General features: G+C 49.4%; 1 protein-coding gene across 2 annotated transcripts; it reads left to right on the forward strand.

Annotated features, from left to right (window-relative positions):
* Positions 1-10,226: 10,226 nt before the first annotated feature.
* Positions 10,227-42,368, forward strand: ANKRD10 (ankyrin repeat domain 10). 2 transcript variants are annotated; one of them, XM_035003044.1, is made up of 6 exons: positions 10,227-10,576; positions 13,774-13,926; positions 18,218-18,309; positions 29,505-29,740; positions 37,414-37,509; positions 40,761-42,368. In XM_035003044.1, the coding sequence occupies exons 1-6, from the start codon at positions 10,367-10,369 to the stop codon at positions 41,234-41,236; spliced, it is 1,263 nt and encodes a 420-aa protein (XP_034858935.1). In that variant the 5' UTR covers positions 10,227-10,366; the 3' UTR covers positions 41,237-42,368. The 2 variants fall into 2 exon arrangements, with proteins under 2 accessions (XP_034858935.1, XP_034858936.1); XM_035003045.1 differs by lacking the exon at positions 10,227-10,576 and adding an exon at positions 10,988-11,863.
* The last annotated feature ends 28,431 nt before the right edge of the window (positions 42,369-70,799 follow it).

The following is a 70,799-nucleotide window of genomic DNA, read 5'->3' on the forward strand; positions in this document are numbered from 1 at the left end:
CTAATTACGAAAAAAAGACTCAATCGTCTATAAAGGATGGGAGGATCAGTCATGCCTCAGGGGCACACTGGCAAACCACACAGCTGTTAGAAAGGATAGTGGAGATGCCCACAACCAGCTGGAAGCTGCCTAAAAGTTTCGAGGGCTCCGGAGTATCCAGCGTCTCTGTGGGTAGTATGTTTCCACTTGACCTCAAAATTGTGGGGAGATAATGTGTAACAATACTTAGATCTCTCTGTGTGTATAAACATACAACTCATGGGACCATCCCCGGGGCTTTCATCTCGCTTTCTACATTATGGATTTCTGTAAGGTCTGGACTTTGTCATAAGAACCATTACTTTTATCCCCCACCCCTGCAAAAAAAATGCTCATTTAAAAAGTCAAGTACTGGGATAACCGGGTGATGCGCATTAAGGAGGGCACATGATGTGATGGGCACTGAGTGTTAATATGCAACTAATGAATTGTTGAACACGACATCAAAAACTAATGATGTACTCTATGTTGGCCAACTGAACATAATTAAAAATAAATAAAAAATAAAAAGCGTATCAGAAAAAAAGTCAAGTACTATAGAAATATTAAAAAAAAAAATACATGTCCACAACATCTCACCCCCCAGAAACTCACAGGGGAAAAACCATTCCCCACATCTATTTACAGGGAGATAGAAGCATAAACAGATATAAGACTACATGATAGTCACGTTAAACTGACAGGTGTACTCCTGGAGTCATATCCTATGCAAATTTAACTTACTTGCATTTAGTTCTTATCATTTCAACCGCGCCTACTTAGCCAAGAGGGAGGGAGGAAGACAGAAAGAAAACCAGAGTGAGCAGCCCGGGACGCTGCCCTCACTGCCCAGGGGATGGAGCGAGGGCCCGCACTGGGACAGAACTCCCCACTCGCCCGTTTGCTCAGATGCTCTCATTCTCCTGAGGCTCGCAGAGCATTTTATTACCTGCCAGTGGAGACACTCTTCAAAGATACTCATTCCTTTCTTCAAAATGGGCCTTGGGTCAAGCCCAGCACTCAACCAAAGAAATTGCTGACATTTCCCCAGAAGGAAAAAAAAAAAAAAAAACTAGTTATGTTGATGTATGGACAGATAATACATCAGCTTCCAACATGCCAAGCTGACCAAGAGAAATAAAATGCAAGAATTACATATATAATAAGAGTTTTCCACTAGCCACACTAAAAACAGGTGAAATTAATTTGAATAATATATTTTATTTAACCTAACGTATCCAAAATATTACAAATCAAATATGCACTCCATATTAAAAATCATTCGTGAGATATTTTATATTCTTTTATTCTTACTAAGGCTTGGCAATCCGGGTACGGCCAATCTTGATCTGAGCACTAAATTTTCCCTGGGAATATTTGATCGGCATTTACATTTCACAGCAGTTACAGCTGAAAGAGCAGCTACCCATACCCATGTTGGTTTTAAGTTGTTTAGACACACTTAAAATTTTGCCAATAATTGAGTCAGTAGAAGTTTTTAAATCCAAATATAAATAAGTTAAAATTAAATAAAGTGTAAAATTCAGTTCCGCAGTCTCACCAACCACATTCACATCCGTGCCATTTGGATTTTCTTTAACCGTCAGTGAAAAGGTATTGGCAGGTTCTAAGTCAGTGCTATTGTTGGATTTACATCTGAGGAGGATCCTCTGGTGGCTGGACAGGAAAAGCTGAGAAGAAGGCACAGGGGTTTAGGCAGGAGAGCGTGGCTGGGGTGGCAGGGTGGAAAGGTGTGCGTGCACAGGAGAGCCACTGGGATCTGCCTGTGGGAGCGAGCACAGTGTTGGCCCCTGGGTGCTGGACTTGAGCCCCTGGGTCAAGATATTTCTGAGTCCTTTGCAGCGACAGAGAGCAGGCGGGGGTGGTAAGTGGGAGTAACAGGTGTGGGGGTGACTCGGTAATTTTATTTGGGGTAAATGGAGATGCCTAGTAGAGATCCTAATGGAGATGAGAACTAAGCCTCTGGGTTTACGAGTCTGGGCTGTGGGAGAAGAGGTCAGGGCCAGAGACATGAATTTAGGAGTCTTCAGCACATAAACGGTATTCGACAGCATGGGATTTGCTGTGATTGCCTAGGAAGAAAGTACAGAGAGCCGAGGGTCTAAGACCCAGGCTGGGGCCCTCGAGGATCCGGAGGTCTCACGGGACAGCTGCAGAGCCACAGAACAATGTGTCCCCAGGAGGAGCCAGCAGCCTAGCTGCTGCACACCCCCAAACACAAGACTAGCAGAGACTGTGGGCTGGCAAACATGGAGGCTGCGATGAGCTTGCCAGGAGCTATTCGGAGGGAGTGCTGGGGACTCAAGCGTCAGCCCAGCAGAATGCCAGGCAACAACCACAGCTGACGCTTGAACCTGGAACTGCAACCGTGCCGGACACGTGGGGCCTTTTACAGCTCACACTGTACATGTATTTCCTCTTCCTTAGGATCGTCTTAGGTCACATTTTCTTTTCTCTGGCTTACTTTATTGTAAGAATAAAGTATATAATACATAGGACATACAAAATCCCTGGTAATTGACTGTTCACGTTCCGATCATCAGTAGGTTGTTAGGAGTTAACTTCTGGGGGGAGTCAATGTTATATGTGAATTTTTGACTGTGGCGGCCAGCGTCCAGACCCCAGCATTGTTCAAGGGTCAACCATATATAACTTCTTTGATGTTAGGCCAATGAAGGAAACAGAGAGATGCGCAGTAGCTGGAAAGATATGTAAAGGAAAGAGAGCTGTTGTCCTAAGGTAGAGCATCCCTGCAAATTTTTGCCCGATGACAGGATTAATCCATCCAGTAAGACAGGAGAAATCACTGGCTACTGAGTGTCCTGCTTATTGGATATTTATATTTCCTTCCAGTGAATTGCCTGTTCATATCTTTGCCCATTTTTCATTATCTTTCATCTCTCTCTTGTTGATTTGGAGAAGTTCTTTGTATATGCTGAATATGAATCTTTTCTTTGTTAAATGACTTGCAGACTATTTCCTTTGGTCTGTAGCTTATCTTTCACTTTGTTACTTTTTGTCCAAATGAAGTTACTAATTGTAATATGAAATCTGTCCATTTTTTCTTTTATAGTTGGGTTTCATGTGTCTTGTTCAGAAATCCTTCACTGCTCTAAGGTCATAAAGATGGCCCACGTTTTGGCCCACATTTCCTTCTAAATCTTTTTCACTCTTGTTTTCATATGTATGTCGAATCCACACAGAACAGATTTGTGAGTATGGTATGAGCTAGAGCACTGATTTACACTCTTTTCTTACCCCCGCTCCAGGGAGGCAGGCAGGGAGTGGAGTGAGGCCAATCAGGTGAATGACGAGAACAGCCCTTGGTCTCTGCTCCCTGGGCTGGTTCCCCATTATTCTCTGTAGGGTGGCAAGTCCTTGCCAGTCTACCCAAACCTTTGGTAAGGTGACAGCCGACTCTCTGCTGTGCTCTGAGGAATTAACAGGAAGGGGCCACCCTACATTTGGGATGAAGAGGCCAAGGGAGGGCAGTGTGTCCCGGCCACAGGTCAGCATTCCATTATACCAGCTGCCGTGTGGCCTGCAGCGCCTGGGAGAGGTGACCTCCTGAGGGGCCATGGGCCCCAGCAGAAAGGCCAGTTCCTGGGGACACTCAGCAGCTGGTGTGCACTCTGAGTGGCCAGTTTCTGACCACGCCCCTGGAGGCTTTAATGGTAATTTAGCCTTCAAGAGAATTAAAACATCTAACAGCAATACCTCATCCCCGGAAGAACTGGTAACTAAAATTTTTACAAATTGCTGATGGGGTTGGGGGCAGGTTGCGGGAAATAATAAAGGTACTTTGGAGAACAATTAGTAACCTATATCTTCAAAATCTGCATCCGCAATCTCCTCTGACCCTGACAACAACCCTTTTGCCGAGCCCGGGGAACATCGTCTTCCTTTAATGAATGACGAGCTGAAGCCTGAGATGGAGAAATGGTCCCTCCAGCAAGGGAGACCCTAATGCTTCGTCCAGTCCCCAGAGATGGAGCAAGGGAGAAAGGGGGCATGACGCAGCAGTGCCTGGGCCTCCAATGCAGGAACTGCCTCTCCCTGAATGCCCCACGGCCACCGGAGACATTGTTCCCACGTTACAAAGGCTGGGATCAGGGTGCAGGGTTCCAGCAAGAGCAATCAGAGAAGGCACTCACACATCTATCTTCCAGGCAGAGACCATATTGGGACCCAGCTGATGGGATCTTTTTGCTCCCAGCTCACCTCCTGGTAGGCCTGTGCGTTCCTTGCCCCCAACCTGGTCTTTCCAGAAGGCTCAGCACTCTGGGATTCCCTCACTTAAGGGTCTTGTCTGTTAGAAAATGATGGGCGACAGTAGTTTAATTTTTTTTAAGATTTTATTTATTTGAGAGAGAGAGCACAGAGGAGAGTGAGAGGAAGAAGCAGGCTCCCCATGGAGCAAGGAGCCCAATGTGGGGCACAATCCCAGGACCCTGAGATCATGACCTGAGCTGAAGGCAGACGCTTCACCGACTGCATCACCCAGGAGCCCCTTGGCAACAGTAGTTTTAATTTGACAACCTATTCCTGTTACCTCATCAGATGGTTAGGATTATGTTACTCTGTCAGAATTTCAGATCAGACAGAGGCCACCTCTGAAGGCAAAGGTCCTTTAATAAACTGGGAAGTGTTCCCTTGAGTTCTGTGAGCTGCTCTAGCAAATTAACCCAAGGAGGGGCTCGTGGGAGCCTCCAATCTAGCGGGTCAGTCAGAAGCACAGGAGACAACAGGGCTGGTGCCTGGTGTCTGAAGGGGCCGTGGGGGCAGGCTTGTGGGACTGAGCCCCTAACCTGTGGGGTCTGGTCCCATCTGTGGGTAGACAGTTATCAGACTTGGGTTGATTTCTAGGACCCCAGCTGGTGTCGCAGAGAATTGCAGGGGAAACACCTCCACACATCTGGTGACCACAAGTGTCAGAAGTAAAAGTGTTCGCTGGAGGCAAAGGAGATATACAGGGAAGAAACATAGTGGGGAAGAACTGGGGTTTTTTCTATGAAAAATCTGACTTTTTCACTTTTTTCACAAGACACAAGTAAGATACAGGGCAACCGGTAAGATTCCAGAATCTTGATGCTCTTTATTTTTTTTAAAGATTTTATTTATTTGAGAGAGAGAATGAGCTAGAGAGAGAGCACGAGCAGGGGGACGGGCAGAGGGAGAAGCAGACTCCCCGCTGAGAAGGGAGCCCCACACGGGGCTCGGTCCCAGGACCCCAAGATCATGATCTGAGCCAAAGGCAGACAGTTAACTGACTGAGCCACCCAGGTGCCCCTTAATGCTCTTTATAACTGAGATCCTTGGTCCATAGCAGGTCTCCCCTTTCTGAAGAGGGGCTACCAACTGATCTGTTTCAGCCTCCAGTCTGGTGTGGCTCAACAAATTTGTATCGTAGGCTCAGTATGGGTGGGGCTCTGTCCTCCTGCGAGAGATACGGTGACAATGGAGAGTGAGAGACAAGGACAGAGATGGGGATATGGAGAGACAGACAGACAGAGAGAGACAGAGACAGAAGTAGAGGGAGGGAGAGAGAAAGGCACCGTCTAGTGCTTTATTCAAGAGAGCACCTGTTTGCAGAGCAAGCTCTTGGCCCTGCCTGGGGGCTCCCTTTCAGATCAGAGAGAGGCCACCTCTGAAGACAAAGGCCCACCTCCCCACCCGGAGCCACCAGAAGCATGTTTGGGGCACGTTTCTACTTGTCAAGAGGCCACATCAAGAGGATATGAAGAGGCCACCTCAGGGCACACCTGTTCACAATCAAGGTTTTATGATTAAAAATGAGCAACATTTACGTGCCCGGCTTTTTGTTTCATTTAAGGGTGAGAGGAAATGAAAATGCTAGAAACCTGGGAACTCCTGGAGTGGAGGGGAAGCTTTGGCTGTCATCGGGCGGAGGCTTTGGGAAGGAGAAGCACGTGGAGTAGAGCACATTCCTGGCAGTGCGGGCTGGGGGCCATGGGGGAGCCTCCACAGCGCAGCCGGGCCAGTGTCCTGGGGATGCCATAACCAAGCCCAGCAATTTCTGGGGAGCAATTTCCAAGGCACAGTGAAGCACCACCAACCATCCCAAGCGATTTGGGAAGCACATGAACACATGCTATTTTGTTGTGGATTTGTTTCAATGAGTAGTGAGAAAATGTAACTGGTACGATAAACTCATTGATGTTTTCTTCATCAAGAGAACATAAATAAAGTTGGTAATTTTAAAAAGTGAACTTATTTTAAGAAAATTGTTAATAGCACAGATCCTACGTGGATACAAAAATCCACATAGATGTGGTGAAAATCCACGTGGGGGTGGTATCTGAATGCCGTTAGTCTGGGAAGTTGTTTGCTATGGACTGAATGTCCGGGTCTCCCCAAAATTCATACCGATGTGATGCTCTCTGGAGGTGAGGCCTTTGGGAGGTGATCAGGGTTGGATGAGGTCATGGGGGTGGAGCCCCCATGATGTGATTAGTGACCCCAGGAGAAGAAACACCAGAGACGTGGCTCCCTCCGCACCAAGTGAGGACGTAGCAAGAAGATGCCACCTGTGAGCCAGGAAGAGCCCCCCCCACACACACACCCCCTGGAACCAACCTTGCTGGCTCCCTGATCTCAGACTTCCAGTCTCCAGAACTGCAAAAAATTCGTTTTTGTTGTTTAAAGCCGCCAGTCTGTGGCACTGTGTTTCGGAGGCCAGGACAGACCAAGACACTGCTCTCGTGTCCAATTTTAAGTTGACTTGCCTTCTTAAAAGGTGGATCTGGCCACGTGGAGGAAGGGGGATGGTGGGGAGGGCACAGGCGAGAGAACAGTCAGGCTACTGTCCCACGTGTCTTCCAGGCTACGGGCCCTGTCGGAGTGGGCTGCCCACGCAGAGCCAGCTGCACATGGGACGTGGCCTTCCTCAGAGCCCTCACCCCTCAGCTGGCACCACAGCAAAGCCCCTCACCAGTCCCACGCGGTTCCTCAGCATGGCGCATAGCCCGAGTCCTACCTTCTCCACAACGCCGAGGACTAACCACTACGATCACGGCCAAGGGTCCTACCTTCTCCAATCTCATCTCCTGTGGCACAGCCTTGACGTGTCCTGTTCCAAGTGTGAAAACAGCCCTACTGATGTCTACGCAACGTGTGGGCACCTCTGTGCGTCTCTGACTGGGACGTGCCTGCACCTGAGCCCTGCCCCATTTGGGCAATTCCTCGCACAATGCAATCCTCAACGCAGAGGGGTTTTGTTGTATTTCGTTTTGCTACATTGAGTTTTGAGTCTTCCTGCTTCCATGTATCTGAATCATATCTTCAAATACCAAAGTTTGCTTATGTTAAAGAAGAAGATTATTATTCAAAAACATTGTTCAGGGATGCCTGGGTGGCTCAGTAGGTTAAGTGTCTGCCTTTGGCTCAGGTCATGATCCCAGGGTTCTGGGATTGAGTCCCGGTATCAGGCTCCCTGCTCAGCGGGGAGCCTGCCTCTCCTTCTGCCTGCCACTCCCCCTGCTTGTGCACTCTCTCTCTCTCTCCCTCTCTCTCTCTGTCAAATGAATACTTTTTTTTTTTAAGATTTTATTTATTTATTTGAGAGAGAGAGACAATGAGAGACAGAGAGCATGAGAGGGAGGAGGGTCAGAGGGAGAAGCAGACTCCCTGCCAAGCAGGGAGCCCGATGCGGGACTCAATCCCAGGACTCCAGGATCATGACCTGAGCCGAAGGCAGTTGCTTAACCAACTGAGCCACCCAGGCGCCCAAATAAATAAAATCTTTAAAAACAAGCAAACTGTTCAGTGAGACTTGTTAAAGCATAGTAAAGTGGACTATACTCAGGGACTGCGGCAGTGGGAGCAGGAACCCCAATTTTCCTTGTAGTAGGGAGAAAGATCGGACTCAGCTCTGAGTACAGCAGGGGCAACTTCTTTACCCTGGGTGGGCGACTGAGGGTGAAATGCTACCAGGACAAAACACCAGGGCCAGTGAACCAGCTAGTTCTGGCTAAACTGACCCAGCAGGATTCTTGCTGAAGGCAGGCAGGGGTGAGCTGACATCACCCAGGGAGCCTGGGGGGTGAGGAACTTGATCAGATATCAAAGACGATCAGGTATGGGGGATGGGAATTGTAGCTAAGCCGAGTTACCAGGAGTCTTGCTAAAATTGGACAATGCAGAGACAAACACCCAAGTCCAAAAGTCTAAGACTGGCTGGAATTCGGAGGAGAGTTCAGTCAAGGAGAGAATGTTTTGTCACATATTTATGGTTGTTTTGTCAAATAAATTGAAGCACTTGAGTGATGAATCTAGTCCCCCCACCTTTTCCCCCAGAGCTTTTTAGAAATAAGAATCCCAAAGAAAATATATAACTGGTAATAATGATGAGTTGGGTAGAACTTGGGACCAACCAACTAGAACACTGGCATTTGGAAGCCCTTATAATTCTCATATCCACAATTATCATGCAGGGACCCATCATCATATCTGTGTTGATCTATTTCAGCTACTTAAATATATACACAGTCCTAGTAACTCTGAAAACCAGGAAGTCTATGACATCTGTGTATGGTGCCACTCTAACCTACTTTATTTTCCTAGGCCTTAAGGCTCTTAACGCAAAATAAATTCCAAGGGTAAAAAAATCTAACTGGTTTGGAAACTAGGTCTGGCTATTATTCTCAGCTCTGCCCCAGGCACCCGGTTTGTCCTTGTGCAAGTGCTCAGCTTCTCTGTGTCTCGGTTTTGTCAACCGCAGCGGGCACAGTGGAGTAGTCCCTCCCCCTCGATATTACAGATGACAAGGCATGTTCACGTCCTTTGCAAAATGGGAAAGGGTATTCCTCTTTCCTAGGAAGGATGGAAGTCATTACCAGGGTATACACCTTACAGAGATAATTAGATTAAAATCTGCATGGTCTATGCAAAGAAAAATGGTTGACTTCTGGAGTGGACCAAGCTTGCCATGAGTTGACAGCATAGTTCCACCTTTCTGGTCCAAACAAAAAAGGTATTGCTTCAACTATTGAAATAGTCTTTCTTGCCTCATCTAATAGACTAGAAACCCCTTGAGGGAAGACTGAGTCTGTCTCGTTCACATTTCCCATGCATTAGTAATTGCTCCCTGAACCGAACTTGCTGCTTTTCCTCACTTCCTGTATCTGGAGCACCTCCCCAAGTGCAGCATTCACATGTCATCAACACGCTTGCTGTATGAATAGAGGACTGTGTTGTACATTTACACCATAAATTAATTCCCCTTCGTTAGGCATTAGGGGCTCAACTTCTTGTTTTATTGGCTAATGCTGCCAGCTGATATCTAATGCACCATTATTTTCCCAGACATCCGGTTCCCTACTTAAAGTTGAATTACTGGGATTCCGAATTCTGTGAAAGAAACAAGGAAAGCAATATATATATGGAAAAAGAATACATACAAATGAAACTACATGGTAAGAAAAGTACTGTAAGGAAATAACCCATAAACGTTGATAGTGGTTATTCCTCGATAGTAAATTATTGATTTTCACGTATTAGTCTTATCATTAGAAAATCTGTTAAGAAAACTATGATTCTCGGTCACTGACCGAGGATTTTCCAGTGTTTTGCTGGCTGCTCCTGCAGCCTGCCCGACAGGCGGGCGCCTCGTGAGGACGGAGCCCGGCGGGGACTCGGGCCTCGCCGGCAGTGTCCCCGCGGGCCGGTCGGGACACTGCGCGGCAGGGGTCTGGACGGGGCACGCGGCCGAGAGCTGGCCCGAGCCCCGCCTCTGCCGCTCCCGGCTCCCGGAATTCCCCGGGCTCCGGCCCGCCTCCTGCCCCGGGCCCCGCCTCCTGCCCGGGCCCCGCCTCCTGCCCCGGGCCCCGCCTCCTGCCCCAGGCGCTCGTCGCATCCCCGCCCCGCTAGGCCCCGTTCCTGGCCCAGGCCCCGCCTCCTGCTCCAGGCGCCGGCCCCCAAGCCCCACCCAGCTAGGCCCCGCCTCTGGCGCAAGCCCCGCCCCCTGCTCCCCGCCTCAGCGCCGGCTCCCCCCGGCCCAGACCCCGCCCCCCGCTCCCTGCCGGCCTGCTGCTCCAAGCGCCGGCCCCAACCAGGGCCCCGCCAGGCCCCGCCCCCCGGCGCTCCAGGCCCCGCCTCCAACCTCCGGCGTCCGCGGGCGCCGGCCTCAGACCGGCCCGCGGCAGGCCCCGCCCCCGCCCCGCCCCCCGTGCGCGCTCTGCTGCGCTCCGCTCCGCAGCCGGCGGGACGAGGCGGCCACACTCGCGCTCCTTTGTGCTCCGGCGGCGGCCTCTCGGTCCTCACCGCGCGTCCTCTCGGTCGGCTAGCCCGAGCTCTCCGGCGACGGACCATGTCGACGGCAGGAGCGGGCGCAGGCGTGGAGGCGGGCTTCTCCAGCGAGGAGCTGCTGTCGCTCCGCTTCCCGCTGCACCGCGCCTGCCGCGACGGGGACCTGGCCGCGCTCTGCTCGCTGCTGCAGCAGACGCCGCGCGCCCACCTGGCCGCCGAGGACTCCTTCTACGGCTGGACGCCCGTGCACTGGGCCGCGCACTTCGGCAAGGTGGGCGCGGGCGCTTTAAGGCGCCATTTTCCGCGGCTCTCCGCGGTGGGCCGGGGAGGGTGGGGGCTGAGGCGCGGGGGCGCGGGGGGTGCCGGGAGCGCGGGGCGGAAGCGGGGCCGACGGCGCTGGCGCCCCGAGCGAGCGGTCCGGCGCGCATGTGCGGCGGCGCGGGCGGTGCGGGCGGAAGCGGGCCCCGCGGCGACGGCGCCGCGAGGGGCCGCGGGGCGCATGTGCGGCGGCGCGTTTCAAACGGCGGCGGCTTCGCGGGCGCGCCGCCCCCAGCGGAGGCAGTTGGCGCCTGCGGCGGGCTGGGCTCGCGGGGCGCAGGCGCTGCCGCTTGGGCGGCCGCGCGCGGGAGAGTGGCCTGGGCTCGCGGCGCGGTGACTTGCCCGCGGCCGGAGCCGCGCTCGCCCTCCTGCGCAGGCCGCGCCCCTTGTCCACCGCGTCCTAGGGGCGCTGGACATCCGGGAAGGACGGGACGCCGCCGTCCGTTTCCCAGGGATTCGGGAACGCGCTCCTCGTCCGTCTTAGAACGCGGTCCCCGCCGCATTTCACAGCTGACTCTGGGGCTCCCATTTGTGGACGTGGAACAGTGCTCTCCCTGGGAGACCGTGCGGCCGCGGCCTCGCAGAGCCGGGTGCCGTGTCTTTCCAGGCACAGGTTGCTCTCCTGCTGCCGCTGCGTCCGGCAGTCGGTGCTCGTGTGTGTCTCGGGCAGCGTGCACGCTCCGAACGGCCGGAGAGCCCCGTTGGTGCCGGTGGAGCCCGTGGGAGGGCGCTGGGACCGCGGCGCGGGGCCGAGAGACCCCAGCCACTGGAACGCGCGCTCCCGCCTCCGCTGGACCTCGCCCGAGGCGGTCGTGCCCTGAAGCTCTGCGTCCCTGCCCAGTGCGCCCGGCTCCGGGGTTTTTGCCCCTTACATCGTGGGTAACTCAGGGCGCGGGTCCTCAGCATCCTCGGTCCCCGCGTGCTTTGGGGACAGACAGCCTCCCGCCAGGCAAGGACGGCTGTTTTTGAAAAGGCTTCCCTGTTGATCGATCCTCCAGTTGAGCATGGCACAGTATCGTAGGACAGCCTGGCACGTTCTGCCCGGCGCTTAGAACCTCGTTACAGTGTTGATTCAGGGTATTTACCAACCCAGGGGTGCCTCCAGCCACCTCTCGCGATTAGGAGGAGCTGGGACAGGCTTTAACACGCTTACCACGGTACCTCTCAGGTTATGTATGTTCTACAAACAGTAAGAAGCAGAACCCCCGAGTTCACTTTTTGGAAGTCTCTGCTGTGGAACGTAAGTAGTAGGTCAACCCTGGGCACCAGATGTAACCAGAGGCTGTTCGTTCCTTCAGTGTTGGGGCGGAAATTAGGCCGGGAGTGGGGCTGCAAGATCTCCGTGCAACCCCTCCCTGCCGCTCCCCCCCCTCCCCCCCGCCCCGGGCCAGCAGCTCCCCTGTTTTTATCCGCATCTGAGCCTGCCCTGTGCTGGGGCCTGGGCAAGAGCCAAGTTGGCACTTAACACATAACGAACTATTCCCATCTTTCAGGCTGGCGTTCCGAGAAATGTGCCAACTCTGCACGTTACCTGACCTTTCATGAGGCTTATTTTTCCTTGAGAACTAAACATTATTTAAAATCTCTAGTTACACTTGGCTTTTGCAAGCTGTCCTATGGAACAGTATCTCTCCCAGTTTCCTAAAGCGAACCCACAGGTAACAGATTTAAGTCCAGGGAGCTCTGGCTTGATCTTAATAAGTAACAGCTTTTGGCATACCCGCTGATTTTGATCCTTGTTTCTTTTGGACTTGAAACCTGTTGGCCTTATCACTACCATTGGCACTTTCATTTTCTCCTAGTACGTTAATAACGGCGTTATGCAAAATTGCACCAAAGGTGTGTCTCTTTATCAGCTGTCACTCCCAGATTCTAGTTCCTGGAAGCCCGAGATCGTGTTAAATCTGTGTGCTCCCAGCGTGAGAGTCCATCTCCCACAAATGTGGGTCACAGTGACCTGTCTTTAGCAAGGAAAGGCTTAAATTGCTGACAGAGAGTAAGAGATGCGGGGTCACATCGGGGTGTGGCCGCCTGTTCTTCCTCCGAGCTCTGTCTTGTGGAAGAGGATCATTGGCACTTGGAGCTTCTCCACTAACTCTGCGCTGTGCCTCTATAGGGGAAATGGGCCGAGCAGGATCTGAGGACATGTGGGTGGAGCAGTGTAAGTCTGCGGACAGCAGGCCTTGTGGGACAGCGCCTGGCTCGCGGTGGGCACGTGGGGGTATGTGTGGAGTGTGACGAGCCTCCTGCAGCCACAGGCTGGGATGATAATTGGTGCCCGGCTGTAAAGTGTGGTCTTGCCACATGCGTGGTCCTCTTTCAGCCCCCTGGGAGGCCAGAGCTTGGATGTGCCCTAGGCCTTTTCCTCCGGGGGGGGGGGGTTGGAGGGGCGTGCACAGTGTGAACACTCACTCTGCACATCGGGACTGGAGGCAGGCCTCGGCTGAGCTTTCCTCGAATGCGGCCCGTGTGAGGGTGCACAGGGTGCCCTCGTGCAGAGCAGAAAACGCTCTATGAAGCGTTCACTGTGGCTGCACCTCCTTTCAACAACCAGTCACTGGCTTTGTTCTGTAGCATGGCGTGTGAAAGTGGTAAGACCCAGCTGCGATAGAAGTCTTTGAATATCGGTCTTTACTGATTTGGGCTTTTTCAGTTGTAGGAAAAACAGAATGTTTAAATGTGTGTGCCGTCAGTGTTTTTGACTTTCTACTCCTGTGTAACAGATTTTTTTTTAAAACCAGGATAAGGAAAAATACTCTCTTTAAGGTTTTGTTTTTTTTTTTTAAGATTGATTTTATTTATTTGACACACAGAGACACGGCGAGAGAGGGAACACAAGCAGGGGGAGTGGGAGAGGGAGAAGCAGGCTTCCCGTGGAGCAGGGATCCCGATGCGGGGCTCGATCCCAGGACCCTGGGATCATGACCTGAGCCGAAGGCAGACGCTTAACGACTGAGCCACCCAGGGCCCCTCTTTTTAAGCTTTTTTAAAATTTGTATTGCGAAGGAATGACTTCTGTTGTTCCCTTAAACAGAAAAAAAGCTGGGCAACAAAAATGCCACTTATCTACATCACAGAATTGAAATTGTTTGTGTAACATGTAAAAACGTACGACACACGTGTGTCATCCCCCTTCTGCTGTTTTCAAAGTTGGAGTGCCTCATCCAGTTGGTGAGAGCTGGAGCCACACTGGACGTCTCCACTACGCGCTACGCACAGACTCCAGCCCACATCGCTGCTTTCGGGGGCCACCCCCAGTGCCTCATCTGGTTGATTCAAGCAGGAGCCAGCATTAACAAACCGGTAAGGGAGTGCCGATGATTAACTTGGTTTTTATTTTCTTTTTCCAGTTATAATTACATGGTGTTGAATTTTAATTGGGGCCTTAATTAGAGTTTGATAGGTTAACCTCGGGGCTAATGGGGATTTACGTGTATGGAGTTATTTGTAGATAATAGGCCCTTCACGGAGCGGTGCGTTCTGTTTAGAGAGCGCTTTCACCTGTTACCTGACTTACCGGGATCCACGGCGATCCGAGGTGGCTTGCCCACGTCACAGCTGGTAACTGAAGGAGTCTGGCCTGGAGCCCAGGTTTCCCGGCTCCCCTGCCCACAGTGGCCTCCGCTTCCTTGCCGCACAAAGCGCTGAGACACACCCACGCTAGCAGAAGGATGGCTGTGGCCTCGTCGGGGCCGTTGGGGCAGCTGTCCAGCACTAGCAGGCGGACCAGCGTGAGTTCGCGCCCTCTGACCGATCGCGGATGAGGAGCTGGGGGGGGGGGGCGGGTTGGGGGGTGCAAGCGCGGGCGGTCGTGCCAGCTTCTCGGGATGTTTTCACTATTCCTTTCACTTCCTCGAAGAAAACCTCAGGGAGAGAGTTTCGCTTCCTGGGGACTCTTGTGTGGACACGTGTGTGGGTGTAGAGGACTCGGGATAGTCTGGCCAGAGGGGTCCCGGGGCGGAGACCCTGCCCTGAGGGTGGATTCGTCTAGGGGCTTGTGCCTGGGGCTCTGTAGGGATGCCTTTATGCCTTCTTTCCTCTTTTCCCTTTTTCCTGTTATTTGCTTTTTCTATTAAGAATCCTCAAGGGCCTACTATGTGCAAAACAGTTTTTATTTCCTCTCTGCTTTGTTGTCTTTCCCAAGATTCATCCCTTGCTGATAACCAGGCCCCTCCCTCACAGGTCACTCAGCTGGCCACCTACAAGGCAGGAAGCGAGGACAGGTGTTTGTGGCAGTGGTTTAGAACAGGGGTCAGGGGAGTGACGGTGCGTGTCGCTTTGATCCGTGTGTTCAGGGGCCACGCAGCCCCCGCCATTACTGCACCAGGCCTGCCTGTCCCCACCTGCCCGTTCCTGGTGCTGCCTTCTCTCTGCCCCGTTGTCCTGGCAGAACACCCGGGACCCAGGGGTGCCACGCTCCACCTCCCCTGTGCCGCTCCCTGGCCTGGGGCAAGTCCTTGTGCTCAATGCCCTTGTTAATGAGATACGGATAATCCACGAATGGGAGTGATTAAGGACTAATGTGGAACTTCGGTATAGATATTTTGTTCGTTTTCTTTTTTTTTTTTCTAAGATTTTATTTATTTATTTATTTGAGAGAGCGTACGAGCCGGGGTGGGGGGGAGCAGAGGGAGAAGCAGATTCCTCCCTGAGCCCCCCAGGTGCCCTTCTGGTGGTTTTCATTCAGTTCTCACGTAGCATCTGATTTACAGAGGTCGAAAGAGGTGGTCCCCCGCTGCCTTTCAGACCGTTTAAGTCTAGAAGCTCTTTTCCACATACCGTTGGACAACAGCCCAGCCTCTGCCCTGGACCTGGGGCTGCTGGGCCCCCCTCGCAGCCCCCCAAGCCCTCTCGTGTCCGAGGCTGTCACCCGGCATCCCTGGGTCTCCTGGTATGGTTGCTGACAGGGTCTCGGCTGCCCCCTTGTGTGGGGAGTGGTGGCTGGCCTGCTGGGACAGGCACCCCCTGACCTCGGAGGGCACGGCAGCCCTTGTGTTAGTTCCCTGCCAGTGGACAGTTTCTCATTCCCCACGTAAACTGTTAGAGAACCAGATCAGGATTTCCTAAGCCCATCTGTGTGCCTGCCGTTTTTCTGGACCTGCCGCGGCCTTTCTGCTCCTGCTCCAGTTTCCACCCACCTTCTAGTCTCGATTTTTTGGCATATTAATTCCTAACTGTCATCAGTTCATTGTCCTCAAGTCTAACAGAGACAGTGTTTGCGGTCTACAGACCTGGCGTGAGGGGCCGTCTGGAGCCTGTTTACCCACAGAGAAGGAAGTCCGTCTCCAGGTGATTTATTCTCAGCCGGTCTGTGGCCACGACCCACGGGCGTCACGTTTTGCCTGGATTTACAAGTCATCTCTTTACTACCGGTCTAGAATTCTAGAATTTTGGTGACATTTGGTACCACCTCTAGTTTCTTATAGCCAGATTAGAACTAGACTTTTCTGTATTTGCCATTCATGGTGACTTGTCCATCTTCAGACTTGTGGCGCTGCTCCCACTTTCCCTTATTACTCAGTTTGCCCACAATAGTTTTGGAATCATACTACAAAATAGTTGATATTTTTGGAATGTGACTTGTCTGAGCTTGAGACGTGAGTAATTGAAACGGCTCCTCATCTTACATCTGGGCTGCGTGTTCTTCAGCGTTGGTTCTCCCCTCCGGCCCGAAGCTGTTCTTGGAGGATGCACGTAGGAGCTGGTTTTGCTTCCTCCTCTGTCCTCTGTTACTGTCCCATCATCTTCTTGAAGTGATAGAGCAGACTTTGACTATTTCTCCTTGTTCCAAAGATAGCTTTAGAAACCTTTGTTTTCTTGTCGGGGGGGGGGGGTTGGGGGCGGCACCACCTCCCCTAAATCTCCACGCTATGCAAGTGTTACTTGTCCTGATTACATTCCTCCTGTCTCCCCCCTCCCCCCCCCTTTTTGGGAGGATGGGGGTAGGTTTTTGCTTTGTTAAGAATCTGAGGGGCGCCTGGGTGGCTCAGTTGTTAGGCGTCTGCCTTCGGCTCAGGTCATGATCCTGGGGTCCTGGGATCGAGTCCCACGTGGGGCTCCCTGCTCAGCGGGGAGTCTGCTGCTCCCTGCTGCTCATGCTCTCTCTTTCACCCTCTCTCTAATAGATAAATAATCATTAAAAAATAAAAGAATCTGGGGCACCTGGGTGGCTCAGTCGGTTAAGCGACTGCCTTCAGCTCAGGTCATGATCCTGGAGTCCCTGGATCGAGTCCCGCATCGGGCTCCCTGCTCGGCGGGGAGTCTGCTTCTCCCTCTGACCCTCCCCCCTCTCATGTGCTCTCTCTCTCATTCTCTCTCTCTTTCAAATAGATAAATAAAATCTTAAAAAAAAAACAGAATCTGAGTTCACTGGATGGCTCCCTGGGTGACCACATGGAATTCTGTGTTTCTTTCTTCAGAAATGGGCTTATTCTGTGTAGAACTTTACATCACCTCTGAGCTCACTTTCAGTCAGTGGTCACACTTTCCTCTGCGCTGCACGCTGCAGTCTTTGAGGTTACGTGTTGCTGTAGAAGCAGCGAGCACTCTTCACTTGGGCCTGCGCCCTGGGATCTGCCTGTGAGCTCAGGTGCACGGGGGCAGGAGCTCGGCTGTGTCCCGGTTTATGAATGAACCGTCCTCGGGGTGCCGCGCACAGTGCGCTGCCGCCCCTCCCTTTGTTGCGGGGAGTGCTCTGCTGCCAGGCTCAGCTTCCAGGGACAGGGAGGCGCGATGACTCCGAACGGTGCTGCTGGGCCAGGCGGGAGGGCCTGCCTCGGGGTTTCAAACAGAAACGGCTTGCTCCTCTTGATTGCTGCATCTTTCCTTCCCTCTTATGAACCAGAGAGCCCGTGAATGGAAGCGTATTTCGGATTTTGTCCCATTCATAGTCTGCAAACTAATTCATCTTCACTGTCCTTCCCAGCGTCGGCTCGCTTTCTCTGCCTTTTCCAGCATTATTCTGAAGTGTGAATCCCGCTCTGATGCAGCCTTTTCTCAGGGTCTGTGGGTGAAGCTGGCTGTGTGTGGCCCCGGGTCCTCTTCCTCATCATTCCTGGCCCTTTAACCTCTACCCTCCTTGTCTAAAGTGCACTTGTAATTGGGATTCGAGGTGCAGGGGGGCACGGGTGATGTCTCAGCTCAGGCCCGCCCTGTGGCGGGTGTGGGCACTCTTGGGTAGACCAGACGCTGGATGGTGTGTGCTGTCTGTACCTTGGCCTTGGTTCCTTTTTTCTTTTTAACCTGTTACAGGGTAATCGTTCTGGGTTTTATCTACAACGCATTTGTGCTGAGATCCAGCATAAAATGATTTCCCGACATCCATGTGAAGTGTGTGTGCTGTCCCTGCTGGAGAGGCCCCACGACTCTTTGCTCTCGACCCAGGAATTCAGGAGAACATGCCCGTTCCATGGCCGACTTCTCTTTTCCCTCCCGCGTCTCTGGCCACAGTTGTGTGTGTTCTGCGTCAGCTCTGACTCGCCGTGTTGTTTGGTCTCCAGGACGAACGAGGTGCACGTCTGTGTCCATTATGTTGCTTGGAAATGTGCGAGTCCTGTTGGATCTGATATGTCGTGTGCGCCTTCTGTTGTTTCAGGACTGTGAGGGCGAGACCCCCATTCACAAGGCGGCTCGCTCTGGGAGCCTGGACTGCGTCAGTGCCCTGGTGGCCAACGGGGCCCACATCGAGTAAGTGCCTTCGCTTATCCGTCCTGCCGACATGCAGTCAGGGCACCGTGCTGACAGGCAGCGTGTACTGCGAGCAAGCAGCAGTCCTCAGGTGGTGTCTCCGTGAGCGTAGCTCTGCTCGGTAGATCAGGTGGCGCTAGTGGGCAGGGCTCCGGTGGGGTTGACGGCTAGCGGAGGGAGCCGCTGCAGGCTGTTGCCATGACGGCACGTGAGGGTGGACAGAGCCGTGAGCTCGTTCCATTCGGAACCTGGCATTGTTGACTTGGCCACTAACTAGTTGTGTCACCGCGGGCAAGTCGTCAGACTTACTTTGCCAGTGTTCATTTTGAAATGAGGCCTTGGATTGGATTAGAACATCTTTTCAGGCCTCCCTGGCCCCCAGATCCTGACAGACAGCTAGCTTTTCTAAGTGGTGATTTTCTCATCTTTTAGCAGATGCTAAAACATTATGTTTTAAAGCACATTCTGACTTTTAATGATTTATAATTTGTAAAGTGGAACCATATACATTAAAGACTTAGACTCCCTCTGAGCTCTTGATATCAGTGACATTATTGTAATCTTGTTTTAGTCCAGTTTACATGAGCTAGTTTATTCGTGGCTTGATAGAACAGTATTAATATTTAAGTGTATTAATTTAAAGATGTGGTCTTATATGCAAAAGTCATTAGCTAGCCATGGCGTTAAACATTTATTTTAGGTATTAAATTCATTTGTATTAACTTTCTCTGAAAGATTTATATTGTAAAAATTTTTCTCCTGCAGTTCACAGCATTAACAAAATGGATGCGGTTTTCACCCCTAAATGTTGAGTGTAAGCTATAGAGCTGTAATAACCAAAATAACTATAATGTTAGCTTTTTTGTTTTGAGTGTCTTGAATATTTCATAAAAATTAATTACAAACCACTTTGTTCTAATTGGAAATGTGAAAATCTAGACTTTGGGAGAAATAAACCCACAAAACTAACCTAGTTTAACCCTTTGGTTTCCACTTCATTGTTTTGACTCTGTGTTATAATAAATTTATTGAAAATAGATCCTGGATAGCAAAACCATATAGATTAATTACTGCAAGGCCTAATACCAGGGGCTGTCATTTGGCTCCTAGGATCTTAGCTTCTGTTTCATTTAAGTATTACGTCATTAAGATAAGTCATTAGTTTGGGCTTGGATCTTTTTCATAGAAATTTAGTACTGTAAATATGCCCTGTATTAACTATTACATTGCAGGGTACCTTGTGACTTCATATAGTTATGACTTCAGGTAATGTAAAAACAATGGATAATATGAATATATATTATATAATTTGAGATGATTCTCAATGGCTTGCTTCAAAGTGAAGTTATATGTGCATTTTTTTAGCTGTGTTTAGATTAAAAACTCAAATCTTTATTTTAATAACAGAAGCTTTGATTATGAAATACAGAGTCATATAAAATCAATGATTACATTGCTTGTCATTTATTGAAATAATAATTAGAAGTTGACCTTTTTAATGACTTATTTTTCTAAACAATAGTCTAATTGACCCTGAACATTTTATTACTAAGATGTTAGTTCTCTTCGTTTCAATGAATAGCTTAATCCTTTGAGCCAATAAATATTTCTCTCTATATCCTTTTTTTAATAGGTGTCTTTCTAAAATGAGAATCTTTTGTTTACAATTCTGTCCTTGGTTACAGGACCCTCGAGTGTCTCTTTCCCACCAAGTGTGACTGAGTCTGGCCTCGAGTGCCAGGCTGTTTTTCCTTCTCAGTATAAGAGCCACTCCCTCGAGACCCTGCATTATGGTGATTTCCCTTGCCTGAACCTTGAGATGTTTTTTAGAAGAAGTATTTAGCCCGAGCCGACTAGCCTAAAGCGAGGCTTAAAATTCTAAGTCTTTGGCCTGGAGACGGAGCACAAAGAATCAATTGTATATGTGGTTATTTAGTTTTAACATCTGGAGAAATTGCCAGTTTTTCTGGGAAGCTGATTTGTAAATTGCTTTTTGATGTCTGTTCTGCACATTTTTATAGTTTAACACTTTTAGCCTACCAACAGATGATAGTTTGAGTCCCCCAAATTATGGTACTTAGATCTGTTTTACTTGTACTGCTCACATGGTAAAGAGTAGTCCTAGCAAATAAAATGCATTTTTGTTCTGTTTTGTTTTTTTAAGAGGATCGAGGGGCACAGTATTAATTTACTTACCTAAAGTGATTTGTGTTTTTTCTAGTTCACAATGGGCCAGATTATTAATTCTTCATATTACATGCTATAATATGAATCTTTCCTTTTCCTGTGAAGAGATTGAAAGCTGTCTCGTATCAGTATTTTGTCACACTTGGTGGTGATTATTAATTTTGTTATTAATTCCTACTTTTTTTTTTTTTTTTTTATGTATCAGCTGCATAAAGTGGCCAAAATCTTAAGTTGCTGCTTTTTTGGTCACTGGGTAGATAATGATGAGGGCAAGCATACCCCGCGTCTGTGGCTAGAGTGGTTTGTTGTGTAACTCACTTGCCAATATAGGCCGCGTCTGTACGATAACGCATGTCAGCCGCTGGGCACCGTGTGTAACATTTTCTAGCACCACACGTGAGTATGTTGATGGAGTTTTTTTTTTCCTTCTCTTATTTTACATCTTGAGTTTTGGTGCCAAGTTTTCTTTTTCTCGTGAGGTTTTGTTTCTGGCTTATATGATGGTCATTATCATTTGCCATTGTTTACATCCAAAAGTAAAAATACGTAGGATTAACTGGTAATTCTGTGACCAGGTTCAGTGTTTGCATACTTTAAATCTCCTGAACCTCTGCAGACTCTTCTCGTTCCCATTTTTCTCCAGCGCATCAGGTACGGACTTCTCAAAAGTGAGGCTGTCCCCGTCCTTTGTTTGCTTGTGGGACGGTTCCGTCTGTCACTGCGGCCAGTACCGATTGCTGCCCGCTCTGAGGGGTTTGCATCGGAGGAGGGACACAGACGAGCCTGCAAACTGCCGTTGCCTCTTTTTTCTTTTTGATGATCAAATAAGTAGCAATGTAAGCTGAAGTCTTCTGTGATTTTCGAGAAAGCAAGAAAACTTGCTGACTATCTGCTGATAGTTAAGACCTTTTAACTACTGACACTGTAAACTGCAGATTTCAAGCCTTGGATTATCTTTACTTTCACTATTTGGGCACCAATTAATTTGAGTTACTTTGTTTTCTTGAGAAGTAAAGTGAACGTTTCCGTATCAACCAGATATTGAAATAGTCTTTTTTATGCCTCTGAGTAGAAATACAGGGACTCAGTGGGATTTAGAGTGAAACTACAGTTGCTGGGACTTCAGGCAGATTTGCTGGCCCATTTTGTGCCCTGCCACACGGGTGTTAGTGTTTAATGAGGTCGTGGCAGAGTCTCGTAGCTTCCAATAGGAGAGCATTTCTGTGGAATTAGCCCTAGCAAATAAATTCCGTGGCACCCAGATCTTCAAAGGGGCTGTGTATATTCCCACTGACCTATTCTAATCCCGGGAAGGACTTAACTGCAGTCATCAGATAACTGGAGAAGCATCAATAAATAGCCTTATGTAAGCAAGTTCAGTGACTCACTCTAAAAAAAATCCTTCTGCCTAATTTAGAAAACAGGCACAGTTGGCTATAGTCACAAAAGTCTAAAATGTGATCTTAATAGACTTTGTTTTAATTTTGCAAAAGCATCCACACTACTGAACTTTGAGACATTCTTAATTGAAATTGAGTTGGTTTAGTTTGGTTCCTCATTGGTGGTCACATTTATGACCCAGCCTCATGCGCTTACCCAGAGAGCCCTCTCTGGAAGCAGAATTCCCTTTAGGGCACCTACGTGCCATGAGGATATGTCATATTGCTGTTGGGAGTTTGTTCGCAGCTCCTGCCCGAGGCAAAATCTAGCCCACACTTACTCTGATAACCATTCATTCATTCATGTTTGAAATTTGTGGTTTCTTTTCATTGGTTCACGTATTTGCCCCTAAGAATAAAAGTCTGTGAAATTTGTTAGAATTGTAACTCTGAATTAGTTTCTGATTTTGGACCCTCTGCGTTCCCACCTAGTCTCACCGCCCATACGTACCTCAGTGTCACTCCGGCACGCTTGTCCGATCTTGCTGGTGGCTGGCTCTTTTCCCGTTGTATGGGAGAGCTGCTGGCCTGGTGGACGAGATACTTCCCGACGTAGCGCTGAAGCTCTTTCTGCCTGCCGACAGGAGCAGAGGTGGACAGCCAGCCTCCTAAAGCTGTGGACACACTTAGTTTAGAATTTTGATTAGTTTCGTAACACCTTGAATAGCATAGACTTGGATAATTGTTTAATCACCGCTTTTCTAAATAGTGCTTTCAAATAGCCAATGATTTCCAAATCCAAATATCTTTTTCCTCTGCTAAATTATAGTGGGAGCACATGAAGCCTTTTATCAGCCTCTGAATGACACTCTTCTGTTTAACGTATGCAAACATGGTTGGGGTTCGGTTGCAATGTAAAACTACCCTCAGTGATGTTGACCTTGAAATGAAAACTTGGCACCAAATTTATTCAGGTAAATACTTTAAAAAATAGTTTCTTCCTTTTGTTATCTGAAGACTGTATTTAAGAAAGTCTTCATAATTTAAGAGTTTGGATACCAAAGGGTTAAAAATACACGTGTTTTTCTTTTACTGAAGAAATCTTAGATGTTTGCTAATGTTGTCTGTACAAATGGACATTTAGTGATGTTTTTTTTAATCTTTTTTTTTTTTTTTAACGATTCCATGTATTTGCTTATTTCCATCTAGGAATAGTTACTAATGTATTTGAGATACAGCATACCAAATTTTAAAGTAACCAGAATCGTGAGTGAATGGTTTTTAGTCCATACTGTTAAACTTTTGTTGAAGTATTGACATATTTAAATTGGCTTCATGCTGAAAGTGGCTGCAGGAGGTTGGAAGGCAGCGTCGTGGAGCCGGCCCCCGGTCCAGGCGGTCACGTGACGGTGGCTCGCGCTCACTAACCGTGCCTCTGCGCCCATGTGTGTCTGTGTATTTTTAATGCAGATGTTGCCTGCGAATATGTGATCCCTTATTATTTCAGTGTCCTGTGTCATGAACCATTGCCCGTTTTAAATCACAGAGAAGATTCTGAATCTGTAAAACCTACACGTGTCAATGTCTTACAGCTACGTAATTCGAATTGACTTGATTTTTTCAAGTAATCCTAGAAAGGGGGAGCATTCCATATAGAAACCGCTGAGAACTGCCACAGGTGCCTCTCCGAACCTTACGGTTGTGGCATTGAATGCTCAGTATGGCTTCCTTTCTCCACACGAGGCATACTGTTGAGGTATTTGTTGCGGTGATTGGTTTTAATGCTAATCTAGGAATTCAGATATAGATTCTTTAGATTTGCATGCTTTGCTTACCCTAATTTATGATATCTACCTTTTATTTGTAACTAACAATAGTTAAGTTGAGATCAGAATTTTAACAGAAATATTATTTATATAAAAATTGTGGTTATCTTTTTATTGTCACATGGCATTAACAAAAAGAGAGCATCCTGAAGGAGATGTGACAACTCAGATGCTAAACATTATATTTCAGTGATTTCCTGATCCGTGGTTTTTCAAATTAAAGAAAAAACTGTTCCTACTAGAACGGCTTCTCGTCTATTCCAGGGGCGTGACACTGTAAGTGGAAAATAGAGAACTAGCTGGCCACACAAGTGCTTTGGGGAGGGGTCCCTTGGTACAAGACACTAATATTCTGTCCGGAACTTCACTGCAGAAAACACAGTATCCCAGTGTTCACATATCAGCTTCAGTAAAGCTTAAAAAAATAACAGTTTCCTTGCCAGTCATTCAGCGGGAGAAATAATCCCGTGACGGTTAATCGCGGTCTTCCGTTTTTCCATATTGCACTTTGGACAGCATCCTAGGCCCCCGAGACGACATGGGCGGCCTGCTCCGAGGTCCCTCTCACAGTCTCGGGGTCCCAGGCGCTAGAACCCGCAGGTGCCTCTGCTGGCGGCAGAGTAACCCCCCCCCCCAATCTGATCATGTCAGCTCTTTTTTTTTTTTTTTTTAAGACAGTTGACTTTGAAAGTTCAACAAACTAGACCCAGTTTGAACACCAAGTTGATGGTTGTCTAATTTTTAAAATCTCTGCCCAGTTTCAAAGATTTTTCAGCTGGATATCAGAGCGGGTGAATGGAGAGCTTTTAGAAACGACCTCACAGCGCATCCACGAGGTTCTCGTCTTCCGAAATGGACAGAGGTGAATTTCACACATAGTCTGCGTTCACCCAGGTGCATCACACTGAAGATGCTAAATTCAAGAGTATACATTTTTTTAAAAGATTTGGCTAAAAATAATGTGTATGCTGCCATTACTACCCCAGTTTTCATGTAAAATACAGGTTTTGAGAGTATTTTTGAATAATTTCTTCTAGATGCTTTAGAACTTTCCCTTTGGACTAGTGTGTGTAGACTGCAGTTGAGACTGACGTTTGTCCCAGCCCCGTACCTGAGCTCAGCGATGAGTGTGGTGCCACCACGCCCCGCACGCCCTAAGCGAGCGTCTGCGGACTGAAGGGTGAAGGCTCGGCTCTTTAAAAAGTACTGTGGCTCAGGCCATGAGATCGAGCTCCGAGCCCCACAAGGGCTCCACACTCGGTGGAGGGCGGGGGTGGCGCGTCTGCTTGGGATTCTGTCTCTCCTGCCCCTCCCCCTGCTCACACACACTCTCTGTCTTCCTCTCTCTAAAATAAATAAAGTAAAAAGTACTGTTCCAGACCCAGTGTGGCACAGGGATGGGGAGCCGTCCTGCCCCCTTCCAGTTCACAGTCACAGCCCCTGACTGTCAGGAAGCTAAGGGAGGAAAAAAAAAAAGCTAAGGGAGGGAGCTTAGCTTTAGTTTCTATTTCAACTTGGAACACAAAAGTTTAAAGATTTAATAAACTGGTGGTGCATTTTCACCAGGATCACTGTTTCAGCTCTTACAACATCAAAATTGAAACATGCTCGAATGAGTCAGAAAAAGGATTGATTGAAAGACCTGAGCCTCTTTTGTTAAAGGTTCAGGTTTCAGGAACAATTCCATTTAATGATCCTTTATTCTAGTCCTTGACGTGGAAACCCAGGTGATTTTCAGCCTCTGTAGCACGTTTGAAAGTCCCCTCTGCTTATTGAACAGAGGGGACTCTGTGAAAATGAAAAAGTGGCTTGAGGGATTTAGACTTGTAAAGGCCATTTTCACCTCCCTCGTTGTAAGCACATTGCCTGATTGTAGGACACCAGAACTTTTAACAGAAAACACCCAAGTGGAATAGGGATGACCGTCTTGTTTCTTTCCACGTGCTCTTGGGGCTTGTAGTTTCCCTCTAGATATTTTTCTTGGTACTTAACATTCTGCAGTTTAACCGACTTGGCAACTTTTTAAAAGTCATTTGTTTGAATTGAGTAGTACATAAAATTTCTGGAAAGACAGCTTTGAGGAACCCATGGACAGATAGTTTTACAAAACTAGAGGACTAGTTAGCAGTATCATCTGCTGGTTACATGTGACTCCGCAGATCTAGTCTGCTGCTGGTTTTTGTACGGCCCATAACCTAAGAATGATTTGTACGCTTTTAAATGGTTGAACAAAAATCAAAAGAATGATTATTTTATGACAAGTTAAAATTACATGAGATTCTCATTTTAATGTCCATGAGTGAAATTTCACTAGAAGCTCACCATGCTGTATGGTTTACATGTCGTCTGCGGCCGCTTTGAGGCCGAGAGGATGGACCTGAGTCATGAGCGGGAGTGTGGCCTGGAGAGCCTGCAGTCCATAGCATCTAGGCCTCTGTAGAGAAAGCGCTGGCTCTGGGATCAGTGCGCCCCAGCTGTCCTGTCCGTGCGCTCTGCAGCGGGGCAGCCAGCCACTTGGCCGTGTTTCGGTGTAAGCAGAGCAGAGTTAGGGAGTTGGATGTTTGTCAGGGTAGACGATGGAAGGGTGAAGGTACGTGAGTGGGGTTCCTGTTGGTGTGTGAGTGAATCAGGTATTCAGAGGTCCTTTGGCTCGAGAGGAGTACAAACTATGTTGTGTACATTCAGTGCTTAGTGACAAGAGAAGGAATATACAGTTGACCCTTGAACAATGGGGGCCTGAACTGTGCATGTCCATTCATACGTGGGTGTTTTTTTTTTATAAATACATACATACTGTAAATATATTTTCCTTATGATTTCCTTAACACTTTTTCCTCTGGCTTACTTTATGGCAAGAATACAGTATATAATACATATAACGTACAAAGTACATGTTAATCAACTCTGTGTTATCGGTAAAGCTTCTTCTGGACAACAGTAGGCTCTCGGTAAAGTTTTGGGGAGTCAGAAGTTACATGTGGGCTTACGACTGCACAAGGGTTGGTATCCCCAGCCCCTCCTTGTTCAAGGGTCTGCTCACGTTGAAATCTGTAGCTTACTGGGAGCAGAGAGAAGATAGCATGTGTCCCCATTTCTGATAATCCTGTAGGGACAGTGCCAAAATTATTAGCTCCCAATTCTTCCACAGTCATCTTATGCCCCAGATTTTGCCCCTACATCTTCTAGAATGTTTTGATCTCCCTTTTGGATCCCTCTGACTTCTCGTCTTGCAAAGGTATGTGTGGAACCAGCATCCGTTCAGTCTGAACTGTGACTGATCCTTCTTCCCTGTTTGGTCCACACGTGGGGAGCATGAGTTGGCCACAGTCCTTCTGTTTGGTTTTGAAGATAATACCTCATGAGGTGCGAGTGTTCGACTGCGTTGTTGTGGGGAGACCTTGCCTTCTGGTCTCAGGTCTCAGCACGCACCCCCACTCAAGCGCTGGCCGTCTCCAGAATCTCCGGATGTCGGCCCCAGTTTGTTGCTTATTTTTCTCTAACGCTGTATTTCCTTGGGAAAACAGTAAACTTGCTATTCTACCCTAAGTCTAATCTGATGTTCTGTTTCTGAATGGAAAGTGAAGGCACTGAGTATATTTCAGAAATTCCTCTCTTTCGTGACTTGAGAATGTTGGCTGCTCCCTAAGCTTCTCTGTTCTCCTCAGTGAAGTTTATGATGGTGAATGCCATCTAAAAATGCGTGTGCTGTTCTTCATCATTCTCTGATCTAAAGAGTCCTCTTTACCGTCAGCTTAGTTCTGTGTTCTCTGATTTTGGAGAGCAGCTCCATATTTCTGTATAGAAGTGATCATTTTATAAACTTTGCATATGCTAGGTCTTCATTTTTCCAAATTTTGAAGAATTAGATGTGTTTTTTTTTTCCATGTGGCTACCTATTACTCTGTTCACATTTTTTTTTTTAAGATTTTTTTTTTTTTAATTTATTTGACAGAGACACAGCGAGAGAGGGAACACAAGCAGGGGGAGTGGGAGAGGGAGAAGCAGGCTCCTGGCCGAGCAGGGAGCCCGACGCGGGGCTCGATCCCAGGACCCTGGGATCATGACCTGAGCTGAAAGCAGACGCCCAACGACTGAGCCACCCAGGCACCCCCTCTGTTCACATTCTTGATAGAGTAGACCTTTCTGGATGACGGCACTTGGGGCAGTCCCTGAAAATTTAAAAACTCACCCAGCTAAACACTTAGTTTACTGTTGTCTTATCAATAGTAGATTTCAGAAACTAAGTATATGATCATTTTATGTACCTGTAATTAAGGTAGTTCACGCTGCCCAAACGTTGGCGTTTCCTTTCCATTTAATTCATACCCAACTGTAGAAGAACACTCATCAGAATTCATAGCCATGAAATCGAAATGGCAGGTTGAGTCCCCATTAGTTCTGCAGACAACTGCCTTACATTCTTAAGAAACTTGTTGGTTTCTGGGATTCTCAAGTTTTGTCTGTTTTGTATCTGACCAAACTGAGTGTGGGCTTTCACCTTTCTTCGAAACATAGGATGCATTTCTTTATCTTAGGCTTTAAAGAGTGGAGACATGTTTAGTGATTGTCTAGAAATATACAGGTTTTTCATTTCTGAGGTTGGAGCTTTAGGAGTATGAGGGCTGGAAAGGCTTACTGTTCTCTTTACAGAGGAACCCCCGTCTGTCCCTGATGTTTTGTTGTTACTCTGAAGTGGATTTTTGCGTTAACGTTAGCCCTGGAAGCAAGCATCACGCGTTCTGCGTTGGTTATTATTCAGTGGTGCTGCATGGCCAGCGGTCTCGCTCGGCAGAGCAGGCACGAGAGCCGGTCCCCGTCTGGTGCTCACGTTCTCAGTCATCAGCCTGTCTGTTTCACTGGTTTGCAGCTTGACTTCACGGGGAGGATATTTTTCTTGTCTTTCAGGGGAACTTCAGGGAGTTGCTTTTGTTCCTTGAGTACTATTTCCTAGTGGAGGTTTACAGGTGGTTCTTCCGTATCCGTGTGATTGAGATGGTTCACGTCACATTCTGCCAGTACCTCCTACTTAGTCTGTGTCTTGGCTGCTGTAGGCGACCCCGACCTTCATCTGTTGGCGTGGCCGGCCACGCGAGCTGCTGTGGTGTGGACTCTTAGGGTGATAGAACTCCCTCTGCCCCGGGGATGGGCTCCCAGGAAACCCCCGTGCAGGTGCTCTCGAATGCAGTGTCCTACGCTGCAGGCTTTCCTAAGCAGGCCAGAAAGCCCCGTCAAACACACACACAAACTTGGCTTCTCAGATCTCCCCCCGACCGCAAGTTCCTCTGATGTCAGGACATCCTTCTAGACCTCCACTTACAGTGTCACGTGCTAGCCTCACATCTGGCTTGTCGGGGCGCTCTTTTGAGGAAGCCGATCGTTACAAATGCCGTGGACAATTTCAGTACATGTTTGTTTGTTATGATTTTACTCAAGCTAAAGGAATGGATTATTACAATTATGCAGATAATATAGAATTCAGTTTCAGGTTAAGTCTGAAGTTAGCATAAATTTAGGTTCTTCAGACTGACGTAAAAAATGATTTTGAGAAGTTCAATAGGAAGATGCCTTTTTTAAATTTTAGTGTGTTGATTTTTAAATGCCTATCTCCCGAATCTTGCTTAGTAATCAGATGTGCGCAAGAACGAAGTTAGTTACGCAGCAGGACGAGAGCTCCCCCGTACGGGAGACTCGCCGTACATCTGTATTCTCTTGCCGCCCCCTTGAGATAGTCAGTCAGGTCAGCAGGAGCAGAGAGCAGGTGAGCGCGCGGCGGGGTGTAATTCAGTGTTTTTGTGTCACACAGCCTGAGAAATGCCAGTGGCCTGACAGCAGCAGACATTGCTCAAACCCAGGGTTTCCAAGAGTGCACCCAGTTTCTCTTGAACCTGCAGAATTGTCACCTGAGCCGTTTCTATGATAACGGCCCGGTAAATGGGGGCCATCAGAGCCGATTCCTTAATCATACTAGCGCGGGAACCAGTCGCAAGAGATGCTTGGAAGATCCGGAGCCCTTTGGAGTGAAGAAGGCTAGGACCGAAGGTGAGACCCCTTGGTGGACGGGAGGGGGCAGACTCTCCTCTTTTCTGTAACGTGTGCTCTTTCTTATGGCTGGAAGCACCTTCGAGATGAGACCTTCGCTTGAGGGCCCTGTGCCCGGAGGAGCCTGGTGCGGTGGTGGTGGTGCTTTCCCCGTGTGGCCCCTTGGAAGATTGGCCCTTTAACAAAAGGGGGGCAGATAAGAGGGCGGTGTTGACAGCTCAGATGGAAACGTGTATATAACTTTCTGCACACCCAGGGTTTTCTGCCACGCGTTAGAAAGAATTTTCTCGTTTCCTGTACCTGTTTGAAATATAACTATTAAAAAAACTCTGCCACCGTGCCTGATTTTTTTGTTTGTTTCCTGTGAATGTTCCCGAGCTTATGAATGACATTGCTGGTCTAGTAGCCAAACACAGTTTCCCATCTGGGCAGGGAGAGGTTTGCCTCGGCTGGTCTCCGCACCGGCAGTGTGGTGCTGTGTCCCAGCGAGACCTGGGGTGTCAGGGCAACGTGAGGCTACGTCTGAAAGGTAAGTTAGCTATAAGTATTCTCCCACCTCTCTATCTTCAGACAACTTCGGAGTTCGCAAAGAAGCGGAGTCACCTAGTCACTGTCAGATGAAAACACCTCCCCTTTATCTAGGAAAAGAAACTATATGTATATTCCTGTCTATAAGATATCTTAAAGACAGATTGATAGCTGGGCAAGAGTATTTAACGAACTTAAACGGAGAGGGACACTTAGAGATGGCGGTGAAGAGTAATCACGTTGAAATTATGAACTCAGATGAGATAGCTGAGCATAAATACAAAGTTGTGCCCTTCGATTAAAAAAAAAAGGCTATACAAGTAAAGTATGAGAAAAACCTGAGTGGCTGGAGGTTTTAGCTAACTACACTTCATGTGGGTCAACATTATCCTCTCTCCAATGCTGCACCTTTTCAGTTTAACTGGATGGCATCCAGATGAAAATGGGCTCTTTTTTTCACTAGAAAGTTGATAAAATTGTATTACCTACTTTTAAATACTTAGTGACTATAAAAACTTTTGACTTTTTTTGGGGAAATGAATGTATGAACTTAATGTAATGGTTTGCCAAACTCGTAACTTTTATAAATTACCTAATTCTCTGAAGGTGCTAGAATGATCATAAGCACAAACAACATGAAGTTGTGTCTAAACCTCACAAGTGGTGTTTTTAATGGTGACGTATTGTTCAGTGTTGTCATTTATTTGTACCATGGTCCAGTATATTTTTTCTAACGTATTTTAAAAGCCCTTTAAGAGCATCCACTTTTTAAAAATAGTCTTTTTGGTCCGCTTAATGCCTGGTTTAATATTTTGGAATGATGTGAAGTGTTAGCTTCATTATGCCCTCAGGCAAGAGTCCTGTATGTGTCCATGTCCGCGTGTGTTGGTTTATAGCATAAATCTTAAATTCTATCTAGTAGGGTAAGAAGGATGTCACTGAACATTCTAACAAGACTCAGACATTTACCAAAGAGGTTTTCAAACCAGTCTGCTAAGGTGTTCAGGCCTGTTGGATCAGCCAGTATCTCATTGTTGAAGCATTCTGAAAAGACTTCCCGAGGATTCCTCAGACTTGAATTTAAGTTTCCTAAACCTTGTTACTACACAGACTGGGTTTGAAGAATCGTGCGGGTGGATAGATGTTGAGGGGATTTTATTTCCCTCCTCCAGACAAGGATTCACTTGGGTTGACCAGGTGAGATTTTCATGTTTTGCCCATGAAACTCCCCAAGCAGCTTTCCCGAACTGCCCGTTCCCGCTGCTTAACCCCAGGCACCAGGTCAGAAGAAGATGCAGCTGGAGCCTGGTGTTTGAGTCGTGCAGCCCCAAGCCTGGGCTCTGCTCCACACACCTGCCCTGGTCTTGTTCTGTCACCACCAGGGGAGAAATCTGGCCTCGACACCGGATGCGCTGAGCCAGACCGTCCTCACTCCCATCCCCCAGGCAGTGCTGGTCCCGCATGTCACTGAGCGCGTGTGTGTGTGTGTCCGTGCGTGTCTGTGAGCACGGACAAATGCCGTCATCCGTGCCGCTCTTCTCGGGGGGAAGGCGGAGGTGATCGCTTTCATTTTATCGTTACATGCTCGCTGTGAGTGGGGCTTGGGGCCTAAGTAATGATTTTTCCCCAGTTACCTGGGTTTTCTGAAGGAAGTTGTGTTTGCACAGTTACTGCCCCTCTAGGATGGGGTTCTAGTGTGCAATTCAGGATAGGTTGCTGTAGTTCGTTTTCACTTAATCTCTGGCATCTCGTTTTGATTTGCTATTTAAATGGAGCTTAAAGTTTTGCTCGTTCTGAATTATTCATTTTGTGGATAAGTTTTTGGTTCTCACACTAGAGTAAAAATAAGTATTTTTTTCCTTATATAATATATGCATATAAAGTACTTTTGAATAACTTCACATGTAAACGTATTTAAAAGAGTTTAAAATTGTCTCCCTTCTTTCTTCCCCCAGTACAAGTTAGGCCTTTTTTTTTTTTTTAGGCGCCAGGAATGCTACCCGGGCTGATGAGTGCGTAGCATGGACCTTATTAACGAAATTCAGTCCAGTCTTTCTACAACTTAAGAATCACACACACTCGTGTTTTTAGTGTGGAATTTATGTTCATAAAAGCAGTTATTTCAAAAAGTTTTCCTGGCTAAGCCAACTTTTTTAAAGTGTGCCTTGTGAAATTTTTTAACTTTTTTCCTTTTTTTTTTTTACTTTGGAATCCTGAGACTGAAAATTCCCTACTCTTCTCCACAGAAAGTAGCCTCTGTCTCCACTCTCAATAAACTATTTTCAGATACTTTAACTGGCGTGATTTTCCCTTGGAAACTCGGATGGAAAAGAACTTGAAGGATTAATAACACCTCATCCTTTCCCTACTGCTTGACCGTACGCTGTGCTTTGGATATAGTCCTTCTCAAAACACCCTCGCCCCACCATTCACACCAGGATCCCGTCCGCTCTGGTCAGAGCGCAGACGTAGTCCATGGGGCCGTGAACTAGAGTGTTAAGTCCAAAGTCACTTCAGTGGTTGATTTTGATTAAAAGTATTTTGGCATAAAACGGGGTTTTTTCATTTGGGGTAGCACAAGGAAGCACCAGTATATAAGTGGGTTTTGAGGTGTTTTCCCCCAGTTTTTATCAACCGTTGGCTCGAGGTGGATGACAGATGTCTTTCAGTAACAGCTGCTCTTTAACGGTTCTGTTCGTGTTCTGTTAACCCTCAGGAATAACAGTAGTTACCCGTGTGTGTGTGTGTGTGCCTTGGAAACCCGTCCAGGTTACCAGGGAGACTGGTTAGGAAAGAATGCCCGTCCCATCCGTGAGAGAGACTTTGCTCTTGTTTTAATCAATAAGTGTTTGGGGTGCAGATCCCGAGTCTAGAGTGGGGAGAAGCAGTGTGAGTTACAGACTCAGCCAGTAGCCTAGGGTTTGGTAATGGCAAACAGTTGCCAAAGGAAGGAGGCTGTTGATACCAGATCTCTTGTTAAATTGACTTCGCAGTTTTGTTTTTAATTCAAATGGGTATATTATTGATCTGAGAATTTCATACATAACATATAGGTATTTAATTCATAAAAACACCTTTTAGGAAAACTACGGCATTATGACTCCTTTTAAAATTAGCAGTGAGAAGTTTCTCAGCACGCTTTTCCCCTGGATGAACTTCACATTAAAGAATCTCCACTTTCTGGTCTTCCTTACTCGTCTTGACCACATGTGAAGACCGGGGGGAAGGGAGAGTGGATGTGATTTCCGTGAAGTGATACATCTGAGTAATTAGAGCCTGAGACTCAGGAAATCCCTTGCCTCCCCAGTTAAAATTGTAGTTCCTTTTAGTTTGATCCCATACGTTAGAGATGCGCACACGACGCAGTCAGTGATGGCTGGTTTTTAAATATTTGGCCAGAGCAAGAGAACACTGCGTTGGAGTAACAAATGATCATTTTGTCTTAATCCCTGAGGACTTGGCATCATGTCACCGTGCTCTGAGTGACACTTGAGAGCCAAGTGCTCTCTGTGATTGGCACCGTTGCCTCGAGCCTCGTCTCCTCAGCCGTCTAGTGGCTGTGGTGGGAGTCCGCCGTCCCGGGCACCTTCCCTTCCACGTCCTTTTCACAAGGCCCAGGCCCTCCGTAGAGTTTCCAGAACTTGGTGCTGCCTTTGGGGCCGTGGCAGGAGCTAGAGTCTGAAAGGTCCCCTGTAAGTAGAACCGCCTTCATTCTGGCCCAGGTCCTTTGGCGGGGGGGGGGGGCGCTTGGCTGGCTCAGCCGGAGCCTCTGACTCTTGATCTCAGGGTCATGAGTTCAAGCCCCACGTTGGGCAATAGAGTTCACTTTAAAAAAGTAAAAAATAACTTGTTTTTGTTCTGCTTGTGCACCTTCCCGGCCGTACCGAGCCAGCACAGAAATAAGCTTCCTGACAGCGCCCTCCTGTGATGTGTCAGATGCTCCCCGGCTTCCAAGAGCTGAGTAATGCCCTCCCCAGGTTTTCAAACTGCTTGGTCATAAAATAAATATGTAACTTTAGAATCTTGCTAAGAACTAGTTTTAGGGATCTCCAATGGAAGTACAAATGCAGATTTCTGTGTTTGGGTGGTGGTCAGTCACACTTGGTTGCAAAGTTGCCTCTGCAGGAAGGAAGCTAGGAGGGTTTATTTTGAGCCAGTCCTAGGCAGTTTTCTATCATAAATATTCAGCCTCTAACAAGTGCTAGAATCTTGTCTCCTCAACAAATGCCTACTTTGGCCAAGTAAAAGGTAAGGACATTTTTTTACAAAATGTTTAGTGATTGTTCCTTTTAACTATGGAAGTCATCAGGAAGATGGGAAAGGAAGGTCCTTCTCCAAAGTGTAAAATGAATCAGAATCGATAACTTGGAAAGAAGACCTTTCGTTTTCTGTCTATAAGACTGCCTTTCTCCAACGCAGTGTGGAATATTTCCAGTGCTTCCTTTGGCAAAGATGGATGGGTATGTGGGAGAAAGGAGTCAACTTGGATCCAGTGTTCTTACAATTCTGAAAGGCCAATGTTAATCTCATGGTTCATAAAATACAGTTTTAAAAAGTAAATTGCACCTTTAATACCTCCATCTGGGTAATTAAGTGCTTCCTGTTTACAGGTGCTAGAATTACCCAAGGTTCTGGGACAGCTGGGTTATCAGCCGATGAGTTAAAGGTCCTTGCAGATATTTTATGGCAACAGTGCATTACAAAGACTGCCTATCTGTAGAGAAAGAAAATTCTGGGCTGACGGCTTTAGCTTATGCTCCCCACATTAAAGAGTTTCTTGACGACTAAAATAAGAGAGCCTTTGGTCTGTTTAATTTTCATCCTGTTCTGCAAATGAGGAAGCGTCAGCATTAACGGTGCACCTGCGACTTGGAAAGGTTTCAGACTCAGTAGCCCCCTAGTGCGCTGCGTGGGTCTTGTTAAGGGAGACATTGACGCGGTGAAGTGGCCTTGTGCCCCGGCTCCTCCTCTTAGTGTGACCTGGGATGTCCCCAGACTCCTCTGCCTCCTGGTGGCAGGTCTGCCCAGTCCCACGGCACTTTGTAGCCAGCCTTCTCTGGAGGCCATGATCCCGATTTTACTACTGGTCGTTCCAGTTACTAATCGTTCTTGTTTGCTTTCTGTGTTTGTGCCTTTTCAGACTGGAGAGTGGGCTTCATTCACGGATACGGCCACTCTTCTGGGCCCTGGGCTTAGGGGACGAGAAGACACGTAGCTCTGCTCTCAGGAAGCACTTTTTGATCTGTCCTCTGTCAGGTTTTTTTTTATAACCGTTGCTTTTCAGAGATGTGAAATTGCACATTTAGCCTAGTTGTCACCTTCCTGAGGAACACTGGCCCCTGAATCCCGGAAAGCAGATCTTAGGAGTACAGACACCGAAAGTCGTGTCGTATCCCAGCGGAGTCTCCCTGTTCGCAGAGGCGTCTTGGCTTTGCCGTGCTAGCGGGTGCCCATCCCTGCCAACCACCTGATTCCCCGCCTGGCTTGCCGGGCACGGGAAGGAGCAGAACCTGACCCCACGCCGACTGCAGGCTCCTCGTCTCCGAAATGACTGGCTGAGGTCTCCCCGAAGGTCCTGAGCACTTGCTCAGGGGGCACCTGGGTGCCCCACCCCCACCCCCCTTGTTACGGCAGCCTGTTTGCCATGGACTTGCTGAAAGTACCTGTTTCACGGGGAAGGTCGCACCTTGCCTGTCGCTGATGTGGGGCCTGTGGAGGAATAAGAAAAGCCTCGAGTGGGAGAGACGGAAATCCATGGCTTAGTGCCTCTGTCTTGTTGAGTGCTTTTGGCCTCACACCTGTGCAGACCAGCTACACAAATCACACTGTTCTGTTTCCGTCTCTCCCACGTACTAGTCATTCAGAACTTTTGCCTCTCTGTCATGAAGACCATACATGATTATCTTTGGTCTCAACAGTGTGGGTTAGGCTTAGTGATGGTCTGGAACTGGTTACATGTATCAAAAATGATTCGTGCCTCCAAAATTAGAAGTAATTAAAGCTGCAGGGTTCATGTCTGTTTTTAAATGTTTATTAGCACCGAAAGTTGTTGTTCATTGTATATATCCTTCGACCCAGAATTAATTCTCAGTGTTTATCTGAGTAAAGAACCAGAAATACACACAAAGGTGTGTTGATAAGGATGTTGATTGTGGTATTCGTGATAGGAAAGCCAGCCAGCCAGCCAACGGCGGGGAGTTGGGGCAGGGGGTGAGTTACAATGCAGCCCTACAGCGGAGTATTATTTGACTTTAAAAAGGTTCTTTTGAACTTCGCTGATGAGCTGCATTCATGCCATGGTAAATGAAGAAAAGCAAGGCATAAAAGTGATTTGGGGGTCCGTTTCTGTAATAGCACATGCTTGCTGAGACTAGAAAGCCATGTGTTGAGTGAGTGGCTGCTGGGAGAAGGCGGGGGTTCCCAGGGAAGGTGCACCGGAGGAGTGTTTCCATACGGTGAGCGTGATTCTTGCAGGAAACGTGATTAAATGTGCATGTTTGTTTTTCTCCAAGATCCAGAGAATGATCCTTTTTTGAGGAATGTGCATATATAACTTCAGCTCCAGAGATCCTGGAACTAAGACTTTAATGTTTGTTTCCAGTGTTATCATATCTTGGTGCGTGGGCCTGTGCCCCCAGGACAGTATTGAATCTTGGCTTTTACCTTATTTTCTGCTTCTGAAATTAGTGATTTTTTTCTTTAATTTGAGGATAGTTTTAATGGTTTTTATGTTACTCAAAGATTGTCTTCGTATTTCTTTATCAAAAACAACTGAAGGAACATTTGAGGGCATAATACAGAGTACACTGAACTTAACGTATTTAAAAACATCTCTGGGTTGTGTAACTGCTTTATTTTGTCCACGTAACAGCCATAAAGGAGAATTTGTGCCATCGAGTACATACAGAGTAAGTGTCCGAAATCCTGTGACTTCTCACTGAAACGGCACACATCGGGAAGTATTTTTATACTGTGGAAAAGTACGTTTCCCGGTAGTGTACTAGGCTCCTTGGTAATCTGTAGATCATTAAGTTGTTGTGACAGTTTTGGAGGCCTCAGTACTCTTGAGGAAAAAGGAGTGAGAGGTAGTTGTCTTAAGAGCTTGTGGATGCAGGGATCTGAAATTGCCTTTGTGTTCTGTGCAGCCCGGAGCCCGGGTCCCTGCAGGCCGCTGGGGAACGGCGACGCGGATGACGAAGCTGACACGATGCTGGTCGATAGAGAGCTTGCTGCTGTAACAGGTGGGAGTGGACAGTTCCCCGTTAGCTGCAGCGGCCCCCTGGTCGAAGACATCAAACAGCAGGAGGGTGGTTCTGTCGGACCAAAAGAAATAGAAATATACACTGTTTCAGCAATGCAGACCCCTTGTCGTTGCAAGAACCAGTATGCATATTATTTCTAACCTGAGTTTCTCTCCCGATGTTTGCACTTTGTTGTCCGGCGTTTTAAAGAATGTTACACTAGAGTTTGCGTATCTTGGGCAAGTTTGTAGATACAAGGATAAGTGTTTGGGGGGCATTCTATAGATACGAAAAGTTTAAGCGCAATCTTCTGTTTTGGTTTGAAGCTTCCGCTTAACGTGCCTTGTTTAATTTCAACGAGGTTTCGCATGCTTGCTTTTCTGACGTGATCTTTGGGTGACTACACCAAGCAAACATCTGTTGCTAGTAGTTTCGGCCTGGGGCACAGCGGGAAGGATGACTTGCTGTGGACACGGAGGACGGGTGGATGCCGTGCTTTTGACTTGTGACCGGTCTCACCAGCGTGGAGCCCCCCGCTCGCTGCTGCTGGTCGCTGTGGTTTCTGGGACATGGACTCCAAGTCTGGCCAAACCCTGAGCACCACGTCTCACAAAACACGTTTTACATGTTAAAAGTGTTAATATTTCAAACAGTTGATAGTCATTTTCAGTTTTTAAAAGTCAAAGTTTGTTCTTTCAGCGTTTAGAGTCTCTGAAGACTTTTCCTTTGAGTTAACACTTTTCTCTGCCATTCTTTTCTTCAGGTGACCGTGAAAACATCTTAGCCATTTTCTTACTGTGTTAATATATGTAGGAAGAGATACTGGTTTTTTTAAGGTTTTATTATGTCTCTATGCTAAATTCTTCACTGGGGTAAGAGATTATGCGATATGCTTCCCAGACATACGTGAGAAAATCATTTCTATTTACTAAAGTGAAAGGCAAATGTGTACATCTTTCTAGAAGCTACACGGTTGTTACAGGTGGAGTCGCCTTCTTGCCAAATAATTAAATGGGTTGATTTTCTAAGGAAAATTCTGATTGGATAATTTACTTAAGGACCTTGGCTAAAGACAAATAACAAAACTCAAACCTTTAAAAAACAAACGACATTGCTACCTACTTTTAAAAAGGCAGAAGGAATCACTCTTTAATCTTTGAGCATTAATTCCCTGCATTCTCAGGCCAAATTTAATAGTGAGCTGGGGCGTTGCTTAATTTCGAGCTCAGCTCATCCTGTGTAACAGGTGCCATGCTTCCCGTCACTTCACGTACAACATACGTCCTCCCGCATGCACAAAATGTGCTAAACTCCTGGGGCCCGTGCAGCAGGTGGGCAGGTGGTGGGTGGGAGCACGGGCCCTGAAGGGTGTGGGAGCAAGGAGTGAGGACAGTGTTGGAGGCGGCCAGGTGGGGTCACGAATTAGCCAGTCTCTAGGATACCTGCCATTCTCATGCTCAGTTTTATTAGATTTTCCATAACGACATGAGGTTATCAACTAGCCTTGACTTTGAGATTGCATAATGGCACTCATTGACACCCCCGGGCACTAAACCACGCACACACGCGCGTACACACGGAAAACGCGAAATGAAAACAGTGAGTCTAGGCAACGCTGGTTTCTGAGGTGGTGCTCCCAGACCTTTTCAGGTCCAGGCCTCTGGGAATGTCGTTTCCGTATCTGTTACTAGTACACAGTTAATCATCTTAATAACTGTCAAGGTCGCCATCATAGTCACGAATTTTACCACCCAGGGAACACTGTGTATACTTTATTTTTTTTTTTAAATTTGTAAGAGTGTTTCTCTGGGAATAGCTTATTTTATTTCTATTCTACTTCATGTTCAGTTCTTGAAATACTTGTTCTCTAGTCTTGAGTTTTAACTAAATAGAAGAGCTGTCCTTTAATTTGAAAAAAATAATCCCTTATCCTCTGAAGAATTTATAGTAGTTATTAAACTATGATTATCACTTAAATTGCCAGAAAAATGGATGATTAATGGCATGTGTAGAAGATGTTTTTGTTCATTGAACAAGCCGTGATTTTTTGTTGGCAGGAAGATTTGCGGGACACACAGAAACCTATGTCCAAGTGCAAATCAGAGGCACATAGATGGTGACGCGGAAAGTAAGCCCTTCCGGGGGAGGGCCACACTGTGTCAGGGTGACTGGGGGTCCGGAAGCATGTCCTCGTTCCAACGGTCGTGGGACTCCGCTCTTGTGTATTTAATATCATACCTTGCTTTAACAGTGCAGAACATTGAGATAAAATTTCACATTACCAAGCAAGACATGATTTGCGATCATCCTTTGTACTGATTTGTGAATTCCTGTGAACGTGAATGTTGAATCCCGAGTTTCCCCGTGGGCCCGAGCGTGTTGTGATTGACTCTTTTTTCCCCCCATAAGACATCCTCCTCTTGATGGATGTCTACATATGCAGATTAAGCAAGCAACATTTTTCCAACCTAAGTGATTTTTTAAAGTAGCCTAATTAGGTGAAGCCTCGGACATCGTAGTCACTTTACTGGTGAACTCGGAAGACCCTCCCAGAGCTCATGCTGTTGCGCTTAGTGCCCATTCTCCCGCCGGCCACTGCCGCAGGCCGAGTCGCGGAAGTGCCACGTGGATGCGAGTGTCGCTAAGGTTTGAACTCCTGTGTCCCTACGCCTGGCCCGAGGGCGGGCCGCCGCCCTCCCACCCCCCCGGAGCTCTCCTGGGGCTGTCTCGCCTGGTCCCAGGAGTCTCCCCAGGCCCCTGCTTCGGCGGCCACCTTTTTTTCTCCCTTTCCTTAAGAGCTGGAGAGGTGTGGGGTTTTACTTTAACTCTGTGGAAAACCTCACGCTTTGTTCTGCTGGACTTTTTCACGGGTGATTTTTGAAACTCCTTCCTGAAAATAGTCTTAAAAGGAGAGCAGTTTTTTGATTTTTGGGTTTTTTTGACAGCTTTTCGGGACTGTTGGTATTTTTCATGCCGCGTGTTTGTGAGCTTAGGTGTTTACGCTCAGCCACTCGGTGCTGCTGAAAGTCATAGATGTTTCCTGTCTTACCGGGCAAATGCTGCTGTGGGTTCTATTTTTAAATCTGCCTATGCACAGTTTTTTACTTCCAGAAAAGGAACTGGTTTGTTTAAAAGGAAAAAAAAAAAGCAGCTAAATAAATCCTTTAAAATTGTAGCAGCAATGAAACATTTTTAGTTTCTCCTCCCCCTGTGGTTCTGAATTTTGGTGACAGGTGTATTTCTTAATGCAGATATGAAAAACAGTAGCCCCGTGTTGGATACACTGACAAATGGATGTGTCATCAATGGACATTTGGACTTCCCCTCCACGACACAGCTCAATGGGATGGAGAGCAGGAATGACCAGTGCTTATCAGGATCTAATGGAATTAGCAATGGATTAGTTCGAGGACGGCCTTTTCCAAGTAGCCAGGGCTCTGTTTGTGTTAATGGGACTGAGGACCCAGAAAAGACCATGAGCGTTAATGCGGAGATGTGCGGCTCTCTGCACCTGAATGGGAGTCCGAGTAGCTGCGTAGCTAATAGACCTTCCTGGGTGGAGGACATTGAGGAGAATCTGCACTATGGGCATTACCATGGGTTTGGGGACACCGCTGAAAGCATCCCCGAGCTTAATAGCGCGGTGGAGCACCCCAACTCCGCGAAGGGGGGAGAGAGACACGGTGGGGCTGCCCTGGGGGCCATGCACCTCTACCACGGCTCGTAGAGACCAGCGGCCTGACGGTATCTGGACGCACCCATCCCTCCTGGCAGCCAGCTCACAATACTCACGTAGCAGCCATTGGAGGGAATGCCACGGCTTGTGCTATTTTTTTATACTTCAGCTTTCTGAAAAAGTAAGCTTTTATTTGAAAAGTTCCTCGTGAGTCCTACTGTATGCACGAGTAGGACTGATTGAGCGCCCAGGTGTTTCTTCCGTGGGGTGGCAAGCCTCTTTCAGAATTTAATTTTTCTGCTGCCAGCCTCGATGTTTTCCTTTAAACACCGTCACCACAAAATGCCATCTTTCCTCTTGTCAAGTGAAATTACATCAGATCAGGATAAATGAGAGGCAGTAGATGAGGTGCCTGGTGACTCAACTCCTTGCACATAGTCATTTTGAAAAGCTTGCTTTTCCTCTTTCCTTTAGAATTTATGACCGAAGACCGCTCTTTCCCTATGCAAAGTACAGCCTTACAAAGATTTCTTGAAGAAAAGAACATTTGTCTTTTTCAAAGTCTTTTCATTGAAACTTTGCAACTTGCCATGTGGTGGGGTCTCGCTTACAGGCACACATGGTGATTTGGGGATGGAGGTGGCCCCTTCTTCAACGATGTAGCTCCCTGCCCCGGGTTTCACTGAAAACACCTGCAGCCTGGGACTGACTTCTGACCCATTGTGATTTTATTCCACATTTCTTGCTTTGTCTCTACAGTTTTTACCACAGATAACGGTTTCCTTTATATGTAGTGGAAATTACTATTTGTAGGAACTGTCAGGTCAGAATATTTAACTGACGATTTTGACTTATATTTTCTTTTTTCCTTGTTTTTGTTTTTGGGGGTTTTCTGCTTTAAAATATATACCACTATGTATATCCAGTCCACTGAGAGAATTTTGGATCTCTCTTAATAAAACTGCACTAAGTTTATGGTTTTATAGAAATTAGCTTTTGTTTAAGCAGCTAGTGGTCACACTGTGCAAATATTGTAATGAATTTTTACTTTTCTGATTTTTGTAATAAAAATTGGTGAAGACAGAGAAAATGTCAAATGAACAAGCCAATGTTCTAAGAGTGTTACTAACATCTTGTTTTTAAACTGTACTTTACAAATTGAATAAAAAATTCTCACACTCGATCCGTGCCTGGGGTGTGCTTTCTTTCCAGGGTGTGAGGAGTGGGGGGTGTCCACACAGGGGACAAGAAGGGAGGGACAAGTGGAGTATTGCCTTTTATTTTGCTTGTAAGATTTTTCTTTGCTCCTCTGATCCTGCCCATGTAATTTCTGGCCACTTTTGTTAGTATATATACTCTAGTCTTATGGATGTTTCATCTCCCTGGAGCTCTCTTGGGGGTTATCAGTTGCTCTCAGCTAATAGTATTGTCCCTGCATGCTTATTTTCATAAAAGACAACAACCATAATTTACTAAACGTTGGGCCAGCAGACATTTATGAATGTAAGCCTTTTAAAACTATAAATTATTGTTAGTAAATGCCAACAAAATAATCTTTCTGGCATGCCTATATATGTTATTTAAAACACTGGTTTCTTTACACACAATATTGTAAAACTTAGCAGACCAAAGTGAAGGGGCGTTAGGCTTTGGAAGTGTCACAGAAATTACTGGAGGCTGAGAACAGAAGCACTGCTACCTAATCCCATGCCCACAACAGGCATCAGTAATCGGGCTCTGAGCCCAGATGGCCCCGGCCACCCTTTTGAACAGCTGCTCTGAGAAGCTGCCCGAGTTGCTCTGAGTCTGCGGGAGAGGTGAAACCATGCCATCCCCTGCTTGGACTAGCATTTCAGAGACTGCATATTGAGTTAATATTTGCTGGAAAACATTAAGTGAATCTCTTAAGATGAACTAAGGATCGACCATTCGTTTAGTCTTGGGAATTGTTGGACAGACTATGACTGCTTCTCGGGGTAAACCTACCATATAGAATCTAGAGGAGGGCAACAGTCCCACACGATGGTGATGGATGCAGTTTGCTTGTCTTGTTCAAAGGCACTGACGTGAGCACATGAAGTTCCCGTTTAGAGATTGTAAGGAAATTGTTACAGAGTTCTATCATGCCTGGAATTTGCTTCAAAATGACACAGGAGTGGTAGAGTGGACAGAACAAAGCTCACACAAGATTGAGTGTGAGTTGATGTTGACACTGGGTACGTGAAGGTTCATTGTTCTACTTTGTATATATTTGGGGAAGTTTTTTGTACTTAGGGCTTGAAAAAGAAAAAGTTCTAGTACTTTAAAAACATGTGGACATCATTTTAACACTGACCCAAGAATAAGCTGAAATTTTGCTCTGCATATCTCACCAAAATTACGTGCATCCTAAACTATTACAATAGTTCACTGGTTCTTAACTTTTTTGGCCTGAAGACCCTTTTAGGTGCTTATATACTTAAATAGTAATGGCAAGCAATTGGAAATTAAACTTTAAAAAGTCTATTGACAGTAACACCAAAACCATGAAATACCTAGGAGTATACCTTTTTTTTTTTTTTTTAAGATTTTATTTATTTATTTATTTGACAGAGAGAGACACAGCGAGAGCAGGAACACAAGTAGGGGGAGTGGGAAAGGGAGAAGCAGGCTTCCCGCTGAGCAGGGAGCCCGATGCGGGGCTCGATCCCAGGACCCCAGGATCATGACCTGAGCCGAAGGCAGAAGCTTAACCAACTGAGCCACCCAGGCGCCCCCCTAGGAGTATACCTTAAAAGATGTTCAAAACCTCTACACTGAAAACTATAACATTTCAGAGAGAAAGAAGGTTTAAACATTTTGGTTGAGAAAATCTATTTGCAGATGACATGATACTACATAGAGAAAACCCTAAAGACTCCACCAGAAACTATTAGAAGTGATGAATGAATTCAGTAAAGTTGCAGGATACAAAATTAATGCGCAGAAATCTGTTGCATTTCTTTTACACTATTGAAGTAGCAAAAAGAGAAATTATGAAAATAATCCCATTTATAGTTACACCAAAAATAATAAAGTACCAAGGAATAAACCTAATCAAGGAGAGGAAAGCTCTTTACTCTGAAAACTATCAAACGGTGATGAAAGAAATTGAAGAGGGCACAAGCAAATGGAAACATATCCCATGCATGTGGATCAGAACAACATACACTGTTAAAATGTCCGTACTACCCAAAACAACCTATAGATTTAATGCAGTCCCTATCAAAATACTAACAGCATTTTTCACAGAACTAGAACAAATAATACTAAAATTTGTATGGAACCAGAAAAGACTTCCAAGTCGCCAAAGCAATCTTGAAAAAAAAGAACAAAGCTGAAAGTATCACAATCCCAAATTTCAAGGTATACTACGAAGCTGTAGTCATCAAAACAATATGGTACTGGCACAAAAATAGACACAAATCAATGGGCCAGTATAGAGAACCCAGAAGTGGAGCCCATGCTTACGTTATCTACAACAGAGGAGGCAAGAATATACAATGGGGAAAAGTCTCTTCAAACAACGGTGTTGGGGGGAGGGGACACCTGGATGGTGCAGTTGGTTAAAAGTCTGCCTTAACCAGGGGATCCAGCCCCACATCGAGCTCTGTGCTCAGTGGGGAGTCTGCTTCTCCCTCTGTCCCTCCCCCTGCTCATGCTCTCTCTCAAATAAATAAAATCTTTTTTTAAAAATGGTGTTGGGAAAACTGGACAGCTACATGCAAAAGAATGAAACTGGACCACTTTCTTAGAGCATACACAAAAATAAACTCAAAATGGATTAAAGACCTAAATGTGAGACCTGAAAACAAAACTCACAGAAGAAAACAAAGGCAGTAATTTCTTTGACAATGGCCATAGAAACGTTTTTCTCGGTATGTCTCCTCAAGCAAGGGAAACAAAAGCAAAATTAAACGATTAGGACTACACCAAAATAAAAAGCTTTAGCACAGTGAAGGAAACTACCACAAAACAAAAAGGCGGCCTGCTGAATGGGAGAAGATATTTGCAACTGATAATGGATTAGTATCCAAAATATATAAAGAACTTATATAATTCAACACCCAAAACAAAACAAAACAAAAATAATCCAAAAATGGCAGAGGACCTGAATAACATTTTTCAAAGAAAACATAACAGCTGGGCAACTGGCCAACAGACACATGAAAAGACCATCATCACTCAAGGAAATGCAAATCAAAACCACAATGAGGTATCACCTCACACCTGTCAGAATAGCTAAAATAAAAAAACACAGGAAACAACAGGTGTTGGTGAGGATGTGGAGAGAGGGGAGCCCTCTTTCATGTTGGTACGAATGCAAATTAGTGCAGCCACTATGAAAATATTACAGAGGTTCCTCAATTAAAAAAAGAACTACCATATGATCTAGTAATTACCCAAAGAAAATGAAAATACTAATTCAAAAGGATACATGCACCGCTATGTTTATTGCAGCATTATTTACAATAGCCAAACTATGGAAGCAACCCACGTGTCCATTGACTGATGAATGGATAAAGAAGAGGTGATGTATATACGATGAAATATAACTCAGCCATAAAATATGGAATCTTGCCACTTGCAACAACATGGATGGAAGACTGTTAGAAACAGTATTTAACAGACTGTTAAATACAGAGAACAAACTGGTGGTCGCCAGAGGAGAGGTGAGTGGTGGACCGGTGAGGTAGATGAAGGAGATTAAGAGCACATTTATCGGGGCGCCTGGGTGGCTCAGTTGGTTAAGCGACTGCCTTCGGCTCAGGTCATGATCCTGGAGTCGCAGGATCGAGTCCCGCATCGGGCTCCCTGCTCGGCAGGGAGTCTGCTTCTCCCTCTCCCACTCCCCGCTCTTGTGCTCTTTCTCTCTCACTCTCTCTCTCAAATAAATAAATTTAAAAAAATCTTAAAAAAAAAAAAAAGAGCACACATCATGATGAGCACTGAGAAATGTATAGAACTGTTGATCACTGTATTGTACACCCAAAACTAACACAATACTGTAGGTTAACTATATTCGAATTGAAAAAGTAAAATTGAAAAAGAACTCTACACTGAAAACTATAAAACATTTCAAAGAGAAAGAAGGTTTAAATAAATGTTTTGGTTGAAGTATGTAAAGAAAATCTGGTCTCATACAGATAAGTAATTGAGAAAGGGGTGGATATTTTAATAGCCTTTGCAATTAATTGTGGGCATTTGATACAACACCAAAACTACATTGGTAGTCTCTTCTCAGTTAGTTGCAGTGTTGAATCGGGCTATATCGATGGAGTTCTTATACCCAGTTATTAAATCTGTTTGTCTTGCCCACCAAATGGGCCTCTAATCCATGCATGATTGTGTAACATCCTGCATTAACTATTTGGAAAATATTGTTTAACTGAGTTCTGCACATCTTCCAAGTGTTGAAACATTATTAAAAAATCACCTTAATGTCATTAACAATCTCATAAAAGTTCAGAGCTGGAAACTGTCAAGTGCATGGTGGTGCATACAAGTTTGGAAATTGTAATTTTTGCTTGAAAGTGCACATGCTTTGGTGCCTGGGTGACTCAGTCAGTTAAGCATCTGCCTTCGGCTCAGGTCATGATCTCAGGGTCCTGGGATCGAGTCCCGCATCGGGCTCCCTGCCCCTGCTTGTGCTCTCTCCCTCTCTGACAAATAAGTAAAATAAAATCTTAAAAAAATTCAAATGTTATCATTAGACACAAATACTGTCCGTTGTTCCCCTTGCAACAACAGGCTGGCTACTCGGTGAAATTCTACAAAATCGTATCTGCCAAACACCCAGGTCTTAGTAACTAGTCATGCTTTCAAGTAAAAACAGTGTTTCCAGAAAAAAAAACAGCTAGTTACATTGTAACACAACCAGACAAGGCTTTTCCTGGAGACAACCTGTGTACGTGGGTATGCAGCCAGAAATCCTTCATGCATACTTTGTGTCATCACACAATATGCACTCGGTGGTTGAGACTTAATAAAATTATTTTCACTGCATCAGGGACATTCTTAGGCAGAATTGGCTTTTTAAAACCTGCAGCGCTGAAACATACAATAGTAACCAGGAAAATTGTTGCTGAGACTTTCACCATTGCATCAGTGTGCTTGTCAACACAGGAAGGAGTCTGATCTCCCAGCTTATATGGCTGTGACCTTTTGGGTCCCTGAAATGGTCCCAGCATCCCCAAGGGCTTGCAGATCACAATTTAAGAACTGCTGGAATAGGGGCCCCTGGCAGGCTCAGTCGGAGGAACATCCGACTCAGTATTGGGGTTGTGAGTTCAAGCCCCACATTGGGTGGAGAGATTACTTTGAAAAAACCTGCTGGAATAATGATGCCTTTAGTGTTTGGGGCACTGAGATCTCAGTGACTAAATGGTAAACTTGGGGAGTCTAGAAGGGTGTACCTTGCTTTCCTCTTTAGCTTTTCTGTAGATTGAAATCTGTTTTAATGAGGAAACAGAGAATGGAAGTAGACTACTTGGAGACAGAAAGTAGAAACTTTTTGAAGAATTTTCCTGAAAGGGGGAGCCAAGGAATAGGCAATAGGGAGAAGGGCCCTGTCTTCTAGAGAGAGTCTGAGGATGGGCAGATAGGGAGGAGGGGACCCTGCCAGTGTGGGGGACAGTGGGCCTCTGTGAGGACGTGAGGCGGGTGAGGTCCCTCCCACACCGAGGGGCGAGTGCTGGGGGGCTGGAAGCCACAAGTTGGTGTTGGAGGAGAGGAAGGTGAGGGAGCAACTGGACACATGATCCAGGAGGAGGGCCTGGCATCCCGACCTCAGTAATTGCACGTGATACTGGGCGGAGGGTGGAAAGGTTGGTCTGCATCATGGCTCCGTGAAGTAGGGCCAGCAAAGCAAAGATGGTTGCTGGGATGACTGGGCTAGCGCACCGCCAAGGAGAGGAGCGAGGGGCCCTGAAGACGGCAGCTTAAGGGGGTGATAGAGCAGCTGTGGAGGTGATGGCGGGGTGATGGTGGAGTGACGGAGGTGACGGTGGGGGTGACAGTAGGGGTGATGGTGGAGCACTGGTGCAGCAGGCAGGAGAGCAGCACGGCAGTGGGCGTGCCGTGGAAAGGGCACGTGGCTGGCCGCGGCAGGGGGTGCGCCGTGGAAGGGGCGCGTGGCTGGCCGTGGCAGGGGGCGTGCCGTGGACGCGGCAGGGGGCGCGCCGTGGAAGGGGCGTGTGGCTGGCCGCGGCAGGGGGTGCGCCGTGGAAGGCCGAGGGGAGGACAAGGCAGTAGAGGGAAGAGGCCCAAGGACCTGAGCTCTCTGAACAGGGACGCGGCCGGAGCTACGGCCCGAGTCTCGAGGCGCCAGAGTGAGGCAGGTGCCGAACCCCCCAGGCCGGGGCATGGTGTCAGGGGGGGCGGGAGGCTGGCAGCCTCACTGGTGTGGAGGCCAGGGGGCCGCTGCCTCCTGCAGGCCCAGGGCGGCCAGGGCAGCTGTGCTGCGTGGTGGAGGCAGCCTGTGGGAGGGAAGGCGGTGGCAACGGGAGGACGGCCCGTGTGCGTGGGGCACGTGGCCGAGGGATCCCTGGGGTCCAGAGACGGTGAGGGCAGAAGGGACGTGCAGACGGCAGTGGAACCGAAGCCGGGTGGGAGGGGAAGGGGGTCATCGGGAGACACTGCGGGGAAATGTTAAGGCCTGAAGATGTGCGATTACCAGACCACCTCGTCACGATGCCCTGAGATCCCCCACTGGCGAGAAAGAACTCGAACAAATGGATTCAGGTCGGTGGGATGTTTATGGCGCCCTGTTGTTCTCGGGTCCAGATGATGCAGGAACGCGCATTTCTGTGCAAGCCTCTCAGGCTCCTTCAGAGGTTTTGTAGGGAACTAAGATGGGAGAAGTTCTTAGAAACCAGCCTGAAACAGACGGTGAATAACCTCTTTGTTGGGTAATTCTGAAGTTAGGGACTCAAGATTTGGGGGGTGGTTTCACAGGTGAGCATGAGATTAGAAACGGACAAGCTGCCAAGGCTGAAGGGGTAAAGAGGCCACGCGGGTGATTGTGAGGAACACAGCATCCGTGGGGTGCCCGCGGCCCTCTGGGGCTCATCAGAGGCAGAAGCCACAGAAACTTAGAGGGACGCTTGCTCTAAAAACCCCTAAACTGGGTTAGGAGGGTAATGACAGAGGTGCGAGGAGGATTCTGACGGGCTCCAGGGCTGAGGGGGACCTTTGCAGTTCGGGCCTCACATGGGAGCAGTGGTCATACCCCCTCCATGAAGAAGCGCCCGGGGGCCTGGACCCGGTGAGCAGGGACACGTCCCTGTGATGAAGGCAGGCCAAGGCTGGCGGGGCCCCCAGGGGGTCACAGCCCCCGGGAGGGTCACAGCGAGGTGGTCACCAGGTTACCCCCGAGGCTTAGCCGCTGGCCGTGTTTGCGACACAAGACGGTGTCGGGCAGTTTCCTGACAGTGACCTGGAGGCCGTGTGCACACCCAGACGCAGGAGCGGGACCGGCCGTGCTCTGGGGAGCTCCCACGTTTCCACTGTGACGTCCCAGTAGTTACCTGCGCTGTGTGACACGGGGCCCCCAGGCTCAGAGCTTCCACAACCGACACCAGGGCCCTGCGGCCCGCGGGGTGCCATCAGCCCCCGCGCCTCCAGGCCTGCTCACAGGGGAAGGGAGGCTGTGTTTGTTTGGGGGTAGATCTGAAACAAACACATTTAAGTAAAAACATTGCTAAGGACAAGCTAAGGAAGATGGGGTGGGAACTGTGCTCAGTGAGGCCCGCCGGCTTTGTCCAGCTCCGCTCCCCTGCGGCCCCCGAACCTCGCGCCCCAACGACCACAATGCTCTCACCGGTGCATTTCATTAACATGTTTTTAGAAACAGCCACAAAAATTGCAGGCTCAGACGCATCCCTGAGTCAGTCCCGTTCCCTTTCGACTAAAAGATACGTTTTCATGACCGTCATTTGCTGCTACGGCTTTTCCTTCAGTTCATGCAATTCAAGATAATCTAAGCCAATTTCGTGAGCTAAACAACGTGGACCACTGCATTACATAGCACGTGACGTTTCCAGAACGGAGACACCTGCTTTCTTTGAGTAGTTTGCAGTTCTCTCCAGGAAGAGGAAGGAAGTGGGAACAGCATCCCACCGAAGGAGACCGCTCCGGCCCCAGGCAGCCCGGGGCCTCTGCCGGGAGACGGGCAGCACCAGGCAGACGACGGTGTTTGACGTGCTCCCGAGGGTCGGGTGTGGGCCGCCGGCCATGCCCACGGCCTTCCCTACCTCCCGCGGGCAGCCAGGGGAGGAACGATGGCAAGATCCTCTAGCCCCGGGGCCTGAGGTAGCTCCCGCGTGGGGCGGGAAGACAGGCCGAGGGTCGGGCTAGCAGAGTGGACGCCGCTCGGCCGCGCTGCCATGAGGCTCGGCAGGAACGTGGAGCAAGGCACGCCAGGTCGGTGCCAGCCAGAGGGAGACCCGGCCGGAGCCTCCACCGCGGGCGCTGCCTGCTCACTGAGACAGCTCCCACCTGCAGAGCGTTCTTTCCAGTAATTTCTTCCGCTAAGGTCACAGGTGCCGTCTCTGCCTCCTGGCGGGCCCTGCCTGATGAAGCGGGCCAGGTCACTCTCCCCGGCGCTGGAGGCCGGCCTTCCAGAAACGGCCCGCGAGCCTCCCCGCCTGTCAGGCTATGACAAGCCGCGTTCAGTTCCACACGGGATGGAGCTTGGAACCGAGACGCAGATCTGCTGAGCTGACACTTGCCGAGCACCGTCCCCGCAATGAGGGCCCAGAGGCCTCCGTGACTGCAGTCAGGGGCCCTCACCCCGAAGTCGTGGCTGCTGCTTGGGCCCTTCCCCGGGGACAGGGAGGTCACGGCGCCACACCGAAGCCACAGACGAGGCACAGCCCCAGGAAGAGGAAGGAGACAGAACCGTGTGAGCCGCCACGGACGATGGTCTGACAGTGGGAGGGCCCAGCACCGGCTGCCGCCGGCCGGCCAGTGGTCAGTGCGACAGAGAGGAACGTGTATGTGGTAGGGACCGACAGGCACGGGGGAGTTTTATTTTGTCCTGATCCAGAGAAAGCAGTTTTACCTAAATTTGCCCAGGTGAGTCAGGCTCACTAAGAGACTTAGTTTTGTGGTTTGGGTGACACAAAAGCGTCGTGACCTCACTGGGCTAACAGGAGGGCATCCCAGCAGGTGCGTCAGTGGACACAGGTTGTCAACATGGGCAAAACAAAGTCTGAGAAACTCCCAGCCGGGAGCATAAGGAGACATGAGTAACGTAACATGGGACCCTGGAACAGAAAAAGGACATTTGCTAAAAATTAAGGAAATCTGAATAAAGTATGGAGCTTCATTATACTATGTATCAGTATTGGTTGCTTAATTATAACAGACATACCACACTAATGAGAGATGTTCATAATAGAAGTGTTATATCGAGGGGCACTTGGGTGGCTCAGTCGTTAAGCGTCTGCCTTCGGCTCAGGTCATGATCCCGGGGTCCTGGGATCGAGCCCTGCGTCGGGCTCCCTGCTCCACGGGGAACCTGCTTCTCCCTCTGCCTCTCCCTCTGCTGTTCCCCCTACTTATGTGCACACCCTCTCTCTCTCTCTCTGTCAAATAATAAATAAAATCTTTAAAAAAAAGAAGTGTTATATGGGAATTCTGTACTATTGTTGTAAGTTTCCTGTAAATGCAAAACTGCTCTAAAAAAGTAAGTGGGTTCTGTAAAAATTGCCAACATTTGCAGGATGTGGCCCAGGTGGGCATGGAACTGACCCTCAGGTTGAGGAGAGTGAGGTGTAGGAATCCACCCTGTTGATCTTGTTACGTGGAGGGCAGCCAGGAACACCTACCAGGAGGGTAGTGGACACTTCCACTAATGAATTATTCCAAAGGTTTGAAAGGGAAGTCATGTTTCACCTAGAATCCTGTTACCGACCAAGCTAACAAGACTTTTAATGCTGAAACAAGAGAATCCCAGTCAAATTGGGGTAAATTGGTTACTCTCATTTCAGCCAGACAACTTACCCTCCAAAAAAATCCCATAATAGCAGCAGTATGAGTGAAGAACCAAGGACTGTTTAATGTGGTCCATATAATTGTTGTTTGTATAAGGATGGTATATTGGTCTGTGGCTGTGTGTCCAAAATCTCCGATTATCTTATAACAAGTGTTGGGTGTGGGGTGCAGGCAGAAGGAACACTTTCTTACCTGGCGGGGGTGGGGGCGCTGGATGCTAGCTCTCCAGACATTGCTAGAAAAAGGAAGTTCGTAGTGATGTGTGTGGTGTTCCTATGTTTTTGGATTCAGCTTGTGGACAGAGCATAGACGACTGAGCTGTGGTTGACAGAGAATGGCCCGTTGGCAAGATGCGGAGAGGCTGTGGGTGCTTGACGGGAAGCAGAGGGACGGTGTCCTCTTGGGAAGGAGGGATGGAGCGCAGAACAGTAGAAACCTAAGTCTCCTGCTTGAAGTGACAATGGCAGCATGTCAGGTAGGACTCGATTTGGTGTATATAATAAAACTCACCAAATCAGAGCGATTTAAAAATACATGTCTGGGAGCACCTGGGTGGTGCTGTTGATTAAGTGTCCGACTCTTGGTTTCGGCTCAGGTCGTGATCTCAAGGTCATGAGGTTGAGCCCCGTGTCGGGCTCTGTGCTCTGCACTCAGCGCTCAGCAGGGAGTCTGCTTGAGATTCTCTCCCTCTGTCCCTCCCCCCTCAAATAAATAAATAAATCTTAAAATAGATGTTTGTTTCTCTCTCCTGTAAAACAAGTCTAAGAGAAGGTGGCCCGAGGGGGCACGGTTGCTCCTTGGGGTCATGGGGTCCAGGACCCCAGTCACCTCACGTCCTGTGCACGTGCCTGCCATCCTCCCGGCGGGTGGTGTCCAGAGTCCCTCCGCTGAGCAGGGTGGGAGGTGGGAGGGTTGTTGAGAAAGCACTAGCCGGCTCCGCCACAGTGACTTCCAGAAGGGGAGGACCCACAGAGTGGTCGGAATGGGGGAAATCCTCATCTTCATCACTGAGCATCAAGAGATGATGTCTGACATTGACAAATCAAGAAATAGGGATAAAGACCATGAAAGACCAAAAGAAGCTATTTTTTTTTATGGAAGTAAGAAGCAGGAATGATGATAAGATGTCTGGAAAGTAGGAGTAAGGGTGGAGGGTTCTGTGCTCTTCACTTGGTCACCAGTCACACGTGTGAATTTGTTAAATGTTAATTGTTAGATCCGTGTTTAGACATTGGGCAGCGTGGCATTCACAGGTGTGGGAGGGGCTGCCAAGTTTATTGCTTTGACAACAGAGTGTCGTCTGTTACCAACTGAAACGTTCAGAACCTTGAACCACAGCCCCTGTCCAGGAGGAGGTTTCCGTGGAAATATTCACTAGTGCATACACGATATACCAATGATAGTGGTCGTGACAGTACTTTTTGTTGTTACAAAACATTGGACGTAACCCCACCATCAGCCAAGGAAGATCTGTGGGTAAAATGGGCTCTTCCGAAGAGAGAAAAGCGACAGGCTCGCAAGCACAGCAATACAGGGAGATGATTTAAAGGTCTGTGGACATCACGGCCTGATGGGGAAAATCGGAAAGTCACAAATGCATTTCACACACGTAACCGGCCCCCCGCCGTGAGCGCTCAGAACGCCATCAGCCGGCAGTCGGGCACAGCATCCCGCACAAGGCCTATTTGACAAGTGTGGGACATCCCGTGCAGCACACTGAATTCTGTGCTGGCAATGGTCGTATGGGGCAGAAGAGCTGTTGGTCCTTGTGACCGCGTGGCTGCCTGGGAGCACGGCCGCTGCCCGGCATCCCCAGAGAGGATCGAAGCACAGCCCTCCAGCCCAGGACAAGAGCCGCATTCAGACCCAGACGGCCTCTCGTGGACGTGGATCGCTCTCGCACCATCTCACAGTAGAACTGTCGCGAGTCGGGGACCGTCCGACTCTCTTGCCATGTGACCCGGATCCCTAGAAGGGCGGGCGTGTGGGCTGCGGCAGACGGAGAAGGAGGGTGGATGATCCATCTTGCTGCATAAGTAATGAAGCATTTATATCTTGGACTGTGTGGCTTCTTCCAGATTTAGTATCGCCTCCTTAAGATAGAATCCCGGAAGTAAAGTGATTGGATCATAGTTTCTGAATATCTGCAGGGCTCTTGATGCGCACGACCAGCTTCATCTCCAGGAGGGAGACAGCATGTACGTTCTGGCACGCTCATTAGCTTACGGGTTTGTGCGAGGAAGGGACTGGCGAAAGAGATGTCGGGAGGTAACTTTAGTGGAAACTGCAGAAGATGGTTTTAAGCAAAGGCAGTTTTTCGCTTGCAGATTCTCTGCGAGAGTGGTAGGTGATTCTTCCTTTCTCAGATACCAGCAGCACAGAAAGCATCCCACTACACGCCTGCCTGGCATCTGTCGTTGACATTAGGTGACATGGGTAATGGGCATATCACAAGTGTTCAAGGTTTAAAAAGAGGCCGAGAGTTTCTCATTCCTCCCAAACACGATAGGCTCATCTGTCATAGAATTAATGCATCTCTGTATTAATTTTAAGAAGAACTGGCATTTTCATGTTACTGTCTTCCCTTTTGTTTGGGTCTTTGGTAATGCTGTTTTTTATATACACCACATAGATGTGTGCGATACTTATTCTTGGGTATTTCTCAGTCTTTGCTACCATTATGAATGTGATTTTTCCCTCCATTTCATTTTCCAACAATGTCAATATAAAGGCATTTTTTATTGTGTAAATTTGTCTCATCTCCTGTCATCTTGCTGAATTCTCACAACACTTTTTTGGTTAGGCTTTTGAATTTTGTACTCATACCGTATCTCACAGCAGGCACAATATTTACACTCAGAATGGATTAGACTTAAATGTAGGATTCAAAGCTGTAAAACTCCTAGAAGAAAACAAAGAGGAAGATCTACTTGACGTGCGTCTCCGCGATGATTTCTTAGATCTGACGCCAAAAACAAGAATGGACAAGTGGAAGAGCATCTAACCAAAAAGCTCACAACAGCGCAAACGCCAAGTGCGAAGGCAACATCCAGATTGGGAGAGAAATGCTTGCAAACCATGTATCTGAGGAGAGGATAGTTGCCACAATATGTAAGGAACTCCCACAACTCAATAACAAAAAAACAAATAACCCCATTTAAAAATGGGCAAAAGACCTGAATGGACATTTCTCCAAAGAAGACATACAGACGGCAAATAGGTACACGAAAAGATGCTCAACATTTGTCACTAATCATCAGGAAATGCAAATCAAAACCCCAGTGAGATATCACCTCACACCTTTAGGATGACTATTATTTGAAAAGAAAGGGGGGACAGCACCTGGGTGGCGCAGTCAGTTAAGCGTCCGACTTTTGATTTCAGCTCAGGTCGTGAACTTAGGGTTGGGAGATCAAGTCCTGTGTCGGGCTCTGTGGTCGGTGGGGAGTCTGCTTGAGATTCTCTCTCTCCCTCTTCCTCCGCACCTCCCCCTGCTTACAGGCACAGACTCTCTCTTAAAAAAAAAAATTAATTTTTAAAAAAGTGTTGGCAAGGTGTGGAGAGATTGGAACACTTGTACACTGTTGACAGGACTATAAATGGTACAGACGCTGTAGAAAGATTCCTCGAAAAATTAAAAGTAGAGCTACCTTATCCAGCAATCCTACTTCCGTGCATGTATCCAAGGGAAATGAAATCAGGATCTCAAAGACATATCTGCACTCCCATGTTCATTTCAGTGTTATTCACAATAGTCAGGATATGGAAAGAGCCCAAATGTCCATCGACAAACGAATGGATCAAGAAAATGTGGTAGAGGGGCGCCTGGGTGGCTCAGCCGTTTAGCATCTGCCTTTAGGGGTGCCTGGGTGGCTCAGTTGTTAAGCGTCTGCCTTCGGCTCAGGTCATGGTCCCAGGGTCCTGGGATCGAGCCCCACGTCGGGCTCCCTGCTCCGCGGGAAGCCTGCTTCTCCCTCTCCCACTCCCCCTGCTTGTGTTCCCTCTCTCGCTCTGTCTCTCTCTGTCAAATAAATAAATGGAATCTAAAAAAGAAAAGAAAAGAAAAGAAAATGCGGTATACACATACGATGGAATATTATTCAGCCTGGCAAAAGAAGGATCTCCTCCCATTGGCAACCATATGAATGGACCTGGAGGATGTGTTAAGCTGAGTAAAATAAGCCAGACACAGAAACAGGCACCCGAAGCTGGTCAGCAGGGGGCAGGGGAGGGGCGAGGCGGGGAGTAGTGGTTTCAGGGGAATAGAGTTAGCTACTCAAGACAAGCAAGTCCCAGAGACCTGCAGTTTAACGTGCCCATAGCTAACAATAAGGGACTGTGCGCTGAAAAATCTGTTACAAAAGTAGCTTTCATGTTTCTTATTATTACCAAAACAAAAAAAGATACACAAGGAAACTTTTTAAGAAGGTGGATATATTTGTTACCTTGATTGTGGTGATGGTAACACAGCTGTGTGCCTATGTCCAAGTCACCAAATTGTATACCTTAATTATGTGCATTTTTATATACCAGTTACACCTCAATAAAGCTGGAAAAAATCATGTTAAATTTTAGCCACTTAAAAAATTAAAACTAATGCTAGTTTGGCTTTTCTTTGGCAATACTTACATACTCTGTTTTCTGGCTTTCTTGCTTTGATTGAAATGTCTGAGGCAATATTACAGAACGGGCATTTCTAAGTTGTTTCTGCCCTCGATGTCTTCAGTGTTTGATCACGTAAGATCATATCCATCATTGGGTTCTGGAAAACAGCCTTCATTTTATTCTTTACAGTTCTTTTTCTGTTTACATGGAGCCTGTGCTGGATTTTATCCAGTGCCTTCTGGTCACAGCACGGTAAGATCCGTGCTGCCGGCTGACGTGAATTGTGTGCATGCATCTCTCCCTGACGCAGCCTCTCCATGTTCTCGGGGTAAACCCAGCTTGACCACCGCTTGTGTTTCTGTTGTGCTGTGGGGTTGTCTTTTCCCTGGAGTCCTCGCCTCTACACTCACTCAGAAGGAATGTCAGTAACCGGCCGCACGTGGGGAGGCGTCTTGATGAGGGTTTTTGTGAAGGTTTTATGAGATGGTGGGTAGTTTGTCTCTATTTTTCTCTGTTGCAGGGTGGTTTGTGTAAATAGGGATTACGTGTTCCCTGGTTATTTGGTAAAACCACTTGAAAAGCTGTCTGTCTTTGGCAGCTTTGTGTCTCTCTCGTAGGGGTGAGAATCGCCATCCTTGTTGCAAGGCTCCGTGGCTGTCGGGCTCTTCAGGCCACTCTCACCTGTGGGTGGATTTTTCTACAAAGTCATGAATTTCATCCGTACTTTGACATCGATAGACAAAAGTTGTGCAGATGGTTTTTACGATTACTCCCGTGTGTTTCCTGCTGAAATCTGGGTGTCTCTGTCCCCTCTCACTTTTCCTCAAAGGTTTGCCAAGAGCCTGAATTTCCTCGATATATATATATTTTTTTAAGATTTTATTTATTTATTTGAGACAGAGAGAATGAGAGAGAGAGAGAGCACATGGCGGGGGGAGGATCAGAGGGAGAAGCAGACTCCCCGCTGAGCAGGGAGCCCGATGCGGGACTCGATCCAGGGACTCCAGGATCATGACCTGAGCCGAAGGCAGTCGCTTAACCAACTGAGCCACCCAGGCGCCCTCCTCGATATATTTTTTAAATAACCAGCTTTTGGCATTATTTTTTGGTTCCATTTTTTTTTTGTATTCTACTTTATTAATTTCAATTTTATCATTCTTAATTTTATCCCTTCTTATTCTCTTTTGCGTATTCTTCTGGTTTCTTGTATTGAATTCTTACCTTGTTCATTTCAAACTTTCTTGCTTAGATAAAAATAATTACGGATAAAACTATAAATTTTCATCTGGCTGTGACGTTAACTCCATCTTAAAGGTTTTAAGATGAAGTGTGCTTATTTTATTGACTTCTATGTCACTAGTCACTTACAAGTTACATGTCTTTTTGATCTGAGAATCATTTTTTCAAAGTGTTTTCAAATTTCCAAGTGGATAAATGTTTTTGGCTTCTTACTATTAATTTCCAGATCAGGTAGCATGATCTGTAAGAACTTTTTACGATTTATGAAAAACTCCTAGCACCCAGGAGTATCAAGAACATGAAGAAATTTCTGTTGTCATAAGAGAAGAATGTATAATGCACACACGTATGCACACACTTCATTCTTATTTGAATCCTGAATGTCTGTTTATTCATTTCTTTCTTGACTGGTCAGATTCTGAGAGAGAGATATTAAAGTTTCCCACTGGGACTGGGATTCTAACAAACTCTCCTTGTATTTTTGATGTATTTGCCTTGTATGTGGTTTGGTACCTTGACTATGTTTTTAAGTGGACTGTTCTTTTTCATTTTGCAACACGTCCCTTTGCACAGCCAATGCCGGGATCGCTACCTCGGTCCCTCCAGGCCCCCTGCCCCTGCCGGCTCTCTGGAAGGCAGACCCACCAGGGCCGGCCCAGGTCAGTCCCAGCCAGTGGAGGGCCAAGCAGATTGGCGGGCAGAAGCCCCACTTTATTCCTTTCTGGGGCCTTGCCTCTCATGGCTGACTCTCTCCCTCTGGGTCCAGGAACCACTCCTTCCTGACACTTACAAATCTTGGAGGAAGCGAGCCCTGTGGTCGCCAGCCCCCGAGTATCATGCCTGGGAGCCGGGACCCCGCCCACCTTGTGAACAGTCCTGACACTGCGTCTCCCCGCCAAACTACCTGGATTGAGGATGCTTTCTGCTTCCTGTTAACTCGCCTCGAGGCCTCAGGTTCCACGTGCCCGCTTTTCTGTTGTTTTGCATCCGTCCGTTCTTTTATTTCTTTCATATATTTTTTGCTGCCTCATAAAAATAATCTTGTTTTGTGCTGTTTTGTTCGATCTAAGCTGAGTGATTGTGGGGGGCGGGGAAGACAGGGATGCTTCTGGGGCATTGCTCTATTTCCTGACCGGGACGGTGGTTTTGCAGGTGCTCACTCCGTGATCGTTCCTCAGGCCACGCGGGATTGGCTCGTGCATGTTGCCATGAACGTGTTACAACTCGATGGAAACGTATAAAGCCAGAACAAAGCTGGCGCAGGGTTCCTTGATGGACGTGCCACTTCCCCGAGTGGAGCAGCGAAAAGCCGGATCCTTCTCGGAGCTGCCAGGGGGTCCCCTTGTTTCCTTGGCATGAGGACAGGGTGCAGAAGGCCCTGCAAGGACTGTTCTTTCCTCACTGAAGGTTCAAATCGTGTTTGAGAAGTACATGGGCTTAGTCCCTCCGTGGAGGAGCCACCGGGCCCTCGCGGTTCACTGGCGTGGAGAGCAGAGCAGGATAGGGACGCTGTGTTCTCTGGGCTCCCGGGCCGGCCCAGCCTCGCCCCCGCCCCTGCCGTGCCTGGGACTGCAGGGAAGCCTTACTGGACCGCAGGCTCTGTCCACTGGAAGCCTGAGGCTCCCAGAAACGGCGCGTGGCAGGGAGGGTTCAAGGAAGGAGCCAGTGTCTCCGCGGACCTTCCCAGGAGGGAGGGATGGAGTTGCTGAGGGACCGGTGGGGCCCCCGTGGAGCGGGGCATGAACCCAAGGGCAGGGAGCCAGCTTGGGTGGAGGGAGCCTCCCTGGTTCTGAATCCTGGGGTGGATCACCCTGCACACAGGGGAAATGTTCTCCCTTCCTAAGCAGCTGTCTGTCCACCGCCTGACCAGAGATGCCTCACACTCGCCTCCCCGCCTGCCCCCAGACGGGGAAGTGGGGCACCCCAGAGCCCCGGATGCTGGTGGGATCCTCTCCAAGCTGAGGCAGCAGGCCAGCCTCTCCCTTCTCTAGGGGGCCTCCAGGGGTTAGGGCAGCAGCATCTTTCGGGGGGACACAATTCAACCCGTACAAATACATCCACATGAAGATGTCTGGTTGACAACTGAATACGTGAGCATTTTATTTTATTTTTTTTTAAAGATTTTATTTATTTATTTGAAAGAGAGAGAGAGAGCACAAGTAGGCAGAGTGGCAGGCAGATGGAGAGGGAGAAACAGGCTCCCCGCTGAGCAGGGAACCAGATGCAGGGCTCGATCCCAAGACCCCAGGATCATGACCTGAGCGGAAGGCAGCCGCTTAACGGACTGAGCCACCCAGGCGCCCCACGTGAGCATTTTAGTCTGGGACTCAAGACGGTCTAAGAAGGCATATAGATTTAGGTGTTGTGAGTTCTGGATGGTGATGGGCATGGGCATGTTCACCCAGGGAGGTGGTGTGGGGAGAAAGGAGGAGAGGACTGTCACTTGAGGGACGGCCAGAGGAAGGGGAGCGGGCAGGGGGTCTGGGGGGAAGACGTGAGCAGACGTGTCGGGGGAAACCAGGAGTGGGAGCAGGTGGGACACCGTGAGGAAAGGGGCTTCGGGAAGGAGGGCGTGCTCACCGGAGCCCAGACTGCGGAGAGATGGAGGAGGGTAAGAACTGGAAAAGTGTCCACCCAACCTAGGAGCGAAGGGGGCATCGCGACAGTGGGTTAGCGGTGCGAGGGGACCCACGCCAGAGGGTGCGGCTGACGAGCAGGCGGAAGGTGGGGGGGTGTGAGTTTAGGCTGCTGTCGTCACTGCCACCTCCCCGAAGCTGGGTGGGACGGTGGCCAGAACGCTGGCATAGTGTGTGTGTGTGCACCTGTATGACCACGTGTCCCCGGGGGGTTCGGGATGCGGGCACGCCGGCATCTCGAGGGGGAGAGGTTGGTAGGGGGAAGGACTCCAAGCCACAGGAGACAGAAGGGTCACCCCACACATCAAAGGTCTTAAAAACTAGGAAATCAGGGACGCCTGGCTGGTTCAGTCAGGGGAGCGTGTGACTCAACATCAAGGTTGTGAGTTCGAGCCCCATGTGGGGTGTAGAGATGACCTAAACATAGGATCTTGAAACAAGACAAAATTGGGGAAATCAGACATACATCTAAGTGCAGTACCTACTGTTGTCAGGGAGGGAGCTCTGTTTGGTGTAAAGGAAGAGAAGAACCAAGAGGGATTTGGGGCCCGTGCAGCTGGGGAGACGCTCATGGGCCGCGGCCCCTCGGGCACCCATGGTCAGACTGCAGGCCAGCTTACCTCTTCTTTCACTCTGCTCGTGACCAGTTCAAGGCAGGTCCCCGGAGTAGCCAGAGGCCTGGTGTTGGGGCTGGCGGGCAGAGAACAGAGCCTCAGCCCTGGGGCCCGGGGCCCGGGAACAAAGACGGGCTCCGGCTGGTCCTTCGGAAGCACCTGCCTCTGCACCGAGCAGCAGGCCCGTAGTTACAGACGGGACCCCGAGTGGAACTTGCTGTATACTTCACAACCCAAATCCCGTCGGGCTCCGGAGGTCCCGCTCTGCCATGAAGCACAAGGATGGACGGACAGGTGGGTAGGAAACTGGGTGGATGGAAATACAAGGGGCTGACGTAGAGCCTGTTACCGTGTGTGGAAACCAGACGTAATTTAAAGATGAGTCGTGGGACTCCAACTCTGTCTTTGCAACTGTTTATCACGTGTGACGGGAAATAGGCGCCCACAGTCTCTGCTCGGCCTCCTTGTCCCCCAGACTCCGCCACCCGGAAGAGGCCGCGGCGGGAGGCCGGGGACCGTGGGCGTCGGCTGCAGTGTGGCCGTGTTTGGGCTCGCGTGGGCGCCACTGCCGTCGGGGCCGCAACTGGCCCTGCTCTGACGATGATAAAAACCCCAAGCTTCTGCCCCGTCTACCCAGGCAGCCTTTGTGCCTGTAGCCCAGCTAGACTGAGATGCGTGTGCGCACGTGTGCACATACACACACAACACGGAAGACACACGAACACACAGCAAAGAAGCGGTGTTTCCCGGCTGGCACACACCACCTCTCCCCTGGCCTGGAGGCTTGATTAGTGAAGCCGCTGCCCCACTATCTTGAATTACCTTGTCTTTAAAAGAAAATGTTTAATAAGCTTCCGATCCACCATGGAGGATCTGTAGTTTGGGACGGTTTCTCCAAGTCATTATTTCTAGTCTTCACTGTGAGGCTAATAACATGATTGAGCTGTCATCGTTCGATCTTGGGTGATAGATGCTTCTGGCAGAGAATCTGCTCGTCGAACAGTCACTGTGTGGGGCTTGGCCCTGAAACATGATGTCGCCAGAGCTATTTATTTGCACTTGGACCTGAGATGAAAATTCCTCTTTAAATACTTGTTCTTGCCTTATCCCCATCATGTCGGTTCTTGGATCCTTTATCAAACAACTCAAGAACCTTGTGTAGGTGTAGACAATGTGGCTTGATAAACAGCAGTCTCTTTGTATCTGTTACAGCTCAGTGTAGCCAAATGACCCGCCTTGTGCTAGACGGCTTCCAGACACCACGTGGGATTATCTGGTGAGTAACACTTCCATGCAAAATATTATTGAACGCTTTTGAGATCGGAGCTACTGAAATGTCCTCCGGTGGGACCCGCGGGGGGCTCCTGGGTCTGCGCGCCTCCCCGGGGCCCTGGTGCCGTCCTGGGGGCTGACGACCATGTGAGGGAACGTAGCCAGGTCCCGCTGTCGGCCTGCCCTCCAGCGCGGGCCCACTGCTATGACCCGGTGTTCTGGTGGACGCTCCGCAGGACAGGCACTCAGGGCTGCGCGGCGAGTGGGTGGTGCCTGGCGAGCAGGACTTGGCAGCATCTCCAAGAGCCGGCACAGCAGTCCTGTGGAAGGTGCGCGAGCGTGGCTGGGCTTCGGGGCCCCCCAGGGCCCCCCCACCAGCTGCACCTGCAGGTGCTGAGTCCTGTGGGGGCGGGGGATCAGGCTTCGATTTGTGCAGGTCCCCGCTCGACCCACCACTCCACCGCTCCTCCCACCTTTAAGCAGCAAGGACGGGGGCCCCCGCGCCTGGGCATTCGTCACACCTAAACCAGAGAAACCAGGGGCAAAATCTGGTGTTTGAGCATCGTACCCAACCAAATACCTGCTGCAGGCACCGGATGGGAGTAACTGAAGAATCCCGGGGGGCAGAGCTTCCTCCCAGGGTCCCGGCCCGGCCCCGGCCCCCAGCGGGCCGGAGCCACGCTGGAAACACAGTGGGAAAGCAGGTGCTCGCGGTTCGGCCGGCCGCGTTGGTGCCAGAGAGGAACTGTGCCCGCCGGCTCAGGGCTGCAGGGCCTGGCAGGGGCCCCGCACACCGGCCCCCACCCACCGGCTCGGGGGCTGCAACAGAGGCGCGAAACCAAGGTGTCGCAGGGCCGTGCGCCCTCTGGAACTCGGTAGAGTCCTTCCTCACCTCCTCTGGCTTCTGAGGGTCACCAGCGCTCTTGGGGTTCCTTGACTTGTAGATGCATCACCCTGACGTCTTCCTCCGTCTTCCCAGGACGTTCTCCCCATGGGCCTGTCTTCACGCAGCCTTTCCCTCTTCCAAGGATGAGTCACGTTGCATTAGGGCCCATCCTGCTGATCCCAGCTTTACTAGTCACATCTGCAAAGACCCCATCTCCAAATAAGGTCATGCCCACAGGTTCCAGGGTTAGGACTTCAACATATCCATTCAGGGACACAATTTGCCCATAACAAGTACCAACTCTGGGCCTTTGCGGGTTGCAAGTGGGAGCCCCCCAAACCCAGCTGCCGCATGCCGCGGTCCCAGCGGAGGTCTGGTGCCTCTCAGCGACAGCGCTCCCGAGAGCACCAGAGAGGAGCTCTTTCTCCATCACAGCAGAAGCTCCCTGCCTTCAGACCCTCACTTGGACAGAAACCTCTCTTCTCTCCCCCAAACCCAGCATCTTTGACAGTCTGCCCCGTCCTTCCTCCCCCAGAAGCCGCTCCACATTCTTGTCTCAGGGCTGTCGGGCCTGCTCTGCTCCTCCAGCCTGGCCCTCTGTCGCCCCCTTGCACCTGGGGCCCTGGGGCGACAGAGGGCCAGGCTGGAGGAGGCCCAGGACGGCACCAGGGCCCCGGGGAGGCGCGCAGACCCAGGAGCCCCCCGCGGGTCCCACCGGAGGACATTTCAGTAGCTCCGATCTCACAAGCGTTCAATAAGAGATTTTCCTTGTGGTCAGGGGACTACTCAAGCCCCAGAGCCCAATTCCAGCTGGGTTACTACAGAGAATGAAGACATGCTCGGTGGGGGACAGCCCCTCGGGGAGGCCAGCCCTCACTGCCAGCCTGGATGACACCCTCTCTTCCCTCACTGTGTCCCCAGTGGCTCAGCCCTGCCACTTCCCCGCCTGCGGCCCATCTGGGGCTCCAGGTGCCAGGGAGGCTGGAGCTCAGGCGGTCCTGCTGTGCGGGGCCAGGACACCAGGCTCTCCTCCACGTCCGTGAGCCCAAGGGAGGCTGGCTGTGCACAGCGGCCGTGGCTGCAGACCAGGCGGATGGGGTCAGGGGGGCGCCTCTGGTAGCAGCTGAGGTCATGGGAGAGGGGGCAGTGCGAACACCTGCTGCCCAGGTGGAGGGGACGCAGAGCCTCCCATGGCCGTGGGGAGGGGGGGTGGCACGGCCGGGTGCCAGAGAGGCTGCATGCCGGGCTGGGCTGGGCTGCGCAGTGAGGAAGACCCGGAAAGGGGCCGTGGCGGGGGTGTGAGGGGGGAGGTGCACCAGGGCCCCACCGGAAGTGAGGGAAGCAGGACACTCTCCCCATGTGTGTGCGGGGGGCAGTTCGGGACTGGCCTAGAGCTTTCTGTATCCAGCTCAGCAGGTAGATAGTTAGCTGGTGCTTCATTCGGTTTGAGATGCGGGGCTGGGTGGTGGAGAGAGGAGTGCCCACCAGAAGGACGAGCAAGGCTCTGTCCTGGGGAAGCTCCCCTCCTGCAGCAGGCCTGGGATGGCGGGGAGCCTGGCGGGGCTCTGAGCGACCTGGGTCCTTGTGCCCCCCCCCCACTCCCTCCCTCCCAGCAGGAGACGCGGAGTGAGCGAGTGAGCATCCCAGGATGGGCTGGTTTGCCAACAATGAGACAAATCCCCCTGGGCAATGTGCACCTGCCAGGAGGTTGGCTGTGGGCCTCAAACACTTGATCCGGCATGTCAGGGTTTGACAAACGGCGGAGCTGCCAAGGCGGCTGCTACATGGTCCCAGCAGAGAGAGACACTTAGAAGCCAGTGGCCTCCATCCTGTCTAACCCGGGCCCATGGCGGCCCAAGGAGGCGATTCAGGGCAGGAGAGCCCGCAGCAGGTGCCTCGGGTCCTTCACGACCCCCTGACAGGTGCTCGTGGGCGTCCCAGTGCCCTGGGCACGTAGCCAGCGCCGCCCAGCGGGCAGCTCAGACAACCGGGATTTACGCGCTCAGGGCCTGTGGCCAGAAGTCCGAGACCGCGATGTTGCAGGTCCGAGCTCCATCTGAGGGCTCCGGGGGCTCCTTCCTGCCTCTCCAGCTCCTGGCGGCCCTGGCGCTGCTTGCTGCCCTCGGCTTGGAGACCCCTCACCCTGTCTGTGCCTCCACTGCCCCGTGGCCGTCTCCCCCTGCGTCCTCTCCGCTTTGTACAGGGACGGCACTCACTGGATCTAGGGCCCATCCTGTGCAGTGTGACCTCATCTTAGCGAATTATACCTGCAAAAACCCTATTTCCAAATAAAGTCACATCCTGAGATTCTGGGTAGACGTGACCTTGAGGGGAACACTATCCAGCCCGCTATGGTGGGTGATGTCATAAAGCTTGGGAGACAGAAAAATAGAAGTATAAAGAAAAAACCCTCTCTGTCTTGTGTCTCTGTGACCTTTATGAAGACATTCCAGAATAATGCACTCATCTGAAAACAACCTAATTTTGGGTCGAGGCAATCCAGCCAATTCCTGGCCTAAATACTGTTAAGATTCCAGCTGGACCCGTTGCCTCATGTGTTCCAGACTCGGGGCTTCTCAGCCGCCGGCCCTGCCGTAGCCCTGGCAGGGCTCGCAACAGCGGGAGATGCTTGGGGCGGCGGCGGCGGGGTGTTTCCTGGGCAGGGGCTGGGGGCGTCCGTGTGGGCTGACCGGTCTCAGAGCTCGATCCAACTCCTTGGGGCTGCTTCCTAGCACACAGCTGTCGCCGCGGGTAAACCTCTGACCCTGTCAGAGTCCGAGCTCGCTCACCTGCGGGACGGACACATCGGTGGCCTCTATTTATCGTGCGGTTGTGTGCCCGCTGTGTTCTCTGGCGTGACCGTACGAACTCACTCCATCCTTCCAGCGGCTACAAGCAGTGACCTCAGAGATCAGGAACACAGAGAAGAGGAGCTTGCCCAGCTTCACCCCATTTTAAGTGTGGCATGGGTTTGAACCCCGCGGCCTGGGGTCCTGACCCTGGATGACTCCCACTGGGGGACTTCAGGCACGGTCCTCAGATGGGACACCGACATGTCACGGCACCCACCGGCCGGCATGAGGCTCTCCGTCATCCGGCCGTGCTGGTGCTCGCGACAGAGCTGCTGAGTCCGTCCCAGGTGTGCTCGCGAGGGTGGAGGTCCCAGCTCAGGGCTCTGGGGTGCGAGCTTGCCCGACCCCTTCTTTCAGCTCTGTCCTCCTTTCCGAGGCGGGGCTCTGATTCCAGAAGACCCTTCAGTCTGAGGGGTAAGCAGTCTGGATTTGGGGGGTCAGGAGATAATCCTCCCTCTAACTCGTGATAAATACGTGAAGAAAAGTTGGATCCTTCATTCATCCATGCAACCCGTCATCCATTCTCACTGCTGAGGACCCACCGTGTATAAGGCCCAGTGCAGGAGGCCCGGGAGATTCAGAATCTAGAGAATGTAATGGGCCCAGCACCTAAGCAGCCTACCATTTGCCAGAAGGACAGACACCCCTGGTCACAGGAGCAGTGTGGTGGGAAGGAGTCCCCTCCGAGGGGAGGCTTGGGTCCGTGGAAGGAATGTGAGGATCGGTGGCACGGTGGAACTCCGCCCAACCCACCCGGTGTTCCGCAGCTCGTCACGGACCCGGGGACAGATGCTGCACTGTCACTGGGAGCAGCGCCCGTCCCTCCTCACTGGACACGGAGGAAGGCAGGAGAGCAGGTTCCTCTGCATCATCTCAGCAGCAGACCAGCCTCTGGACTCAGGAAGTGAAGGGCAGATGACCGGCCAGACAGAAATCTTGCTGGGGTAACTTGTGCCCCACAGCGATGGCTTTGTGGGCATGACGGCAGGAAGAGAAGGCAACTCGGTGAGCTGCCCCTGTCTAAACCTTTCATCCTCACACAGAGTGCGTTTTCTACTAGTTTTAGTTTTAATGAGGTGTTGAGTGACTCCTATTTGATCAGTGAATCAGCTTGAAGCATAAACGTATTTATGGGATTAGTCATAAGCGATCAAACTTGACCCTTCTCTCTCTCAACCTAAGAAATTCCCTTCAGGAAATTGCCAGAAGAAAATCCAAAGGTCTGGGCCCTGAAGTGCTCTGGGGCATCCCCCTGGGGAGCCCTCATCATGCTGACCAGAGGGTGAACTTTGCAGGAGCCTTGGAAGCTGTGGTAGAAAAAGGGAAGCACGTGCAGACCCTGCCTTTCCCCAACTTGGTGCGGACCCTCAGATATTCATCCAGCGCCACCTGTGTGTCCGCACTGTCCCCACGTGTGTGGCAGCAGGCTGCCTGTGCCCGGGGAGCCTACAGTCTCGAAAAATGCCCCTCAGCATTCAGGCAGCACCTTCTGACCTCAAGCCCTTGAGTGAAGGGGCTGCTGTGTCGTCCCCGGAGGCTGGGGATGCTGCGGAGTGGGGAGAGGTGTCCGTGCCGTCCGCCAGCCGAGGAGGAATGATGAGTGGAGGGTGTCCGGCGGGAGGGGGTACTGTGGGCTGACGGCCCTCCCGAGGCCTCCCGGAGGCAGGGCCATGGAGGACGAGACTTGCCCTGGTAGCTGCCATCACACATCCTCCCGCTGACCGGGTCCCACACAGGGAGAGGACCGCGCTGGACCATGCGTCTCCGCAGGGGAGGGACCTCCGCCCTCAGGCCCCTCGGTCTGGGGGAGCAGAGCTGGGGAGGCCACGCTTGAGGCTTCAGGAACTCGCTGGGGACCCTGGGGGGTGGGCACCACCTGCTCAGCCCAATGCACCTGCAGACCGTCGGGGAGGAGCTCGCAGAACCCTCGCCTTGCTTTGGGCAACTCTATCCCTGGCGCTGGCCTGTTCCCGCTGACGCCCTGCGTGGGGAAGTGGGAGCCGGGGAAATGTGTTCCGGAATGGCGGCCGCCCCTCGCCCCAGCCTCACCCCCAGCCCATCAGGCCTGTAAACTCTTTCCCCAGGTGTGCATTTGCTCATTTAGATTTGGCCCCAGTGATTTACGTAGTACGGTTTAAATAAAAGAAAGAGGAAGGAAGATAGGGTTCGTGTAAATGAAATTTAATTGGGGGGGCACATTCATAAATGTTATGCCCTTTACCTGGCCCTCCCTTGGAAGAGCGTAAGGTGTGCGTGAGGAAAGACCCAGCAGCCTGGCCCCTCCACGCGCCCAGCTAGCCTTGGGGTTGGGAGTCGCCCCTTCTGAATGGATTAATCACTAAACCCCACATAGTCAAATTCACCAACAGCCTGGGGACCCCCACTTCCCCCTGGGGACACAGTAGAGGCAGTCCGCCGATGTGCGTTGCTCGCTGATGGCTCAGCGAGTAGCCAGCTGCAGAAGCCGTTATCCCCTGTCTGGGTGCTAAGCCTGCTGGCAGGCCTCTCCCCAACTACTGTCACCGTCACGGGGATGAGACACTGGAGGCACTTCCCAGCTGGCTCGAAAACTTGTTGAGGGAACCCAACCACTTGGAAAGCAGATCTCCTTCCGAGTGTGACTGACCTCAGCCTGTGCACACCGGAGGGGTGCCCCGTGGCCCGACAGGAGCTCCCTCTGGGGGCTGAGCTTTGAGAAGCCTGGACGCCCTCTTGTGTCACGAGCCCTTGCAAGAGTGTGCATGGCTCGGGTGCTGGACTGGCTGCTAGTATGAGCGCCGTCCCTCACCACGGTGACCATGGGTTAGGGTCTTGGCACCGGGGCTCGGCTTCCCTGGCTTGACGTGGAGGAAATAATGCTCACCGACCACGACTGTTGGTGGATTCAATTATTCAACAAATGCTAGTCTCGACCCCCATTAATCATAATCTGTTGTAGGAGATTGTCCTAAACTAGCCTCAGGATTTGGGCATCATCTTGCTTTAAACAGATTGATCAATAAACATACCCTAGGGGCACCTGGGTGGCTTGGTCGTTAAGCGTCTGCCTTCGGCTCGGGTCATGATCCCAGGGTCCTGGGATCGAGCCCCGCATCGGGCTCCCTGCTCGGTGGGAAGCCTGCTTCTCCCTCTCCCTCTGCCCCTCTCCCCTACTTGTACTCTCTCTCTCTCAAATAGATAAACAAAATCTTTTTTTAAAAAAATAAACATACTCTAATAAAAGTGAATCACAGTATAGAACAAAATAATACATTTGAAATAACTAGTGTCAGGTATCCAGAAAAAGCAGATTTTTCACCCGATACCTGGTATGCGGGAGGGAAAAAGTAAAACCTGCTTGAAACCAGCCTGAATCTAACAGCCATGCCACCATTGCCTTGGAGTCGTGTATCCGGGAAGTATCCACCTCAAATATCAGGCGTTACAGAAACACCCCGGCTTCTGCAGCCGAGCAGCTGCGCGGCCGTGGGGAGAGGCGCGCCTGCGAAACCAGCCGTCTGTGCGCCGGTGTTCAGCGCGCACCTCCACCAGTAGGGGCAGCAGTACCGTCCGTACCCCCTCCCGGCCACCTGCGGACCCCCGCCGAGCTCACACCCGCAGGAGGGAACTGGAGGCCAAGTGCGCCTGGGGTATAAGACGGACGGTACTTAAAACAGTGTAAATCCTCAAGTAATCTGGGTGCACTGATAGGGGACGTCGCTGGCAACTCCAGGCGAGAATCCGAACAAAACCACAGCCAATTCCCAATTACCCGCCGGGAGCCAGGAGATCCCGCGGAATGGACCGCCGCCCCCTGCGTGCCCCCCGCAGGAGCCAGCCCTGGCGCAGGTCAGCGCCACCCTGGGTTCAAGAACGGAACCGGCCCATCCACACGCATCTCTGAGGCACTCCAGAGAATCAGGGACATGTCTCTGTTCTAGATCCAGCGAAGAAAAGCAAAACTGTTTACAATTAAATGGGAAAAAACCACATTTTTCTCTTAACGTTTAGCATTCTTATTTTATACTTATCAAAACAGCTATTTTGACTTATTCAGGCATAGTTTTTTTGTTTTGCTGTAATCAAGTATCACTTCTCTGGACACATAAATAGGGAAACAAGGCACAATTAATTAAGGTTTCTTGGGGAGGTGGGTGGGCCCTGCGCAAAGCTTTGCCGCTCGGGGAGTGAGCCTGTCACACGTCTTCGGTGTAGCTTGACTATGGAAATGCTCCTGCGCAGATCGATTTTCTTGTTTTTGTATCATTCTCTCCCCTGCCTTGAGAATCTCATTTCAAGTGCAGGCTCAAACGGATTGAAAAATGTGGCTTGGAATGTGATTTTGTCATTTCCTAGAGTAATACTCTCCCTTAGGTAAATCAGAACGGACACATTCACCCTCTTGTGGCCAAGGGGAAAGGACACGTGACACTCAACAATAAAGCTCTCCCCTCGCTTTTGACCAACAAGGGCACGAAGGTCTGCCAGGCAATGCATCTACCAGTCCTTCTGTCC

The sequence above is a fragment of the Mirounga leonina genome, unplaced genomic scaffold, assembly GCF_011800145.1.
Source record: "Mirounga leonina isolate KUSES-001 unplaced genomic scaffold, KU_Mleo_1.0 Mir_127, whole genome shotgun sequence".
Classification (NCBI taxonomy): domain Eukaryota; kingdom Metazoa; phylum Chordata; class Mammalia; order Carnivora; family Phocidae; genus Mirounga; species Mirounga leonina.

Bases quoted from the DNA above. Each gene is read 5' to 3' on its own strand.
- ANKRD10 (XM_035003044.1), top strand. From the start codon at position 10,367: ATGTCGACGGCAGGAGCGGGCGCAGGCGTGGAGGCGGGCTTCTCCAGC. The intron at 29,741-37,413 runs GTGAGACCCCTT...TGTTCTGTGCAG, and splicing joins GAAGAAGGCTAGGACCGAAG to CCCGGAGCCCGGGTCCCTGC. The intron at 37,510-40,760 runs GTGGGAGTGGAC...TTCTTAATGCAG, and splicing joins AGAGCTTGCTGCTGTAACAG to ATATGAAAAACAGTAGCCCC.